A 70,005-nucleotide genomic window follows, 5' to 3' on the forward strand; every position below is an offset into this window, starting at 1 on the left:
CTGAAATTTGCTTCACCATAGAGAGCGATCCCCTTTCCCCCTTCCCCCACCATATCGCTATACATTGCATTTATTTGCTCCATCAGATGTATTAACCTTACATTTCTTATTCAAAGATGCTTTGATGTCCTCCTTATTTAATAAAAGATATTATATGTAATTCAAATTTTAATATTTTCTACTTGAAGAACAAAGCGAAAAAAACCCTTCGTATTTGTTATGCTAGATTTAAACTTCCTTTCATACACATTATCATTTATAGAACACCAATTACCGCTTTTCATCACTGAAATATGTTAGTACAAGAAAAATCTCTTTATACGTTGCCCGTCAATAAAAGGTCCAATGGTTTTTAATAATTTTCCTAAAGAAACCATTTAACCTACCGAAATGAATACTAGGGTAGCAAAAGGTTTTCACACAATTCCACTTGGAGCAGATCAAATCTGGGTTTTATGGAGGGACCATTTTCCTGTTAAATCAGATGAGGGATTTGGTACAGAAGTAGAAAAATCATATTCCTTTCGATATCTAAATATCTCACCACTATGAACTTTCGAGGACCAGATATAACTCTGAAATAATATGACCTTCTACTTGTTGTCACTTTAATAGGGTTTAGTGACCTACAACTGGACCCCACAACCCCTTCCAGACCCACATTAACAAGATAACGAGTATTGTTATAAACAAAAACGTTGACTAAAAATGAAAGTTTGAAAATTTTTATTTGCATTGAATATCGGATTAAGATAAAATTTTAAAATAAAATGAACAGTTAATATCCTGAAAAAAAGTCATGATAACTAGACCCTCCTTACCTGCATGTGATACAGGTCCATCAGCGGACGAAGTTACTGAAAGAAAATGTAATTCTTAAAAATTATTCTATGACATTTACATAATTGCATGACATTTTTTATAACAAAAATTTTGTTTTGACGAGATGTTCTGAACTCTACCATTCAAACACAGGGGACCTTCCCATCCAAGTTCACATCCCTGTTCACAGATTCCTTGGATCTTTGAGCAGGATGTACCATTTTTACAATGGCCACAGTCAGATGAACAGTTTGATCCGTACTTGTATTCCAGACATTCTGAAAGTCACAAAAATGTTCTCATAACTTAAGGATGTTTAAATCAAAGATTTTATGTCAGATAAGCTTAATATAAGCTTTTGTGTCAATGTTAAAAAAAATCCATTGACAGCTGCATTTCCAGTTTGAAGGAAGTTTGCCTGAGTTTCTCCACAGGAGTCTATTCTTCTTTTTTAATGATGTTGTCATAAAAAAGCTTTCCATTTTGGGGGGATTTCTTTTTTTTATTTTCTTGATATATTAATATGACATATTTGTTGTCTTTCTTAGTTTTATATAAATGAGTTCCTTGTTTTTGTCTTACTTGAAATGGTTAATGAATGTACATAAAGTCGAATTCTTTCAGAAAGGAAACGTATGCAGCTTTTTTTTTTTTTTTTTTTTTTTTTTTTTTTTTTTTTAAATTTCTTATGATATTTCTAGAAATTTAGTTGAAAGCTCAACTAATGTATATGTTAAGAATGGATAGAAAAATAACGAATTATGTTAGCTTAGCAAATGTAAAACACTTGAATTAAACTTTTAAACGCAATCAGGTGATTGTTGAGAAACTGATTAAATAAACATTTATTGGCATAAAAAACGGATTAGAAGTAATGGACAGGATTTTATTCTTCATTAATTTCTTGTATGATTTTTATACACACTGCCTGAGGATGGTGGAACTTAAATTTCACAGTTTGTACATTTTTTTTTACGAAAAACAGATAAATGAATCTCTCAATATTTGAAAATCATTGGCCATGGATTAAAGAATCTTGAAACGTCAATGTTCCATCAGATTTACTTGTTTTCTCATCCTCTCCACTTATAATAAGTTAATTAAAACAAATTGATATACCCGCTACAGAAATAAATTTTTTACATGTAGGTATATGGTTGAAATTTGTACTGTGGGTTTGGAGAATGAATAAGAAATGTGATCAAAAACACACCCTTTTCACCTCAGGAAACACGACAGGCGAAACTGGATTTTAAAAAATTATTACACCAGTGAAACAGATTCTATAAAATAATTTACCATCACATTTCGAACCACTCCACCCTTCTTCACATCCTTGAGGACAGAGCCCGGTCAATTTGTCACAATGTGTCCTATTTAAACAATTTCCACAGCTTTCCTCACAGAATTCTCCGTAATACCCATTTACACATGCTGTTATGAAAAATAGAATGATTTTTTTTTAGTTTGTATCTTTTTCTTGTTGTCGAAAGAAAAGACAATTGTTTTCCTTTAGATAATTTTGCAAAGAGTTAATGTATAGGTCGACTCTAATTGTCAAAGTTGATCAAATTGGCAATAAATGTATCCCTTCCCTCAAACGGTTTTTAAAAATAAAAAAAAAATTATCTTATTCGATTTCTTACAACAATGAGGTTGTTCCATAGAGGTGTTGTTGCACCCATATATACAAGAACCACTGAAAGCGTCGCATTGTCCATTGTGGCATCTTGGATTGCATGATGTACAGTTTTCTCCATAATGTTGGGATGGACATCCTTAAAATAAATTCAGATCAAGCAAACGAGTTAATTCCTTTGGATGACAGTACAAAATGATGAGCAAAATCAACATTGTGTGTCTAGTATGTCTTCACCTGCTTTGTCGTTTTTAAGAAAACATTTTTCGCGTGTTTTTTTAAAGATTGATATTGATTTAAACTGATTTTACAGAATGTTATCCAAGTCAACATACCTATCACATTAACTTCACATATCTCAATAGTAGCGAATGAAGGTTCATATCCTGTACAACTTGTTTTTAGGGGAGGATCCTTAGAGTTGTACAAAGCTATGCCCTGAGTCACTTTATTGACGGTGATGTTCATAACACGGCTGGGACAGGTTGAATGATCCTGAGTGAACACTCTTTCTCCAACACAATACGGTGGAATAAAGGAAGACTCATTGAACACAAATACCGAGAATCCTGTGTTCCTGTTTATAGCTGAAATTTTAGAATATACAAAATAACATTCCTTCTATATTGATTTTATTCAGTACTTTAAAGAAACACAGATAGTGATTTGATTTATTGCAAACATTTATAGCAGGAGAAATGTTAGGGACGGAGGAGGGTAAATAACGGTGGAAAGTATTCATGCGATCACCATTTTGTTTTCTTATATTTATCAATATCACATTGATTTCTAAAATGCATGTTCATGCAATTCTTCAATCAAATAAAAATATTTCTATGCCTTCAGGTTTTGATATAGCAAGGATGTGCTATAGTTCAATTACTATATCCCTTGACCATGCCTTTGACTTTGCCAGTCCACCAATAATTTTACATTTATAAAAAAAAAACAAATAGTAAAATATTAACATTCAGTGTAATTTTCTTTATGAATTCCATTTCCAATCGACGAAGTTCAAATCTCTAAAACATACGCGAAACCTTGTCACCGAGCGGTAGAATACACAGTAGGAAATATATGCATTTTCAATACTGTTGGAACACCAAAATGTATATTGTTTTGGCTCAATTTAATTAAAAAAAATACCCTCGTAAATTATCGTAAAATTATAACAACTGTGCGTTTAAAATTAATTTGTCATCGTTTTTTCTCGAAATGTTCATTTGCGTTATTTAGCTTTCCAACGTCACAAACGGCTCTAAAGTCTATTAAGCACACCAGTTCTAAAAAGGCGATAAATTCATATAAAAGATAAAGGCAACAAACAATTATGAAGAGAGAAAATTTGTGAATGTATATATAATAACGCGCGGTATTCACGACCGACGATATAAAAAAAAATACAATGCTTAATTAAATCACAATTCTTAAATGACATTTGTATAGGAAAACGAAAAACTTACTTGAATTTCGGAAAAAGATTTCCAAATAAGCTACATTAGACATGAGTTTTAGCGATAATTTCCACCAAGCCTCTCTGTAATGATCTTTAGCAAGGGTTAAGCTACACGTGCTTTCACCACGCTCCTCTTCAAGATATCCGTCAACTGCTTTGTCTGCTAAGTTAGTTACGTAAGAGTGACTCTGTGATGCCACACCGGAATAAGCGTTTTCTTGACTAAGATTTTCTGCAAGGAATTCACACATCTCTTACAATATATTTCATTACAAAGATATAATTTTAGGCTTCTTTTTAAATAATTTATTATTAGCAGGTATTTGATTTATAATATGTTTTATTCATTCATCACATGTAATTCTGAATGCTCAAAAAATAGCAAAAATATGCACGAAAGTTTTTTTTTTATATGTGTTAATTTCCAAAGTATGCTATGGGCCGATTTTCCCCGAACCTTGAAATATATATTGATGTTTACCTGACGCACAAGTAGAGAACTGTACGCGCTTCATGAAATATGCCTGTGTGACAAGTCTGTGTGATTTACACACCAATAACTCACACAAAACTTAAAAACATTCCTTAATTGAGGGTATGCCCTTGCAATATAACGATTTATTACGACACTTCTATTACCCTTCAATGAATCTGCATACAAAGATACGGCAGTATCGCTTGTCTAGAGGATGTACAGGAAGTATATGAATAAAATCATAAAATAGACATCGCATCCAAGTTGATGGCCTCTTATATATCTGCAAATAATATTTTATTCAATTACAAGATATATTTTTCATTGTATAAAATATAACTTAATCCGCCCCTCACTGCTTACAAACTGCGTCAAAGAGCAAGGGCCATTCAGGTCTTTTTTGGCCCCATTAATTTCTGAAAAATTAAAACTGCGTACTTTTAGTCGACAAGGCAATAAATATCACTTAAACACTTGATGACTGAATTTCTACTAAAATTGACGTAATTTTTTTTGCTAGTCAATGCATTATGACGTCATGAATTGCTTCATTATTCATATATTCCGAATATTTCCTTAAAAATGGCCAAACTATTTTCAATATTTTGTATAAATCACAACCTCCGATCCATAATGTGCAAATATATTATGAAAGAACTGCTTATTAAGATTACAAAACATCCTTTTATTTTCGGATCAAGCAGTGTGCTCATATTTCAATTCTTTGTTGAAGGTTCTAAAATTCACCTGTTTTCTGCAAAATTCAAGAACATTGCAATTTCACACAACCTGTTTTCCAGTATCTGGACTCTTTAGAAGAAACCTTTATATACAAACTGAAAGTGCAAAGTCTCTTCTTTATATATTGATGTTGAAAAAGGGACACAATGTGTAAGTGGATAAATTGGTTTATCTACAGGGCCATTTTATGCATAAAGTGAACCTAGCTCTTTTACGATATGACGTCACATTGACAAGTGCATTGCGATCAATGAATCGTTTATATATTGCTGTGTGGGATTTAACCAACGACAAAAATACATGCAATAGTACGTACTGACGTAGTTTAAAGCTATCCTACAGATTAAAATAGCAAATCATTTCATTTTGTGGTAATTTGAAGAACATATACTTTTGTGTGATGTCATAGTAAGCATTTCCCGTATCACTCGGCACACCTCGGTCGATTCGAACCTCAATCTATCCTCGGCTGTATCATGTAAACTTCCATTGAACCGGAGCTACTTTATACGCAAGATGGCTGCGCCCTACATTAACACGTGCACAGTGTGCTGAATTCGATCCGTTAACAAACATGTGATTATGTAAAGATACTAAGTACATTTTTCTTGGTAAATGTTATTCTTAGTGTTACCTAAATGCTTTTGAAAATTTTTATTGTATATCATATGCATGTTTATTATCGTTTTCAAAGCGTTACGTTTTCCCTAAGCGGTAAACTTGCAGCCTTATCACAAATGTTAAGCGGAAACGCATATCATGTTTCCTCGTACAGCCGAGGTCTGATGAAGGTGACGAATCAGCCGAGGTTTGCCTAATGTTCCCGTATAAATTCGGCTCCGCCTCCTTATTGTAGCCTTAACTGTGCTGCGTACGGCCAAATGCAGAACCACGGGGTCTGGAGGAAACTAGGCCCCTAAATGCAAGGCATGCATGACCCACCGGTGAGTGGATATGCCCTTGTGTCTGCAAACCTAGCCCCTAGCTATGGGTCAAATAGCCTCACTGCCTTGTAGGAAGGCTTAGGAAAGTCAAAGGCTATGGAAGAAAATCCAGACAGAAAATTCGTGTACATGGGCAGGAAAGCAATTAAACACAATCTTCTAAGGGAAGGACAACCCTGAAAGAAAACCACTGGCCCTCCGAGTTCAGAGGGTTATGCTAAGGGCCAGCAACCCTAACATGGAAGTCTCTGGGGACGGCCTAATATGCTGACCAGCACGAAGAGGACTAAGTAAAGTAAGCAATACAAATAGCAGAAATTTCAGAAACAGCCAACATTCATTCTTCCGTGGGACTCCGATTCATCCACAACACGTGCAACATCGTCGAGATGGTCCGCCGTTTCCAATTTATAATTATTTCGATAAGTATTTAGAAGATACAATGGGACTTGGTACTTATCTCTAACCAGTATTTAATTTAGTGACACTAACAAAGTTTACCGATGGTGTGTCAATTATTTCATCATTTAATTATTTATAAATTATTTTTTTTTTTATAATTTATTGTTTTATCTTTTCATTATCATTTTTTTTCTTTATTTTTATTTTATTATTTTTTTTATTATTATTTACTTTCTACTGTCGAATAAATAAACTTTATGCACACACTAGTCGAAAGTAAATTTTACACACACTTCCATTATTTCTATGAAATAAAACTTTCAGGTCATGAACCACGCAATAGGAATAAACACCCATTCTATATTGTGAGCAGCCTCCCTTTAAGACTAGTTTTCTGCTGTTAATTTAGTACAAAATTTTTCATCCAAAAGCTCTCCTGCCCTACTTTATGTGTTGCATTACGATTTATCCTCCCCTCCCCCTCCACGTGTTGCATTACGATTTATCCTCCCCTCCCCCTCCACCGTTTTATATATACACAAGCTTGAAATCTGACGTTGAAAAACTGCTTTGCTGCGATGAGACAGGCGGCGCATTGGACTATGCTCAAATGTTCTATACTTGAATCCACTCCTTTCAAGGCCGTAACTTGGCTCAAATTTTAGTGAGGCAAGGGATCTGAGACCACTCGAGTCCCAAATGAGTCCAAGATAGTGTCCTGAAAGGTGTTCGTAGTGGGTGGGTGAGTTACCGAAAGCTGGGTTTTAGTCAATTAAGAACTTAATCTTTGAAGTTTTTCTGTTTTTATTTATTTACATGCGTTCTAAACGATAATGAAGCACCTGGTGGGATGATCAATTTACTGAAATTGAAAAAAAAAAATTGAGGTTTTAATTTACTACAAAGACACACATAATTAATTAAAGTTAAAAGCAAAACTTTCTTCACTTTTCAGAAAACTTCAGAATTTTAGTGAGGCATTTACCTCACTTGCCTCAATGGTAGTTACGGCCTTGCCTTTAGAAACGCATGAGTAATTAATGTCTACACCGTAGCAAGCCACGGGTTTTGTGCCTATTCTTTTCCACTTCGGAAATCAAATGAACCCAAAATCCATGACTTGCGACGGTGAAAAGTCTGGTACCATATGGATATCTTTCCCGGTCTTCAGTATATTAAAACGACAGAAGCGGTTTTTTTTCTAAGTATGTTGAGGAGTGAACTAAAAAATCGGGCAGAAAACGTTGTCAAGTGAGACTGTAATGTCTCCGAATCAACTATGTATGAGTTAACTTTTTGTTTTGTTTGTTAGAAGAGTTACTTCCCGTAGTTTTGGCAAGCGCCATATTTGTACATGTGCAAAAGTGTTACTAGACTTTGTGACTTTGTAGCCCTATAGCGTAAGTACACTTTCATAAGTTATAAACATAAGATCTTAATATTCATGTGTTAGGACGCAAACCTTTATTGTCAAATATTTCAGTAATTTAAAGCATTATCTACGCATGGTTAACATGACCTGGTTTTTTGTGTAAGGCTAAGCACGTGGTTTGTGTTCAAATCATTTTCTGAGATTTATACAATCTAGTCACTATGTTATACTTGTATATGTGAATTTGTAAGGATAATTTGTTGATTTCTTGCTGAGTTATTATTACATGCCAGTTTTATTGCTTATAAGTTGATTGCTGTTAAAAGAAAAAAGTATGGAAACCCGGTTTGGTCATAAATGTAGCATAATAGAGTCAATGTTTTAAGTCGATCATTTTGTATGTAATTTCTTATAACTTTTTTTGTAATTTACAGTCTTTTACTACGTTGATGCTGAATAAAAACAATGAGTCAGTACAGTAAAAGAGCTAGGACTACGTAGGCAGTCATGGAGAACTAGGGCGGTTCAACCACACCACACAAATCTCCTCCAACAGATCAGCGTTCTCAGAGATCTACTAGACAGTTGACAGCGGCAGGGAAGCAAATGTATGAACAGCATGTGAATAAATTCTGTGACAAACTACGAAAGCTTAGAAAAAAACTAGAAAATGAAATGAAATTCTCGTACAATGAACTTACAACTGGAAAGACAGAAATCCTGGTAATTTTGAAAGAAAGTTTACTGAAACTTACTCAGGACTACCATAACATTAGTGAAGAGTTTCTGAATTTTCTTGTAAGAACAAATACTGAGGACAGCAGAAGAGAAAAAGCTGCACAAGAGGTAGTTATATCCTCCTTGGAACAGAAAGTAGAAAGTATCCTCCAGGAAATTGACACAATCATGGAACAGGATACAGATACAAAGTTTTCACCAGATTCAAAATCCAAACTCTCTCATGACCTGAAGGACAATGTGTCTCTTAAAGGCACAGCAAGATCTGTGAGTGGAAGGTCAAGATCAAGCAGATCATCAGCATCTAGAAGTACGACTTCCAGAAGCACAACTTCCATGTTATTGGAACAGAGGGTAAAAGCAGAAGCAGCCAAAGCAAGACTGCAATTTGTGCAGAAAGCTTCAGAATTAAAGAAAGAGCAAGCAAGGCTTGATGAACAGGAGAAAAAGTCTAAGGCAGAGACCCTCAGGAAAAAAGCAGAGTTAGAGACAGAGTTAGAGTGTCTGGACGCACAAAAGGAATTAGCAACAGCCCAAGCAGAGTTACGAGCAAGGGAGGAAGACAATGGAGACATAGACAATTTAACTAGAACATCTATTTCTAATATTGACTCCTCAGAACGAACAAGAAAATTCATTGAAGAAGTTAACCTGTTAAGGAATTTGGAGTCAGTTTCAGCAACAGAAAATGTAGAATACACCCAACCGAAAGTTTCAGCAGCAAACAATACAGCTACTCACTCTCCAATTTGTGAACCATCATTTTCATTGAATCCTGAGGCTCGACCCTTTGAATCACAGAAAGACAACCTAGTCAATCTAGCAAGCTTTATGTTGAAAAAGGATCTGATGCTTACAAGACTTGTTAATTTTGATGACAAGCCAGAGAACTTTGTAGCATGGAAGGCAAGTTTCAAATCTGTGGTTCAGGATGCATTAGTTACACCTCTCGAAGAATTAGACTTATTGATCAGATGGCTCGACCCTGAGTCCAAGGAACATGCTAAAAGCATCAGAGCAGCAACAGTAGGGAATCCCTCTCAAGGATGCCAGACCTTATGGGCTAGATTAGAGGAAAGATACGGTTCACCGGAATTAGTTGAAACAGCATTAAAGTCCAAACTTGCAAGCTTCCAGCGACTCAGTGCAAGTGAACCTAGACGACTGTATGAACTCTCAGATATCTTAAGTGAAATATTTGCCTTAAAAGAAAACCCAAGGTACAGCCAACTTTTCAGTTACTTTGACACATCAGTGGGAGTGCTTCCAATAGTACAAAAGTTAACACCCAGTTTGCAAAACAAATGGACTTCTAAAGCTTCAAAGTATAAGCTGACTCATGGGGTCCCATACCCTCCATTTAGTGTCTTCTGTGACTTTGTAAAGGAAGTTTCAACCATGATGAATGATCCTGGCCTACAAGTAGCTCCAACTTTCGCCAAAGAAAATCGAGACCCGAAAACCCCAAGATTCAACCAGCATAACTTCAAACCAGTAAAATCTGTGACTGTTAAGAAGACTGATTTTAAAGAGTCAACAAGAGACCATAAGGTGACACAGAAGAGATGCCCTATTCACGATGCTGAGCACACATTAAACCAGTGTAGGGCATTCAGGAAAAAATCCATTCGTGATCGTAAACAATACCTGCGAGAGCATAACTTGTGCTATAGATGTTGTGAATTGGACACACACAGATTCAAAGCCTGTCACGCAGAAGTGAAATGTGAGGATTGTGGAAGTGAGCAGCACCCCACTGCTCTTCATCCGCCTGAGAGCTCTCAGGGCCAGAGACAGCATGGCGGGGAGGAAGGTAATATTCTCACGAAATGTACAGCTGTGTGTGGAGAACAGTTTTCTGGACGTTCATGTGCAAAGGCCGTCTTGGTGGATGTGTATCCGAAGGGAAGACCTTCAAAACGTCTGCGCCTTTATGCTCTTGTTGACGACCAGAGTAATACAACACTTGGAAGATCTGAGCTGTTCGACTATATGGATGTTCCCAATAGTCAAATTCATTCATTTACGCTTACCTCATGTGCTGGACGCATTCACTCAAGCGGTCGCAGAGCCTCTGATTTGATGATAGCTGCAGTCGATGGATCCATTGTAATGGAACTTCCTACTATTACAGAGTGCAATGAGATTCCAGATAAGCGACACGAGATACCGACTCCAGAAGTCGTCAATCACCACCCGCATCTTAGGGATCTATCATTACCTCCGCTTGACACAGATGCCAAAATACTTTTACTGATTGGTAGAGACTTGATACAAGCACATCATATACATGATCAGCGAGTAGGACCTAAGGACTCACCCTTTGCACAGAAGTTGAGTCTTGGTTGGGTAGTGATAGGAGATGTGTGCCTTGGCAGATTACACAAGCCACAAGGTGTCACTGTCTACAAAACTACAGTGATTGAAGATGGCCGTCAGTCCATTTTCGAACCATGTCAAAACAGTTTCCGCCTGACAGAGGGCATTGTGCCACACCAGGATGTGGTAAAGAAAGACATTTTCCAAATATCAGCGGACGATGACCAAGTTGGCCTCTCTGTAGATGATCGTCAATTCCTGCAGATCATGGAGGAAGGTTTTGAGAAAGATTCCAGTGGAAAGTGGAAAGCTCCATTACCGTTTAGAAAACCAAGGCCAGTCTTGGAAAACAACCGACTTCAAGCTTTGAAGAGGGCCCACATGTTGGATGCTAGTCTTGAGAGGAACTCAGTGAAAAAAGAACATCTTGTGACTTTCATGAGAGGACTCATAGACAGTGGTGCAATGGAGGTGGCTCCGCCTTTGCCTGCAGGGAAAGAATGCTTTTACTTACCTCTCTTTGGAGTTTATCACCCACGGAAGCCTGACAAAATACGCGGTGTATTTGATTCGTCCGTTAAATACAAGGGCCTATCCCTCAATGGAGTACTGCTATCAGGACCAAACCTGACCAATGAACTACTGGGAGTCCTTATGCGCTTCCGTATGAACAGAGTGGCCTTTATGGCAGATGTAGAACAGATGTTTTATTCATTCCTGGTCCGAGAGGACCATAGAGATTTTCTACGTTTCTTCTGGCACAGAAACAATGAACCGTGTGAAGATTTAATCGAATACCGAATGCGGGTGCATGTGTTTGGGAATACACCCTCGCCGGCGGTAGCAACATATGGTTTACGCAAGACAGTTGAAAAAGCGGAAGTTGAGGTACAGAATTATGTTACCCGAAATTTTTATGTTGATGACGGGCTCATGTCTGTGGGATCAAGTGACGAAGCCATAAATCTGCTTCGAAAAACGCAACAAGTGCTGAAGGACGAAACCAAGATCAGACTTCACAAGATAGCATCGAACAGCGTTGAAGTAATGGAGGCTTTTCCCGCGGAAGATTTAGAAAAGAATCTGAAGTCGCTCGACATTGCGGCTGATGAGTTACCGATCCAACAGAGCCTTGGCTTAGCATGGGACATCAATTCAGATAGTTTGAATTTCAGTGCACGCATCCCAGAAAAACCGTTTACAAAAAGAGGTCTTCTGTCCATAATTAACAGTTTATTTGATCCTCTTGGGTTTATCGCACCTATAGTCATACATGGTAGGATACTTTACAGGGAGATATGTGAGGACAATGATGACTGGGACGAACCTCTACCCAATGATCGTGAAGAAGAATGGACTATATGGAAGCAATCTCTACATGCCTTGGAGAATCTGCGCATTCCGAGGATGTATACTCCAGTGTCCTTGAGTTCTGCTTCCTCAAGCAAAGTTCATGTTTACTCAGACGCCTCCGAAAAGGCAATTTCTGCGGTTGTGTACTTACAGACAATTGATGATTTAGGTGAAGTCAATATTGGATTTGTCATTGGGAAGTCGAGAATAGCACCTAAACAAGGAAATACTATTCCACGCCTTGAGCTTGGTGCTGCTCTTCTAGCCACGGAACTAGTTCAGACAGTATTCCAACAGCTTGACTTAAATCAAGATTCTGCAAAATACTATACAGACAGCAGGGTCGTTCTAGGATACCTACATAACCGATCTCGTCGATTCTACAATTATGTCAGTAACCGGATCAACATGATACACAGGCGATCTAAACCAGAGCAGTGGACCTTTGTTTCCACACAGGACAATCCAGCTGACATTGGAACTAGGTGTTACACATCTTTTGAGGACATGTCTCAAAGCGATTGGCTCAGAGGACCGATACAACTGAGGTCTGTAGAGAAGGTAGAGGACAAAAGCTTCCCCTTAGTCAATCCAGATGCAGATGCAGAAATACGACCCATAGTTTGTGTCAAGAAAACAGAGGTGAAGGAACATTTAGTGGATAGATTTGAGAAGTTCTCCTCTTGGACAAGATTGGTGAATGCAGTCTCATATCTAAAGAGATTTTGCAGAAGAAAAGCTGAGTTTTCTTTGCACAGTATTGAAGATACTCAGGAAGCAGAACGTTTCATTATCAGGGAGACTCAGAGATTCTGGTATGGAGATGATATGAAGTGTTTACAGGAGAAGAAAACACTTCCCTTGAAAAGCAATATCATTGCTCTTCATCCTTTTGTAGATAATAAAGGAATTTTACGTGTTGGTGGACGTCTAAACAAAGCACCCTTCACTATAGATGAAAGAAATCCTGTCATTCTTCCAGGAAAATCCCACATTGCCAGACTTCTCATTACTCATCTGCACGAGAAAGTGTATCATCAGGGTAGACTCATCACGGAAGGTACAGTGAGATCCAATGGCTTTTGGATTATCGGATGTAAGCGCCTTGTTAATTCCATCTTGTACAAATGTGTAGTGTGCAGGAAACTTAGAGGGAAGTTAGAATTTCAACAGATGGCGGACTTACCACCTGACCGAGTTACATCTGGACCTCCATTCAGTTCAGTAGGGGTCGATGTATTTGGGCCGTGGCCAGTAGTGGCACGACGAACTAGAGGGGGCCTTTCCCACAGCAAAAGATGGGCTGTGCTTTTTACTTGTATGAAAACAAGAGCAATACACATTGAGATCATTGAGGAGATGAGCAGCTCATCATTTATTAATGCCTTACGCCGATTCATCTCTATTCGTGGACCTTTGAAGGAAATCCGTTCCGATAGAGGAACCAACTTCTTAGGAGCCCTTGATGACATAAAGGCTGAAGCTGTCTACACTGAAAAGGGACCTATTCACAATTATCTTCTTGAGAATAGGATAACTTGGACTTTCAACCCCCCACATGCGTCACACCAGGGCGGAACCTGGGAAAGGATGATTGGAGTGTCACGAAAAAATACTGAACTCAATGTTACTAAATGCGAACACAAAACAACTCACTCATGAAGTCTTGTGCACATTTATGTGCGAAGTTTGTGCCATTGTAAATTCAAGACCCATTTGCTCAATATCATCTGATCCAGAAAATCCACAGATTATCAGCCCTTCGATGTTACTTACTCAGAAGGAATTTCCTGATATTCATCCTGTTAGCTCATCTGACATGAAGGAAATATACAGGAAACAGTGGAAACATGTGCAGTGCTTGTCGGATATCTTCTGGAAGCATTGGAGGAATGGTTACCTCCAGCAACTCCAAGTGCGACGTAAGTGGCAGACTGAACGTCCTGATGTAAAGGTTGGTGATGTTGTTCTTTTGCGCGACAAAGAAGCCCACCGTGGACAGTGGCCACTCGGACTGATTGTGAATGTCTTTAAAAGTGAGTGTGACCACAGAGTAAGAACAGTTGAGGTGCGCATTATCAAGGATGGTAAGCCAACAACATATATCCGCCCTATTACAGAACTTGTTATCTTGATTGACTAAGACAAACATTTGAAAACGTTGCTTGAGAATGTCTTTGTAAATTGTAATATCTTTCAGACATTAGGCGGGGAGTGTAATGTCTCCGAATCAACTATGTATGAGTTAACTTTTTGTTTTGTTTGTTAGAAGAGTTACTTCCCGTAGTTTTGGCAAGCGCCATATTTGTACATGTGCAAAAGTGTTACTAGACTTTGTGACTTTGTAGCCCTATAGCGTAAGTACACTTTCATAAGTTATAAACATAAGATCTTAATATTCATGTGTTAGGACGCAAACCTTTATTGTCAAATATTTCAGTAATTTAAAGCATTATCTACGCATGGTTAACATGACCTGGTTTTTTGTGTAAGGCTAAGCACGTGGTTTGTGTTCAAATCATTTTCTGAGATTTATACAATCTAGTCACTATGTTATACTTGTATATGTGAATTTGTAAGGATAATTTGTTGATTTCTTGTTGAGTTATTATTACATGCCAGTTTTATTGCTTATAAGTTGATTGCTGTTAAAAGAAAAAAGTATGGAAACCCGGTTTGGTCATAAATGTAGCATAATAGAGTCAATGTTTTAAGTCGATCATTTTGTATGTAATTTCTTATAACCTTTTTTGTAATTTACAGTCTTTTACTACGTTGATGCTGAATAAAAACAATGAGTCAGTACAGAGACTGTGCTACTCCATTTGAGAGGGCAGACGAAAAACAAATCTTTTCACAAGATGTAACTCAATTTCAGCTCAACTCAATTTCACCCCCCCCCCCCTCTTCCTTCCACACACACATACACTTCAAGCTTGTATTTTATTAATTATCAATTATTAACCTTATTTAACATGAAATTGTTCGCTTTGAGAGACTTTTTTCCTTTTCTAATAAATCGCTCCAGACGTCCATCGTCGAGTGTCTATTTCAAACTACTCATTTATTCCTCGATTATTACCTCAATACATTTTAAGGACTTTACAGAAGATACATCAACTTCTGGTTAGAGTTATAATATACGATAAAATAAGAGTCTTCGAACTTTTCATTCTGAGCCAAAAGAAAAAAAAAAGAAAAAAAAAACTTAACCCTTGAAGAAAGATGGGAGAGGAGGGGGTGGTTAAGGCAAGGCAGTTTCCTTATTCAATTTTCTTCAGATACATGATTCTTCTTACCATTTTACAAGGGGTCCGTTTTCTTAAAAAGGGGTGTTTTCCAAGGTCAATTTTTCGTTACTTAACGTCAGAAAGTTATTACGCTAAAAATTCAACAAGGGGGGAGGGGGCCTCTAGACCTCTCAAAATTTGATATATGAGGCGGATCTAAGTTAAGAAAACTTATATAAAGGTGTATGATGGTATATTTCACACCACTGGTATTTGAATATAGGCAATGTTACGGAAATATATCTTACATATAATAAACTTATGTGCACAGTGCTCATAATGTACACATGTGATTCGAAATACCCTAATCTGTAGAGAGCTACATAAGTATGTTCATAATTATTTTTTTTTCATTTTTGCCGTGCAATTGCAGTTTGATTAAAAGCAATTTACATTTAAGGTTTTTTTAAGCTTGCTACATTGTCATTATATAATATTTTATGTTTCATATATCAACGACATAAGACAACTTGTCATAAAAGCTTCTTAAACGGTTATTCATCAGCAAGGATAGGATCGTAAGTTTATTGATTAAGCCGGTGTAAAGACGAATAATGAACCCCATAGAATAATGACCGGGGTCATTTTTTAACGACAAAAAATGATCCCCCAGCCGTAGAAAAAAAATATTTTTTTGAAGAAAAAGAGCCCTAGGGGTCATAATTTTATATGTGCGTCCTATTCAAAATTGCCCCCCCCCCATTGGAAAAGAACCCCTTTTCCAAAAGAGTGAAACACAATTTATAACAGGTGATTGATGCCAAGATTTGAACCTTAGTGTTTAATACTTCTAAAGTTATACCCTTTTTGATCAAAACTGGACGAAAGCGCATTTAAAATGCAGTAAAACAGCATTGCATTTACATGCATATTTCTATCTTTTAAGCCTACTGTGTTCTCAGCAAATCGCAAAATGGCTAATATTGGTTATAACACTTAAGGTAATCTCCTTTTATGACTGTCTTCCATTTGTTTCATATTTGGATATTTTACTGATTATAGACATTCATATCTAAATAATAGACAAGCGGGATGTTCTAGGTTCTCAATAGTAATTCAGCATGCTGTGAGTACGATCAACTTTTTTTTTAAAAAAGTGAATAAAAAAATGAATGAGATAAGTTTTTGGAAATAAATGTGCAATGTAATATGAAAAAAAAAAATATTTTGAATGACATAAAAAGTTGTGCAAATGAGGTAGAACATCGCAAATGACATAATATCACGTGCGAACGACATACTGTGGATATATTTCCTAACGATAAAAAAAAAGGTGAAGATAACGAACAAGGATGATTTTAAAATATCCATAAACTATAGAATTCTGTTTATAGGGCATAAAAAAGGACCCCTGAAAATTTCAGAGGTACATGTAGGAACAGGTGACTAGAAAGAGTAAACATCCCCTGTTGACCCGTCACAGCCGCCGTTAGCCCAATGAATAAATCAGGGGACATTCCGTTGTCGAATTTAGTATAGAAAAAAAAAAGCCAAGCAGTTGACCCAATTATAAGTTATATTCGTTAACAAGGTCATTGATACGACGATTGAATTTAGGAAATGCTGACTTAAAACGAGGTTGTTTAAACACCTGTAACATCACGTTACATGTATATGTCAGTAGCCTGCCTCGATTTAAAATTAACCGTGTTCTTGGGTATCGAATAATTTGGTAGACGTTAACATCATATGCAAATGATTGCGGAATATTACTACATAAAGAAGGAAAGCTGACGATGGAAAAACCTGAAGTCATCCCGCTTGTCAGACAATTTAGTTGTTATTTGGTCTTTTCGTCTAGAGTCAGTAGGACGTCCAAAAATTAAGCAGACGTTGCAGACATAAAAAGGACATGAAATTTCTGCATGTCTGAAATATATACAACCGTATAATATGCATTCAATTTTATTTATAAACAGTGGTCTATGGGAATTTCTTTTCAAATACTATAGGAGTAATAGAGAAGAATCCCAGTAATAAACATATTGCTACGCCTGACATTTTTATTTTCTACACTGCACAAAAACTAGATTTCAAATGCAAAATTAACACTGTTTATGCTTATGATAACTCCGATTCTCTCACAAATGTAAATGTAAACAAGAAACTTGACATGTTTGCTTGAAGACCTTACTGTTATTCTTAGGTTTCTTTTCCACTATTTTTATTATTGTTTTTTTCCTACCAATTTTGTGCACGCGAGCTCTCGGAAACGGCTCATTTGATTTTCATGAAACTTTCAGGTCTAGTAGAACATCAAAAAATATAGATATATATTTTTCTCAATTTGATGACTTCACTTCCGGTCCGGAGATTTCTGCGATTCAGTGATATTTAGAGGGTCACTTTGTCCGCTCGTTTTCTAAAGAAACACTTATAATAGGAACTTGATATTTTCAGTGATGATAGAGCAATGTTTATAAACGTGTACTTAGTAGTTCATCTTCCCCGGAAGTACCGCACGTTGGCGCTCGGTATGCTCTGAAAATAGTCATATTGAGATTATCAAAATTTTTAGCATTTTTTCAAGAATATCTCTTTACTTGTAAATATTTTGTTAAAACGTATTGAACAAAATTTGTGCAGAATGAGAAGCTCTTTCATTTGATATCAACAAATAGGGGCTGGCTCCTAAAATAAGGGATCTACAAGGGCTAAAATATTTTTCTTAATATCTCAAAAACTATTGAGAATTTGTGATACATCAAAGAAGCAAAATTGTTCAAAATGACAAGTAAAAGCGAATAAGATTGTCGAAAGTCGTCAAATGACGTCACTTCCGGCCAAAACGGAAGTAGTAAGAAAATGAATATTTTTACTGTATCCGACATATTATTGGTTAATTTATGTAAGCAGAAGCGTCCAACCAAATTTTTCATCCCTCGACATCACTTCCGGTCAAACCGGAAGTAGCCAGAAATAGCTTATTTTGCAGGTTCTGATGCAAAACTGAAATTTTAAAGTCACAGGAGACGTCTTAACTTATTCCTTTCTTTTGTTGACGTCCCTTCCAGTCAAAACAGGACGGAAGACTCGTTGCTTTGCAACGAGCTTTGTTCAAGCTATCTTTTTATTTTTGTTTGTAATAGTTGCTAATTGAGTCATCTCCAGTGCAGAGTTGTGCAAAGTACAGCGGTGAGGTAAATTAAGAAAACGCGGGGTGATTCGACACAGTGTAAATGGTATTTTTCCAACAATCACTTGGACTACTGTCACAAAGTAAATGGTGATATATACATGTAGCTACTTGAAATATAAAGGTTTTTGTACTTTTGAATGCATGATAACATAAAAAAGATATTTGAAAGATTTATTTATCACTTACATGTATCAGGACAAGATATATTGAGGAATGATAACCTTGTACGTAGTGAATTCTGAACCATGCAATCATTGAAATTCCCGACAAGGTAATGGTTCATTCTTAATTATAAACTATAGACAAATGATTACAAAATGTGCTACAAATGCAATCTTTATATTTTTAACTTATGAACAGATTGTATCCCGTACGAATTTGTTTGTGTTCGCATTTGAAAAATAAAAGGTGATTTATACTTTTCCTACGAAAATGCTGTGTAAACTCATGTACGCTAACGTATTTTTATTTCCGGACTTATTATTTATAAAAAAAAATTAATACTGTTCCCACTCAATAACCGTTAAGCCAATAATTTTATACACAAAATATAAAAGTGATTATGCATGGGAAAATATTTAATTTGATCAAAGTTTACTGATTTTCAATAAAAAATAGTCGCCCGCGTGGGGCAGTGGTTAGGGCGTTTGCTCTAGTGTCGCGGTGTAAGATGATCCTTCGGACGAGACCGTATAAACCGATGTCCCGTGTGCAATAGGTGCTGGCACGAAAAAGATCTCTGCTCAATGGCCCTGAGTGCCAATTTGCAGCCCTCCACCGGCAAGTAGTGTCGTCTCCATAAGAGTAAAAATTTCTCGAAAGGGACGATAATCAACAAACAAACAATCAAACAAACAAAACAATGAAAAAAGAATTGGATTTCGCTGAGCAGCTGGTGTTTGGCGTAGTTGTGTGACGTCACCATTGCATATTACGTCATTTTTGTATAACTATAATTAGCTTTGATCTCACTGTAAAAAAACATTAAGGACTTCCACAAAAAACATTGTTAAAAAATCGTAGAATTTCTCGGTCGTTTATAGCAGAGAATAACGAACTTTGTTCTTTATGTGTGCTTTGGACTATTCTTTGAATTTCATGATTATATCACCGAGCAAAATTAACATTTTTGAAATAAATAACTTCAAACTTCTTATTATATTATACTAAATATGGGCATTTATCTGTTAAATTCTCTATCTATTATCATTGTGTGTCTACTATTTAGTTTATTGTGTCTCATTCTCTTTGAAGCAGGATTAAGACATTCCAGTTGACTTTGAGTGACTGTAAAAAGAATTGATACTCGTTAGGTGTAAATGCCTCAGGACCTGTTAATCTTATATCAAAAACTTTGTTTATATAATTAATTAGCATTTTTTTAAGCCCATTCTATCAAAGAAACACACCTGTCCATCAATAAATTCAGCCAGTGTCATAATTCAGTTACTGTTTACTCTCTATCTAACAAAAATCTATTTCCATTATACCTTCTTCAGTTTGGAGGCCCGATGCTCGAAGGGCCACATCCAACTCGATGGGATAAAACTTGTAAACTATTGTTGAAATTCATGTTGGTTGTTATTTACCATCTTCTAAACTAAATTCGGAAACCTGATTTTACCAGTTCTTGGACTTTATATTGGAAGACCAAAAGGAATACGGCACCTTTCTTATTTCCATTATATTATGACCCACAGCGCTGCTACATATTACCCGCCAACATTCCCTTTTCCCAGTTTGTGCTTAAAATGCGAATGTAGTCCAAGAATTACTTTTATAACTTTATAAACAAAATCTACCTGGTTATAATTACATTAATTTACAAAAACGCACTTTTGCTTGAAATGTTTAAGCGCGTGTGATACAGAAGTGAATGTCTTTAACCAGAATAAATACATATTTTTTTTTCAATGCCTTGTAACAAAATACATTACCCAGACATTTTGCTCCGCCAAGAAAAAGAAATGGAAGATAAAATGACGTAATGGATTTCTCCATTTTGCGGCTCTTTTAATCCACAGAAACGTTCCACTGTGAAATGACTAACGAAAAATGAGGAAGTATATTTTTTTAATTGTATATTGATACTAGGCATGTAAATTCGATTAATTAATTACATGTAACAATAGAAAATATACACATTTACCTGAGGTCAAGTAAAATCTTCCTCAAACTACACGTACATTTGTATATTTTGCTCAGCCTGATCTCTCGAGTTTCATTATTTGAAAAGAACATATGCAAATGAATCGAAAAGACAGGACTTCGGAAACCGAAACATATAAAAACGAAACTGTAATAGGAAATATTTACTTCTACTGTAGTAGGGGATCAGATTTTATATATCATTTGATATAATGTGTGACATAAAAAGGAAATACAGTAATTGATCCGTGCATTTGATAGAAACACAATTATAGGATTTATAGTCTCTTAAAAATATTGTCACGTTCTAAATATGTGCGAGTTCTACAGTGTATATAGTAATGCTAGTTAGATAACAGTAGAAATACTTACCAAAGGATTTCAATTCTAACAAAATTATATTTGTATTTCTGGCAGTAATATATTATAAATGGCCTCTACATGTATACACATTATGTATTCTGAATGTGACCGAATAACAAGAGGCCCATGGGCCACATCGCTCACCTGAGCACATTGGCTAGGCAAAAGCACAAATCAGTTCAGTATTGAAAAGATTACCTGGGGTTTGGGGGGAGGGGAGGGCTTGAATTTTAAACTACCTGATGATGCTTCCATGTCAATATAACAAATGGCTTTATTGTACTTGTAAAGATTTTAAAAAAATTTTCCCATATATTCCTTTGTAAAAATTTGATCCTCCATTGTGGCTCCTCCTTCTCTCAGGGGTCATCATTTGAACTTGAATCTACACTACCTGAGGATGCTTCCATATCAATATGACTAAACATAGCTTTCCTGTACTTGAGAAGAAATATTTTCTCTATATGTTCTTATGTAAAACTTTCGATCCCCCAATGGGCCCCATCCAACCCCTGGGGGTCATCATTTGAACAAAATTGAATCTACACTACCTGAGGATGCTTCCATATCAAAATGACTAATCATGGTTTGCAGTTCTTCAGAAGAAGATATTTCCCTATATATTTCTACTTAAGACTTTGATCCTCCATTGTGGCCCCATCCTACCCACGGGGGTCATGATTTGAACAAAATAGAATCTACACTACCTGAGGATGCTTCCATATAAATATGATCAATCAGGGCTTTGCTGTTTCTGAGAAGAAGATTTTTAAAATTTTTCATATACATTTCTATGTAAAACTTTGATCCTCCATTGTGGCCCCGCCCTACCCCCGGGGGTCATTATTTGAATAAATTTGAATCTACACTACCTGTGGATGTTTCCATATAAATATGAACAATCTGGGCTTTGCTGTTCCTGGGAAGAAGATTTTTCCTATATATTTCTATGTACAACTTTGATAGTCCATTGCAGCCCTGCCCTACCCCCGGTGGTCATGATTTGAACAAACTTGAATCTACACTACCTGAGAACGCTTCCATATAAATATGACTCATCATGGCTTTGCTTTTCTTGTTGAGAAGATTTTTAAAGATTTTTCCTATATATTATTTCTATATAAAACTTTGATCCTCCATTGTGGCCCCGCCCTACCCCTGGGGGTCATGATTTGAACAAACTTGAATCTACACTACCTGAGGACGCTTACATATAAATATGACTCATCATGACTTTGTGGTTCTTGATAAGAAGATTTTTAAAGATTTTTCCTATATATTTCTATGTAAAACTTTGATCCTCCATTGTGGCCACGCCCTACCCTCGGGGGTCATAGTTTGTACAAACTTGAATCTACACTACCTGAGGATGCTTCCATATAAATATGACCCATCATGGCTTTGCTGTTCTTGAGAAGAAGATTTTTAAAGATTTTTCCTAAATATTTCTATGTAAAACTTTGATCCTCCATTGTGGCCCTGCCCTACCCCTGGGGATCGTGATTTGAATAAATTTGAATCTACACTACCTGTGGATGTTTCCATATAAATATTACTCATCATGACTTTGCTGTTCTTGAGAAGAAGATTTTTAAAGATTTTTCCTATAAATTTCTTTGTAAAACTTTGATCCTCCATTGTGGCCCCGCCCTACCCCTGGGGTCATGATTTTAACAAACTTGAATCTACACTACCCGAAGATGCTTCCATATAAATATTACTCGTCATGACTTTGCTGTTCTTGAGAAGAAGATTTTTAAAGATTTTTCCTAAATATTTCTATGTAAAACTTTGATCCTCCATTGTGGCCACGCCCTACCCCTGGGGGTCATGATTTGAATAAATTTGAATCTACACTACCTGTGGATGTTTCCATATAAATATTACTCATCATGACTTTGCTGTTCTTGAGAAAAAGATTTTTAAAGATTTTTCCTATATATTTCTATGTAAAACTTTGATCCTCCATTGTGGCCCCGCCCTACCCCCGGGGGTCATGATTTGAACAAACTTGAATCTACACTACCTGAGGATGCTTCCATATAAATATGACTCATCATGGCTTTGCTGTTCTTGAGAAGAAGATTTTTAAAGATTTTTCCTATATATTTCTATATAAAACTTTGATCCTCCATTGTGGCCCCGCCCTACCCCCGGGGGTCATGATTTTAACAAACTTGAATGTACACTACTTGAGGATGCTTCCACATGAGTTTCATCTTTCCTGGCCCTATGGTTCTTGAGAAGAAGATTTTTAAATGTTGCCATTATTTTTTTACTAATTCCTAATTATCTCCCCTTGAAAAAGGGCGTGGCCCTTCATTTGAACAAACTTGAATCCCATTTTCCCAAGAATACTTTGTGGCAAGTTTGGTTGAAATTGGCCCAGTGGTTCTTGAGAAGAAGTCGAAAATGTGAAAAGTTTACAGACAGACAGACAGACAGACGGACAGACAGACAGACGGACGCCGGACAAAATGTGATCAGAAAAGCTCACTTGAGCTTTCAGCTCAGGTGAGCTAAAAATGATGTAAAATGGGTTAACTGATAAGCTGTGAATAAATTTTCAAAACTATGATATGCATATATATGAAACATATTTCATACAAGAAAAAAAAAGAAAACACGAAAAATATTCAAAGAATCTTGAGGCAAGTATACCAGTAGAATTTTCAGAAGATATTTAAAAAAATGTTATTGCATTATTTGGTCGTGATGAACTTAAGAAGCATTTTGAACAAATGTTATACAATCTACTATTCAGATCTTTTTGTTAAGAATTTATAACCAATATTATTATTATTAGTCTCATTGTGCAGAAATTTTTATACAATGACAGATGAAATATTATAAAGTTCACGACTGTTTATGGAATTTTTTAAGAATGGTAATCTGTGTTCCAAACATCTGAACATTTTTTAAAATGACAGACAGGATTCCGAGCACTTCACATATTGGCGTATGTTCCGCTTGTTGAAACGGATCGGGATACTAATTGGTAGCATTTTCTATACTCTTCCTGAAACCAGAAATAAAGAAAAATGATTTAAATGATACACAGAATGTCATACAAATAACATATTTTGTTAAGAAATAAATAACAAGTTTAAAAACTTTTTTGATAAATGAAGTGGGTCGGTCACGTGATCAAATCCTGTGAAGGCCGAAGGTCTTCTCATCAGATTTGATCACGTACCGACCCACTTCATTTCCCAGTGAAATTTTTAAACTTTTTATTTATTACTTATATATACATTTGAGACGGACAATCGAATATAAATATTGCACTAACTGTTCATGATAGATTTTGACAAATTACGCAAGGCTTGAAAAGCGGCTACGCTTCAAATTCATCTGGCAAAGGATTCTGTTTTTAAGGGAATATTTTGTGAATGGCTACTTGTGATCAATTATTGTGAGTATATTGGTGTCTTGGAATTTTTGTATTCATGGGAACCCATATTCGATGTTTAAAAAACACAAGAAACACGTCCGATGTTTGATAATAAAAAGTTGGAGGAATTTCTGTCCGAAAGGGATGGATGGAGACACTTGTCCGGACCATGACCAGTTAACTTGAAATCAAGTATAAAATGATCAGAACATAAAATCTACGATTTCAGTAAGGCATATTTATTATGATGTTGACATGGAGGAACTGGCGCCAACTTACATTGCTAAGACAACGATCTCGATGATGGAGGTGTGCCTACCGAACTTTCGAAGTGCAGAGTTTGTCAGCTGTTTGTGGCGTGATTGCATTAGATTGATATTTTCCATAAGATTTTCAAATTTATTGTGAGTAAAGTTTAATGAATTTTTTTAAAGCATTCAGAGGTCTACAAGAAAAATAAGGGTACAAACATTGAGAAAATGCAGTTCAGACATGAGACTTATAACACGTAGTTTTCTATTCTCTATGTAAAATCGATCAAGAACTGTATTAAATACATACTCGTTTACATTGTAAATAAAAGGATTATTATTTCACTTGCGTATTTTTGTACATTTTTATGCATGAAAAACATGCTATATTGCTAAGTAGAGTAATTCTTTTTATGTAGATATAACTGCGCTGTGTGATTAGGTCAGGTAATGACTTATGACCTTCGAAAAACTTCATACAGGTATGAAGATATTTGCTCTTTGTATGTGTATATAATAGAGAGATACCACAAATGTATATATTTATTTTTGGAGGTTCGGGAAAAATATCTTAATAATTAGTATTGCAATTACCTCGCCGTTATCTACCTAATTGCCGCTCTTTTTCGGGACAGAAGGGAGATTGGGATGACAATCGCATGACTCGAACAATGAGTACCATACAAATACACCTTATTTGCGAAGACTGTACCTCAGATTATATGTCTTCGAATTTGGAATATTTATAGTAGTTGACTGACTTTCAAAAATAATAAGTGTCAGAATGAAGTGCTTGAAATTAATTAAACGAGTCGGCTTGAAAATGTAACACAAGAGGACGAGTTCCTTCTAATTTTTGTTCATAGAATGGTGCATGGAATGTTTGGCAAGATATTTCACCAGCATGTCTTTCTAAGGTGTACTTAAGTAGTGTAGAGTAACAGATCTCCCGTTCAAAGCACATTTTCCACATCCCCCGAGAAATAATTTCGCTTAGTTAACGTATTCGCTATATCAATTATTGCTTTATCTATTCTTTACTTTTTTTATTTGTGTGTGACCGGTTGGCAGGGGATGCTCACTCCTCCATGGCATCTGATCCCACCTCTGATGTTTGGAGGTCCGTGTTTGCTCTGCTCCTGTTTTGTATTGTTTGATGGACTTTTGAGCCGGAATACTGTTCGTTATCTTCATATATTTTATTTACCAGGCATTTTTAGGTTTGAGGAATCTTTCTTCTGTCGCAGACACATTTGGTGATTGTTCAGAACGTCATATCAATCGCATACTATTGATATTTTTAAAGAAGGGGTGAGCAATTGCCTAACCTATCGTAATCTAAACTTGTTATGTATAAGGATACTTCTTTCCGCCTCACTCACCAGCTTGTTGATTACTTCCGGTCTTCTAGTTTGCAGTTGCCGGACAATAGTAAATATATCAACCTCTCCATCCATACGAAGTTGTTGTAGAGCATTATGTAAAACACAGAACAGTCCTGTTGCACCGGCACCATTTCTATGTAAGAGATATACCTTGAGAATACACGATTCACTAATATATTCATGTTTGTGTTTAAGTAGTGGATTAAATAATTATCTCATTAGAGGAACCAGGGACGTATACTAACGGGATAACGGGATGATCAACTCTCGCAAGTCTTGCGCTATCTCGTAAGTTGCAGGATATCGTAATTCACTTTTAGTTAAATATATCTCTAATGCTATCGAATATTTCAGGAATATTTCAGGACAAAAACTTAATTTATCCATCAATATATTATTTAAGATTTGATGGTAGCACTCTTTATACTCCTTATCTTAGTATAATTACGGTTTATTTCAAAATCAACATATGCCCCTGATCGGCCTTAATTCAAGAAATTCGCCGAATTTGGTGGTTGTTTGCTTTATATTTATATTATTATTTTACAATGTATGCTTTAAAATTTATTAAATTTCAATTCCAATAAATAAACAAAAAGGAACGTAATACGTTTATCACAAAATAAACTTTTTTTTACAATGAATAAACGTAGTTTGAAAAACTTGTTTTGTTGTATGTAACGTTTTGGGCTAAGAAACATAGTGCTGAAGGAGTTGCCTATCCCTTTAGTATATAAGTCCCTTGTTGAAAACTTCTGAAAAGCTTGCTGAGTTTTACTTGGAAATTCCGATTTGGAAACATTTAGAATTCTATTTTCAATTGTGCTTTGCAATTTAGTTATTTTAAAATTAATAACATTTCAGTTTATCTATATTTTTTTTTCATTTTAGAGCAATATGAATCCAATGTCAGAAGAAAATCATTTATTGAGCTAAACCAATCAGTTTATGGGTAAATAACAAGTGTTTTTGTCTCGCAGGGATATTATTATTGTCAAATTCTACATTTGTTCATACTCCAAGAGCTAATGGAAACGATGCCATGCACGGGAAACAAGTTTTAGTGTAATTCCTTTTGCTTTTTATGCAATACTTCCTTACTTGTGAAATTTTAAAGTATTGTTCATTTGCTATTAATTCGTTGCATAATTATCCAACGACCGGTTTGCAAAAATATAAATACAAAACCATTGTACATACTTGCTAATAACAAGAGAAGTCATAGTAGATTCCTTTTCTTTTTCTAGCAACATTTCAACCACCTTTATTACTTCATCATCATTCTTGGAATATATCTGGAAGACGTCCATGCTTTGTGTCTTGCCCTGAGGATACAATATTTACATGTTTTATGTAATTAACACTACAGTACAACTTAATTTATAATGCAAGAATCATTTTCCATAATGATTATATTTAAAGTCATATTGTAATGTTATTTTCACATTTGATATGTATTTTTCTTAAAAGAACATATAAACTGTGTTGAAAACTTTAAGCATTTAATTTTCAAATATACAGATGGGAATTATATCAGACATTTTAGACGGATAATTGGTCATTTTTATTGTTTTCACGTTTTTCGTCCATATTTTTTTTAATTTGCTTGTTACTGTAATAAGGGTAAAATTAAGAATGACAATTATACATTTCCTCTATTTTTAAGGTAAAAAAAGGGCGGGGGGACGTGCACTATATTTTCATGCTCTAGCACAAATTTGCTGTGCTATGACGTTATATTCCGTTATTATGCCATTACTATAGGAAGGTAGCACTATTCTTGGCTGTTCTACACATTTTGCATATGATTTTAAAAGAAGTAAAACAACTAAAGATAAACTTGAACCATAAAAATGTTACCTGAGAATATAAGTATAAGCACTGAATTAGTATATTTGACATGCATTGTTTCATAACACGAAAGTCTGTGCTAAAAAATGCTTCATTGCGAGCTAACGCACGTTACTCAATTTGTCAGCACAGCTGTCCGTGTTATGAAACAATATAAAGAAACAATCGAAAGATATTGATTTAATGCTTAAATGTGTTTTTGACAGATAGGTCAGTAAATCAACAAACATCACGTAAAACAAGTAAGCTGCATTGATCGACTCCGTAAATGTTCATCCCCGTCCTCCTGACTGTTATCACATATGGTGGACAAGATCGATTTCCCCCTCTTGCAGGTAACCATTGGTTATCCTTATTAAGACAGAATCATGAAGAAAATAAATCGTGGTGATAATAATCTAGATAATAATAATACATATGAGTGATTATTTTCCACAGTCTAATAAGAAAAAAAAATCTAGAAATAGATTTTAAAAAATAGGAAAATGATTAGTCGGATTTAGATAGATAATAACCAAAAAAAAAAAAAAAAAAAAAAAAAAAAAAAAAAAAAAAAAAAAAGAAAAGAAAAGAAAAGAAAAAAAAAAGAAATCCAACGAACTAATTATCAATTCCATTATTAGGAATTTGATTTATTGTACCTCATCAAAGCCATTGAGGACCACCATTTCCCCCACTTGGTAGTCCATGCACAATCTCCAGAGATCTATTTCCGTATCAGGGAGAGGTTTCTGAGTTAGAATAAACCCAGCTGGATGAGTAAATGACTAAAATAAAAACATTCATGTAATATACTAATTGATAAGGGGAATTTTCTTTGTTGTGAAGGTATAATCTACCTTAAGATTAACAGGAATGCGGGACAAAGTTTTACAAGAATATAATATAACTCTTACATACGGGAACAATCACTGCATTTATATACTCATTTCTTCCCTTTGCATTTGATGCTAGAAATGGTCGATATTTTGACACTAAAACAATAGAACAATTAGAACAATTTCAATATTGAAAGGATTACCACGTCGCTTAATTAGAAGAAAGTCCTCTAATCTAAAATAAAGACATCAATATTTTCTAACGTTGATAGTTTACCTGGTAATATACCCATGTAAACATTTTTTGATCTGTTCGCTGAGCTCAAAGCGTCCTCTTTACATTCCATCTCGTAAACTGGAATCATGGTTTCTAAGAACTAAAATAGTAAAATAGTAAATAATAAAAATGTAATTTTCAGTGGTATTATTATTATTATTGTTTTTTGAATTCTGATAGAAATGAAAACAAGAGGCCCATGGGCCACAACGCTCACCTGAGTCAATATGGCCCTGTTGTTCTTCGTCAGCAGATTTTCCTCCTATATATTCATATGTAAAGCTTTGATCGCCTGTCACCAAACTTGAATCTATACTACCTGAGGATGCTTCCAAATCAATATGACTCATCATGGCTTTGTTGTTCTTGAGAAGAAGATTTTTTAAAGATATTTCCTATACATGATCTTTTGTAAAACTTTGATCCCCCATTATGGTCCCACCCTACTACTGGAGGATGCCTTGAACAAACTTGAATCTACAATACCTGGATGCTTCCATATCAATATGACTAATCATGGCTTTCCTGTTCTTGAAAAGATTTTTAAAGATTTTTCCTATATATTCCTATGTAAAACTTTGATCCCCCATTGTGGCCTCACCCTACCCTCAAGGGTCATGATTTGAAAAAAAAAAAAAAATCTACACTACCTAAGGATGATTCCATATTCAATATAACTATATAACTAATCGTGGCTTTGTTGTTCTGTAGAAAAAAGATTTTAAAGATTTTTTTTCTATATATTCCTATGTAAAACTTTGATCACCCATTGTGGCCCCATCCTACCCACGGGGGTCATGATTTGAAGAAACTTGAATCTACACAACCTGAGGATGATTCCGTATCAATAAGACTAATTATGGCATAGCAGTTCTTGAGAAGAAGATTTTAAAAGTTTTTTCCTATATATTACTATGTATTAAAAACATTGATTCCCCATTGTGGCCCCACCCTAGCCCCGGGGGTCATGATTTGAATAAACTTGAATCTACACTACCTGAGGAGGATTCCATATCAATATGACTAATTGTGGCTTTGTTGTTATTGAGAAGAAGAATTTTAAAATATTTTTCCTAAATATTCTTATGTAAAACTTTGATCCCCCATTGTGGCCCCACCCTACCCCTGGGGGTCATGGTTTGAAGAAACTTGAATCTACACTACCTGAGGATGATTCCATATCAATATGACTAATTGTGGCTTTGTTGTTCTTGAGAAGAAGATTTTTTCAAGATTTTTTCTATGTATTCCTATGTAAAACTTTGATCACCCATTGTGGCCCCACCCTACCCCTGGGGGTCATGATTTGAAGAAACTTGAATCTACACTACCTGAGGATGATTCCATTTCAATATGACTAATTGTGGCTTTGTTGTTCTTTAGAAGAAGAATTTTAAAGACATTTCCTATATATTCCTATGTAAAACTTTGATCCCTCATTCTGGCCCCACCCTACCCCCGGTAGTCATGATTTGAACGAACTTGAATCTACACTACCTGAGGATGACTCCGTATCAGTATAACTAATTGTGGCTTTGTTGTTATTGCGAAGAAGACTTTTAAAAATTTTTCCTATATATTCCAATGTAAAATTTTGATCCCCCATTCTGGCCCCACCCTACCCCTGGGGGTAATGATTTGAACAAACTTGAATCTACACTACGTAATGAAGGACTCACATAAGTTTCAACTTTTCTGGCCCAATGGTTCTTGAGAAGATTTTTAAAAGATGACACCAAATTTTCACCAATTCTTAATTATCTCCCCTTGAAAGAGGGTGTGGCCCTTCATTTGAAGAAACTTAAATTCCTTTTACCCAAGGATGCTTTGTGGCAAGTTTGGGTGAAATTGGCCCAGTGGTTCTGGAGAAGAAGTCGAAAATGTGAAAAGTTTACAAACGGACGGACGGACAGCGCAGTACAGTTAAGGCTACCCATGAACCTTTTATGGTAATGAGGTCATAATGAGGTTTGACGTCATGACAGCTCCGCCCTGATATATCTATATAAGGAATTAGACCTCAAAATAACTATTTAACGACAATTGCAAAAAAATTGTAACAAATGTCAGTATTCTTGTCTTTAAATAAATTAGAAATAGTGATTTTCTTTTGTTTAGAACATCATGTTGTCGAAATAATTCGCTTTTTATTGTGTCGTTTGGCTGCACTCGGCTTCAGCCAAGCGCTTGCACTCAGTGACACGGAATGTTGTTTACATAAAGGACGTGGAGACAGCAGCTGAGATTTGCGGTGGAAAATACAGCAAACAGGTAAATCTTCTAAAGAGAACAGTAATAAAGTAACAGATTTATGGTTTGTTTATCAGATGATGCAGATATTTAGAGAAATCATGGACTACTGAGGCTATTGCACCCCACCTCTCTACCCTGGGCAGCTGCAGGGGTTTTCATATTTAGATTCGTATATTATGTACGCATAGGTATCAAGATTTAGACATACTATTGTTAACATCAATATGAAATAATGGAGTGTGTATGTATAATATGTTTACATGAAGGAAGATATATTGGCAGTGCCCAGGAGCTGTGTCAACCCCCCCCCCCCCCCCTTACACACACAACACACACAAACATGATATGAAGTTGCACATCAACAGTTTAATTTGCACTGAATATGCAATTCCTTGCCGTTCAATTAATTTTTGAGAGAATGTATGTATCATGGAGATCTGCAGGCATGCAAAAGTTTGCTGTTAAATTTATTAATATTAATTATTGTTAAATTTCAATCATTGATAAAAGATTCATTAAACATATAATTATGTTGACATACAATCATCTTAATATGTAATTTGAAAAGGAAAGCAGGATATCAAATGATAATTTAGCACATCCATAAAGTGTATATTTCTGTAAAGTGAAACTGTATTGTGTATGTAATATACATGCATGTATGGATTTTATACCCCAGTCCTGTAAATCAAAAATAGGATTTAAAGTTTAAATTTTCACCAGCTAGTGTTTCATACTTTAAAATAATTCTTAGCATCTGTATTATGAAATTCTAAATCTGTAGAATGATATTTCTAAATTATAATTGAATATCATGTTATTTTATTCTTCTGGTCTGAATACATGATGTACAATTCTTTCATCATTGTAGCTGTCAGGTGCTGCATGCATATAATCCAGAGTTATCTACAGAAAACATATGCAACAATTTCTAAACATGGTATGTTCACTATTAAAATATTTCACAATAATTTTATTGTATGCCAATATAACAGTTTTTTTAATTTTGAACAGATGAAAGAATTAAATCTATGAATTTGTTTCCTTTAATCAGTTATTTTCCAAGCTTAAATTGCTAAATTGCAAATGGCAGAGTTTTAAAATTCCCAGAGAAGTTTTGTAACAAAAGATTTCATGAATTTTAGAAAATGTTATATTACATGGTTTGTTTTGCACATTGCAGTGCCATTTATTTTAACTAATATGTATTTGACTCATTATATTTTTGGTATATTTTATGTTACAGTAGCTGTTCACAAAGAATTTGAACCATTCCAGTGTTGACGCAGGCAGCAAGTGTATGGACCAAGTAAAAAGGTATGCTTAATGATATCAACAACACACATATTCATGGCACTATTATTTAAAAAAAATGTTTTAATAAATAAAAACAGCAGAGTTACAGATATTTTGATACATTTTATGTGATTTCATTAGATTTTACTCATTACATTGTTTCAAATTTTACTGTTTTAATCACCAGCACACTTAATAATATTTCATTTTATTTTTAGAATGGATTTTATCCCAGAGTACATGTCTTGATGGAAAAACTATGCACCTGCTCAGAATTACCCTCAAAGCCTGGCTTTGTATGGGAGAAGCTGTAGTTATTAAATAAATTTACTAGATGAATAATACTTTAACTGTTATCTTTCAATGGCAACAGTGATATGAATGTCAGCTTTTAAGGCTGTAAAGGTGTGAAAATCCAGACTTGCATGAACATGGTGTTACATTGAACCAAATAAAGCCTAATATTGGCATAATTATATATTTATCATGATCATTTGGATCAAAGAAGTATAGTTTAGCTCGGGTGCTTTCATTTTTTTTTTTGAGAAAATATCAATCTCTAAGCTTTTATACACAAACAAGTTTATCACAGGAAAAGACCCCCCCTTTAAAAAACAAAATGAAAGCACCCGCTCTAAATGAGATGCAATGGTTATATCCTAATAAATAAAAACTAGATCATGATGTTTACAAGTTAACAATGCCCAAGTATATATCATTGTACTTTCATCAAGGGAGCTAAGAAGCAAAATATAAGGGGTTAGATATGCAGAAAGGAGGATAGAACTAATTATATTAACAGGTGTAAATAACCCTCACCTGGTTTTTATATCTGAGTAATTTATAAGCCAACAGAAACTCTTAAACAAAAGAAGATTTTGGAGAGCCACTGAGGAAAACCCATATGTGAAACTTCATTCTGTTGCAGATATATATTTTTATTATGTCTGTTTGTAGCGGGGGGGGGGGGGGATGAACGGTTTCTCATCATATGAGGGAGGGGAGATCTACACGTTTATCAGAAATGATTGAAATTTAGTAATGGACATTTTTTCAATCTTACTTATATGATGTACTTTGCGGCAGTGCCGATAAACTTGATTATTATACATGTTTATATACGAACATGATAAAGGCCTAGATCATCGAGAAAATGCGGAAGGTATTCAACAAGGTCTTGTCTGGTGTATGAAAAGGACGAACACATACAAAGGAAAGTAATTAAAGTCAAGATCTTTATATGCATACCGTTTTGAATAAGTAAAATAAAGCCTAGCATAGTCTGTAGATGTTACATGTTCAAATTCGCGAGGTAAACAAACTCTACAAATACCAAAGAGTTACCTCCCGTGCCGGGTCACTAATGCGTTTGAAAACTATATTTAGAATGAATGTTTCAAGACTTCGATTTTAAACTAAAAAGTTCAAGGGCAAGGCGACATATGAAGAGGTAGGTTTTTGTATTAAATTGTTTATTTTACTGCATACTTTTTGAAAAGTGATGCTCATTTCTCTGTAATTCGCTAAGTAATTTATTATTTCACATGAAATGCGGAAAGTACCCTATTTTTTCAATACCGGTCTTTGTTTTTACTGAATAACTAAATAATACCAGAAATCTAACTGAATGAGCATTATTTTTGAGATAGGATAGATATCTGGGGACACATTGAAACCTTGTGCAGTGTAATTTTTCTTTGCCTTGCCCTTGAACTTTTCGGTTAAATTTGATATTTTATATCTTGAGCTAAAATAGGAGCCCACGTGACTACTAAAGGTCACATGATGACAAAAAATATCAATATTAAAAGCGAAGGACACACTCTTCAAGAAGACAGAAAGATATTTTCGGTAGAGTCGTATGCTAGAAAATAATACGGTTAAACTTCAAGTGTCTTGTTTTCAGTGTCTTTTTATAGAAAATGTTGCCTTAACTGTACTGAGAGACAGACAGACGGACAGACAGACAGCTAGACAGACGGACGACGGACAAAATGTGATCAGGAAAGCTCACTTGAGCCTTCAGCTCAGGTGAGCTAAAAAAGGATACACTAAATGTTAAACTACTTATGATTGTTTATCTGATAGATAAATCATTTCAAATACTATAATACGTTACTTTGAACTCCTTGTATAATTGTTGTTGATTCAATGGTGATGTGTCATTATGCAGTAAATTAAGTTTTGGTTCAAGATTCAATTCCGATATGACTGTCTCTCTTTCTTGGAATCCACAGAGTAATGCTTTGTGTAGGAACACATACTGTTCCTGAAATATGAATAAAACTGTTTATCTTTATACACTTTTCATCTTTATATGTATGATTTTGGTTAACGTGCTTAGAAAGTATGATTGATGCTTAGAAGCCTTGTAGGAAAAGAACGGTATATGAATAAGTTAAATATCGAGAATATTGTCTTAATAATTGGTAATCTTACAACAGTTTGAACCATAGTCATACGATCCTCTCTCATTTGCTTCACAAACTCAAATATGTTGATCCGCCCCGTTTGCCTTCCTTGTTTCAGTAAGGTATCGAGGCCTATAAAAGTACCCGTTCTACCAACTCCTGCACTGAAATTTGAAAAGACGTAAGTGTCTTGGTTATACGAAAATCATATAACACCTGAATAAATTATCCTGGTCACCAGGATTATACGATAACTTATCTTAATTATCCTAGTTATGTATCTACAATGGAAGGGTAATAGTTTTTATATAAATCATATTTGGGAACGACTTTTATATTTTAACATGTTGTGAATACTGCACTGCTTCTTTTATCTTTTCTCTCTATGGAGTACAAAACATTGAGAGTATATGTTGTAGAGAAATAATACCTTTTCATGTCTAAAAATCTTAAGAATTAAATGGATTTTCATCAGGAAACTTTACAATCTGCTTAACTTTCTAGAACTTTTGTTAAAAATATCATTTTGTTGCAAAGAATTCTAGCAATACAGGTGTGGCTGGCAAACCTGCAGTGAACAAGTAAGGGAGATTCAGACTTCCATTTTTTGGTAACAGTTCTATGAAACTGAACAAGTGCTATCTCTTCTGGGGTATCATGATCTGGCCAAGCTGTGTAGTGGAAATGGGTTATAATCCTTAGGTCATGTAGCTGTTGCCCAAAAAAGAGTTGTTAATATGATATTGTTATATACTTGATACATTAAAACTGACCATATGAAATTACTTACAGCAGTTAAATGTAATGAAAATTTTAATATTATCTTACATATATAGCCTAGGAATAAATACTGTAAAATCACATATTTTCGTGGGGTCAAATTTTCGTGGTTAAAAGAAAAACATAATTGGTTTGTGGTTAAAAGAAAAAAAAAATATTGGTTCATGGAGATTTGATTTCGTGGTTTAAGAATTGTTGTGTCACAAGATATTTAAAGTTTTACATTTCGTTGGGGACATGAATTCGTGGTTTCCTTTATATCACGAAAACTACGAAACTACCCCCCTTTCAAAAAAAAAAAAAAAAAAAAAAAAAAAAAAAAAAAAAATAGGGATTTTACAGTAGGGCAATACTTTTATTTATTTATTTATTGTATCTTTTTTTATTTTTTATAAATAAATTTGAAATTTTCTTTCCCAAAGGCAATTGCTGATTAGAAAATTTTACATAATCTCAATTGTAAAGGAAAACGTATAACAAAAAAGAGCTTACGTTTCTTCTTTGAAGTGAGAACATTCGAAATGTATAAAAAGCATATACTGTTTCCTCTAACAGACTTAGGGTACACTGTCCAATATTTTTGGACATATCATTATCCGGCCAGTACTTAGCGCATTTTTTCTGAAAATGGAATAAAAAATAACACATATTTCATTGCCCTTCCATTACATTTATGCAAACTCACATGCAGCAGCTAGCCAAAAAGAAAAAAAAATGACACAATTCTAAGTGTTACAGATTTATCTTACCTTTCCATCTTCAACCAGATTAGTCAACATAACAATGCATTGTATGTTTTCCTGCCATATCATTTTCAGGAAGTCTGTCAAAGTATTCTCCCGTGGACCTAAGTACAAAGCGTAATTTAGATATCACTTTTGTTCTAAATTTTAAAGTTTATTTTTAACTATATTAATTATGACAAAAGAAATTAACTATTACTTACATAATTTAACTAGATAAATCATTTTTTAGATGTACATTACACATATACATAAATCCATTATAACCAGAGGAAAAACAGAAGAGTTTGGTTTTTTTTTCTGCCTGTTTTGTACCTTGAGCGGCGATGTAACGTCTTTCGCCTTTAAAATCCTAAAACAATGAAACCGGGATGTAGTTTATAATACAAAGTAAATTTAAAATATATATTTTATTTTTTATGGACATAATAACAAAATCAAGCCACCTCCTCTTCCCTTCAGATATGTCTTAATGTGGAACAGACTTTCCAGTTAACGCAGATGTTCTTATTGGCGAAATAGAATGAGTTTTATCGAAAAAATACAGAAAATGAATCGCAAAAAATTATTCTGATTGGGCATCTAACAGAGCATTTTTTTAAACGCATGAAATGGTCAGTAAAACGAAAAATAGAAGGTATTAACCTTTGATTTATTCAAATAAAAAGTATAATGAAAGATACGAAATACGATGGTTTTATAGAATACCTTAATGTAATTTGCGTTGATGTAATCGTTGTCATCTACGTCCCATTTCTCTCCAAGTACAACCCTCGAATGTTCATCTATGCCGAGCAAAGCGAACAGATGACATGTCATAATTTTATTTTAAATAAATATATATGTAATCAATGTACTGTAACATATTGTTTTCCTAGAAAGTCATAATTTGAAAGATTCTAACAAAAACGGTTCTTTTAGTGAATTTACTCATATTTTGGTTACAATAATAGTACATCAAAAAGAATAATCCTTTTAGTGACACTTAATAAGTACAGTATAATCAAGTACACGTGGCTTAACTGGTATACATACAACGAAAGTATAGCTATTTTATTTTAAAATGACTAATTTCCACGCAAGAATCAATTAAAACTTCTTTCAGAGAGAGTTCATTCACTCGTATTGGTCGTTCATTGATCAGTCTGACATGCAGAAAGGGCTTCAGAGAGTGAAATGTTGGGTTGTGTAGATTACCCTTTTGGAATTGAGAGACGTAATGTAAATGTTAAATCTATAATCATTAATGTCTCTAATTTCGAATGCTATATTTAAGCCCAAAAACATGGAAATCAATCAATGTTTTATAATGATTGATTGTATGTTGTTTTACGTCCCATTCGAGAATTTTTCACTCATATAGAGACGTAACCATATTCCGGTGAAGGGCTTCAAATTTTGACCTTTACTAGGCACTCAGGGCTATTGAGCATTGAGGGATCTTTATTTTGCCAACGCCTGCCGTGACACGGGGCCTCGGTTTTTAAGGTCTCATCCGAAGGACCCGCAACTTTCACTTCAAAGTGCCGAGAGCATGGCGAAGGAACAGTTGCTACCCATTTTTTATCGACTCAGGTCAGTCGCGGCCGAGATTCGAACTCACGACCTAGCGAACACGGCGCGACAGCTCTACCGAATGAGCTACCATGAACGGTCAATGTTTTATAGTAGGTGTAACTCTCAAGTAGATATCTGTAAATCAGCACATTTTAGATTTAAAAGAATCATATGAAAAGACAAAAATCGAACTATAGCAATTCAAAATATCATTCTTAGAAGGGTCGCCCGCGTGGTGCAGTGGTTAGAGATTTTTGTGTAGAGTCGAGCCGTAAGGAGTTGATCCTTACGTTGCGGGTTCGAATCCCAGTGCGGGACTTGGAGACAGGTCCTTTTGGTTAGACGGTTGAAATCGAGACCCCCTGTATATGTAGCAGTGGATGCTGGCAGGAAAAGATCCTTTACTGCTCAAAGGCCCTTAGTGCTGAGTATAGGTCTAAATTTGCAGTCTTCCACCGGCGAGTGGTGGCATCTCAATATGAATAACAAGGGATTAAACAAACTTACTAACAAATATTCTTACAAGGAAATGTTGTTTTAAATCTGTTCTTAGTGATGTTTTCTTTCTTCTGAGCCGTTGGACATTTGCTTACATCTCCGGGAGGTAACCTCTGAATAAGAAGTATTTTACTTTAAGTAAAGTATAATGGACGACTAAACATGGCAAAACTAAGTGTGGATCAAGAAAGAGACGTTTTCATAGTTTGCGAATGTTTATTCATATCCGTGAGAGATGCTATGTCTCTGAGATTCTGAGATACATGTATGAGTACATATACAGAAATGGTACGAGCTTATAACCTTTGCCAGTTGTGTTCATTGAAGAATCTGTATATTTGCCAATTCTTTTAAAAAGTAAATTTCAATGCTATCATTGGCAGTTTTGCTTCATGAAGGAAAATTCCATGCGATATGTTTTTTTTAAATGCAAAATTTTAAAATGGTGTCGATCTTAGATACTTTTCTTACAAATTCGCTTTAATACCAGCCTCTAGAAAATCCCCTGTTGTGAAACCGTTATATTAAGATATGTATTCAATTAGGTACTAGAAAAACACAACATGTAAAAAATAAATTTCTGCTTTTTGTTTTCAAGTATGTCAAATAAAGGAAACAAAAAGGCTGATAATATAATTTATTTTTTTCATGTGCATTACATTTTTGTTGATTGGCACTGTAAAAGCGGTGATTTGTTTCTAATTTGTCGTCGCATTTTCATATCGCACAAATGCAAAATATAAAAGAAATATAAACACAAAAGTTCCAAAAGAAGAAGTTTTTTTTTCTCAAATTTAGCTTAAGATGAGATGGCACGTGCCTAAATATTACACAAATTTTCTCAACAGTTTGTGATTGAAGTATTGTAATTTTAAAAGTTAATGTTCATTGCCAGGCACTTGAGCAAGACGTAAAAAGATATTATCGTGTATATAAGGCTACTGGAAATCACTTGAATTGTTGTTTTCACAGAAATTGACTTATGTCATTTTCAATTATTTTGAAAACAGTTTAGAAATTTGAAGATTATAATAACCATAAATATTTTGGTATATTACAATGATATGCAAAACTATAAATTCAAGGAGCTAGTTCTCGGACCTGGATTTGGATGATTGATAAATTTTACAAAAGTTAGAAAGAAATATTGAGATGTTTATAAAAAGTTTTCAGTTAATCCGCTCTGATAGTACCTTGTATTCCATAATGAATGGGTGTTGCTTTTCGCTCCCTTTAAAAGCAATTATGTCTTGCAAATCCTGCGTCCGCATAACAGTGCTTATATGACCTAGATTATAGTATTCTGCGTTGGAAAAGGCACTCTGCAAACTTATATCAGGAGCTGCATGGAGAGGGATGCGTAAAAAATATATATATTTGAATGTGTCGTTAAATATGTTTGTTATAAGTGGTGTTTTATTCCATAAGAAATATTTACTCAAATATATATGAAAATTGTTTTTTTTTCTTTTTTTTGGCATTCGAATTTGATTTTTTTTAAGGTTTAAGGTATGTCACTCGTGAAATTATTTATATCAATTTATTTTAGAAATATATGTTAGATAAGTTTTCATATAGCACGATTCACAAAGAAAATGGGGGGTCAGTGTGTATCTTACTTAGCTACGGAACAATTAAGTTGACATTTTTGCATTTAAATTGTAACTCTTTGGTTATTAGCTTTAATCTTAATCATATTTTATCAGATGTAATTATGGCGAAAAATAGATTGTTTTACGTAAAATAGTTTGAATTATATTTATCATTGAATAAACCATGTGTATTAGTGTGTATAAATTATTGTGTGACACTTCTGCACTAAAAAGTATCATATTTGGGATATTGTAAAAATCGAAATAGGCAATAAAATATTTTCTTGTATCAATTTTTGTATGACGGAAGTGCTGGTCGGTTGGAAGTATCGTGTTGAAAGAAAAAGTTGGGATCCGTAATGCAAATTTTGAGATAATGATCACAATGTGCGATTTTTAGGCAAAAAAAAGGTGTAAATTTCATCTTGACTTCTTTAATATATCTTCATTTCTTGGCAAAGTATGTTGAGTGAATGTGTAAAATGTATTCTTAAAATATAAATTGAGACCTATATTTTACATTCCTAGCATATCATAACGGAAAATATTCATAAAGTAAAAATATGTTGGGCTAAAGTCCCAAGATATTAAATTTAACAAATGTTTAGATCTGAAGAATTTTCTTCCAAATATCCTTCCATCACAAGAAATAGTCACTCATAAATCTTGCTTTTTTATGAAATTGTGAGCAGTTTTTTAATTAAATGTTGAATCATTTGCATTGTTTTATTTAAAGATATTATAAAAATTGAATTGTAATAAATAGTTTTGAAATTAGCGGTTATGACTGAACGTTTCATAAAAGCTGACAAGTGACATACCTTAATTCATATAAACAACTGGAATGCGGATAAAGAGTACAATATATCGAAAATAATGTTTGTTTCATTTTGTCTAAATATCATATGTGTGTAGACAGGTCTTACCAACGATATTCGCATATTTCTTTCTTCTGGGGTTGATTTTTGGATCATACTCAACACACCTGAATACGTTTCCCGTGTTTTCTCGATCTTTTTCCGCATACTGTCGCCTGCATAATGAATGTATTTCCTGAATTTGCATTAAGGCTGACATGATTAACTTTTAATTGAAGATAGTATATTAGTAACTTAAAAGCGTTTAGATGGAAAGTTATGAAAGATTTTGTAATCGTCATGCTGAAAATGATGCAGTCAAAAATATAATATAAAAAAATACGATTAAAAAAATAATCCTGAACAAGATGTGTTTAAAAATATTAATGACCCAATCTTACAGCTCATGACCAAGTTAAAGTCCTTCGACAGTGAGTCAAACATCCAGGCCAAATGGTTAAAATGGGTTGATGCCAAAGGAAAGGTTTTGTCAGTTGGATTCACATGTTAAATATACAAGCCCTGGCACCAACCATTCCAACATTATGACGAAGTAAGTTTTATGAAGTTAGTCAAACTCCAAGGTCATGGGTTCAAAAAAAAAATGTCGGTACAAAATGTAAAGTTTTGTCACAAGGAATGCACATGTGGAATATAAAAGCCCTAGCTCCAACTATTCTGCTCTGACCGAGGTCAAACATTTTCCTAGTAGATCAAAACCAAAGGTCAAGTACATAAGGGCAAAATCTTGGTAACCAAAGAAAGTATTTTTTACAAGAAATATTCATGTCATATATGAATCCCTAACAACAACCATTCAAAAGTTATGTTGGAGCAAAATGATTTTTGCGGATAAACAGATAGAGGGACAGACCAAAATGAAATATGGAGATAACGCACAGTCATCAAGCTCAAAAAGTCCATTGAAACAATACAAATCTGGAGCAGAACAAACACGGACCTCCAAAACATCATATGTCAGATCAGGTACCAAGAAGGAGTAAGTATCCCGCGTTGTGCTCAGAGTCATGATGGAGCGAACAGAAAAAAATCCGTTTACAACTCAGTGATTAAGAGCCATTCTCTGTAATGACTTTAACTTTTATATAGGAACTGTGGCACGCATAGTCTCAGAATTTCTCCAAACTCTCTATGATAAAAGTCTTTGATACCGTAAACTCAAATCAGGCAAAAATTGGTTGCTACGTGTCATGGTTACCATAGCAACATGTCCTAAAGTTTGAAAAATGGCATTTTTCAACATGTTCAGAGTCCCACAGTTAACGTTTGCAGCAAAGCAAACAAGTGGCAATGACTGTTTCTGAAAGTTGAAGGCCTGATGTCTTAAATGCATGATAAACATGTTTGGTAAATCAACTATTACACACGTTACTATGGAAACAAAGTATTCAAAAGTAATAATTTTGTTCATTTAATTTTATAAAGTCATACACTTAAGAATAAAAACAATTATAGGTTGAAATGCAAGCAAATAATAGACAGGAGATCCTTGTAACGTATACCAAGGACGAAATATGATATTTCTTATAAGTTGGCAATGGTTGCCATGGTTTTAATACCACAAAGGGATTTTAAATTTACTCTCTTAGTATTTTAATCTTATTTTATCTTTTTACAAAGCATATTTTTATATAACTGATGATCAATTTTTAAAGGCGTTGGTGTGACCCTAATTTTCACATTTCAAAAAATTCAAATTTGGTTCTTTAGATAGAGCGTTGCTATGGAAATTAGCCGAAAAAATATGCATAAAAATCTGAAAATATTCTGTTTCCTTGGATACGTACCCTTGTATGTAGATTCCCAAAACTTTTATGATTGATATATATGAACAACTAACCTGACTTTCAATTTTGACTACCAACCAATATCTTACTGGATGCAAAAAACTGGCACATAGGATTTAATATTGAAATAAAATTAACGAAATCGAACATTTTCCCTTCTTGGTAACCATAACAACAGTGTTGTATTTTTCAACAAACTTTATCAATATATGATATTCAACTTTAGTTCTACCAGATAAGTACTATTCAAGGTGAGTCAAATCATATGTTCCTTGATTAAAAGGTTAGTAAATTCCTAAAGCAGTAAGAAAATATCACTTTAAACAACTGGTACGTTGTTTCCATGGTTACACTGCAAAGTAACAATTAATCCCAATTTTTCTTATGTTGTCGATGTTGCAAGGTCCTAAGGATGTATATGTGCCAGTCATGAATTATACTATTTTTCCTCAAGATAGTAGCATTAACCCAATCTTAGCAACGAATTTTGCATCGTTACACTGTGTTACCATGGCAACCACGAAAGATATTTTTAGAATAATATTGCCAATACCTTATTACTTAAGATCAAATATTTTTATCGATTTTCTTCAATTGTTGATTGAGTTTGATCATGTAACATCTATCATTAGTGAATATTGAGCTTTTTTCAGAATTTTTCAGCATCTAAAATGTATTCCAAATGTACCCATGGTTACCACTTACTTAGAGATAAATTCTAAATAGTTTCTTTACAGCATAAGTTGCAACAAGGTGTCATGTTTTTGTGAGAATAGTTTGTTTGTTTTTCTTAGTCTTTATTAAGGCTTAATAAAGATTCAAAGTAGCTGAAAATCTCAATTTTTTCAACTTTTCTGCCAGTTACCATGGCAACCAAGACACTTAGCAACGAAATTTTATTTGATATATGTTTCTGGTGTTAAGTTGTAATAATGGGCAAAGTTTCGTCAAAATTGATGACCATGCGTGGCAAAGAAGTTTTAAGTGGTTACAGAGAATCGCTATTAAAAAGTAGCCAAACAATTAGTATGAAAAACGTCAGTCAGCATTCTTCTTGATGATAAATTGTATTTGCTGATAAGGCCATTGTATCGACCATAGAACTTGCCAAATATTGACTTTAAACGAGACTGTTGACATCCTTGTTTCATCAACTTGTTTGTATGTCCCCGAATTTTAAATGGGAGGGAGCATTAAAATAAAGGACCCTTAGGAATGTTTCCCATCCAAGGCTCTCCTGAAAAGTTTCTCACATATTGTAATTATTTCATCACCACTACCACCAGACCGTTCACGGTAGCTCAGTCGGTAGAGCGCTCGCTCCGTGATCGGGAGGTCGTGAGTTCGAATCTCGGCCGCGACTGACCTAAGTCGATAAAAAATGGGAAGCAACTGTTCCTTCGCCATGCGCTCGGCACATTGAAGTGAAAGTTGCGGGTCCTTCGGATGAGACCTTAAAAACCGAGGCCCCGTGTCAAGGCAGGCGTTGGCACGATAAAGATCCCTCACTGCTCAATGCCCTGAGTGCCGAGGAAAGGTCAAAATTTGAACCCTTCACCGGTATATGGTGACATCTCTATATGAGTGAAAAATTCTCCAATGGGACGTAAAACAACATTCAATCAATCAAACCACTACCACCACCACTATAATAATAATAATAATAATAATAATGATAAAGTTAATGATTTTATCAGAGTATTAAGGAATCAGATGAAAAACGTGAAGGGAAAAAATGCGTAGCCTGTATTTTATATATATATATATATATCTCGAATTTTGTATATTCCGAAATTTTGCCTAATACGATGTTTACATTAAGTCCCTTTTGTGGATTCAATTGTCTTTAAATGTCTCATCCACAATGTTTGCTAATCTTGCCAATTTCTTTGAAACCAGTGTTGTCCCAATTAGACAAGGTTTACCGTATATTTCTCAAAACTATGGGTTTATTTCTAAGATTGTGAATAAAACAGTGCGCTTAGAATGCTGGCGTGATAAAGTGAAAGTTAACATACCAAGAAAGATTTACACACACCGAGGAATGTTACATTTCCCCTTAATTTTGTTTTTACATGTGTCAATTCCGATAAATAAATAATGATCATAATAATTGAAAGATACCTTAGAACTGCTATGACGATGATGACTACAAATGCTAAGAGGATAAATACAGTCATGAGTCCACCGACTATTGCACCTGTATTTGGTTCCGTGGATAGAAGAATGGCTTGAATGGTAGAAAATTAATAATTGTAAAGTCTATTAAATCATACATTACTTTTTTGTCCTGAAATAAGGGTTATATGAAAGATTATCATTATATAAAGGGTGACCTGCTAAGGTAGAATTTGGGTTACAAATTTAGAAATTATTTTTTATTGTGAAGTACTTGGAATGTGGCATTGAAAAGGAATTCACGTTAATATACATAGTTTTATAAATTTTACAAAAACAAAAAAAAAAAAAAACAAAAAAAAAACAAAAAAAACAAAAAAACAAAAAAGAGAAAAAAAAAAAAAAAACAAAAAAAAACAAAAAAAGAAAAAAAAAGAACCAGGAACCTAACTTCATAAAATGCATATTAATAAAATCATGAAGATGAAACGCCAATATACATACTATCACATTCGGCACCTGTCCATCTCTCCTTACACCCTTTTGAACAGGTTCCATTGTCTTGGTAACAATTATTTGCAATACAATTCGTACATTCACGATCGCAGTTCAGTCCGAAATATCCATCTTCACATGCTAGAATAAATACAGCATACACTGAACATTTTTTTAAACGCAGAAACCAAAAAAAAAAAAAAAAAAAAAAAAAAAAAAAAAAAGCAAATGTTCAAGCAAGTTTTCCTGAGTGAGGATAAGCAAAGAAAATTACGTTCATTGCAGGTAACTTATTTTTGACAGTACTGCACTAAAAATAGTAAATGCCAAAATACTTATGGCAATGTCCATTATGGCAATACTTATGGCAATTTTTCCCACATACACTATAAAGGATTAATTTTACTAAGAGTTATTTCCCGTTCGTTCCTATATTTGGTCACCATGCTCATATTCTTTCATTTTTAACTATATTTACAATCCTGGAATTTGAGGTGGAGAAAATCACATTTTTAAAGGCCTTTTTAAATTCAAAATGAATTCCCATTTTTCCCACAAACATTGTTGTGGTAGTAAATCATTGATTTTGACAGATATGATTTTAGCGAGAGGTATTTACCCTTGGTTGTCATTTTGAGATCAACATCCTCATAGCCCTTTAAATCTTAAATGCTCATTAAATCAAAGCCGTATAAGTAAGGAGATAACAATTTCTTCAGCGCCATGTTATATCCCCCAAAATAACACACACAGTCTAACAAGTTTTCTCAAACTACGTTCATTCCAAGTTCACGATCTAGTTTCCCCAAAAAATGTAGTCTGATCTTCTTCTTTATGGGAATGAATTTTAATACTTTTAAAATATCAATGTATACATGGTAAAATAATTTTAAAATAAGCAAATAATTGCCCAAAAATATCGGAGTACGGCCGACCGGGGGCATTTGTTGATTTTCAAAATACAACATAGTTCTTCTAAGTTAGAGAGTATATTTAGAAAAAAATAAATTCTTTCTTAGAGAATCAAAAGCAAAAATTTATCTGACATATTTTATAAACTGAGAGAAAAAATTAAGGAGGTTTGATTTGTGCTTCTAAGCAGAGCTTTGTCTGAACCTACATTTCTAGAATTCTGCATCATATTTTAATTTTTACAATAAATATGAATTCCAATCCTACTTAAACTAAATCTAAATCGACTCCCGAATAAATTCCACACAAAAAGCATTAAGGTAGAGACTATATTTTGTGGCGGAAGTTTCTTTCTTTCTTTTCTTTTTTTTTTTTGAAAGAAAAATGATCAATTTTTTCTCATGTAAAGTATTAACAGTGCTGTTAAGTTTGGACGCCTTTTTTACCATGCAGGCTTCACACAGTTTTTTTTTCTTTGCAGTGAGATATTATTTGCCAGTCTGGAATTATATACATGAACTGATCTAAGCTATGTGATCTATATTATCTTATTGTGACAAATATAGCAAACATATAATGAAAGTCCAGAAAAATAACCGGAGATTTAAATTATTGCAAATATATCCCCCAAAAGGTGGGAAGTATATAAGTTTGTTAATCTCTAAGTCATACATGAAAGGTGAAGATTACAAAACAGCTTTAAATTAGTACTTTTTAGTAATACATAAATATTTAAATCATAGAGACTCATTTTTAATTTTCTTACCAAAATATAACAGATAATCTTGACAACAGTGATTTTATTAATGAAAATATGAAGACTTTTGAATAATTAATTTTTTTATGTTAAATTATTTAATGCAAGGAAAAATGACATTCTGTGAGTGCAGAACGGTCAAATAATTAATCATGCGATATTCCTTTGATGTTTTTCTTTGTCATAACGTCTAATTTGTCTATTGAAGCTAGAATAAGATTTTATTTTGTCTAATGATTAATGTGCTTTAAAAAAGGGAAGTCTTAAGTGATTTATATGTAAAAGAATAATATAAGACGATATTATAGATGCAGAAAAGGGTATATTAAGTGAACGTAGAGCCTAAACAAGCATATTGACCTCCATATTTGTGTTGATTTTCAATTTAACTATGTGTGTAGATACTGAATATACACTTGTCAAAAATTCTTTAGACTGATAGCAGGATCCAAACTCCTCAAATCTGATATATGAAATCCAGTTATGCGTAAATCACGAGAGTTGCTTATCCCTTAAGTATATTCATCACTGTTTCAACTAATACACTGGTCATTTACAAATAAAAATATTCATGTTATCAAGATTATTTTCCTTTATGTTCCTGTTGCAGTGTTTAACTTTTGTCAATTAAGGATAAAAATATTCACCAGGATAACCTTCAAGATCACAGACATGGGAAGGAGAGAAAAAAAAAACTGATAGGAAAACTATTTATGCAAAAGGCTACCCTATTCATTTTACCGTCGCACTTGGATCCATTCCAGTGAGCCTGACATTCAGCAGGACAAGTTCCGTTCTCCTTATTACAGTATGTTCCATTTCCACAGTTCCCACACATGCCCTCGCATATTAATCCATAATATCCGTTTTTACATTCTTTGTAAGAAAAATAAAGTCAGATTAATTTCTCGTCAAATATGGCCATTTCTTAAATTTTTCTTTATTTGGTAGATTTATTGTGTTATCATTACCCATTATTTGTAATAAACCAAATAAAAATATATATTAGTGATATTTTGATATTGTGTATATTTATTATACACAGGTTAACATTATGCTTAACCCAAGTCACTATACTTTCTTTGCAATCGATTTCTGAAGGTAAAAAAAAATCATCGTTAAAGAGTAATGATTAATTCAGAAAACTTTCGAATAAAGTTGTTGGTAATATGAAATAAGCTATTAACATTAGAAGTAATTTCTTGAATATTTTGAATTCGAAATAGAAACCCGAAGATCACAGTTTTAAATACGGTGAAAATATAGAAATCTATACAGATACATTTAATTTTAAATTGCATGTGTATGTCGTGACATCTTTGTCATTCACCCTGGTAGATAAAACAGGATTATGACATAACTTGTAAAATTCATTGATGCATTTCCTCTCTTAATTCATTTTAGCAAAACAGCTGAAAACAAACCTTACCATTACACATTTGTCCATCCCAATGATCCTCACAACCATCTGGACATATTCCGGAGGACATATTACAGTATGTCCCATTTCTACAATTTCCACAGGAGTATTCACATGTCTGCCCAAAAAATCCTGCTTCACAATCTATGCAAAGGGAGAAAAAATTAGCTGGAAATTAAGATATATGTAGAAAGGTCTTTTTGGTTGTTTATGGGATTATTGTAACCTGTTAATAACTCAATGGTACATATGTACATTCTTGTATAACAGAAGAAAGACTCTGCTACAGGTGCCAGTTTCGATAGCTGCAATTATATTAATTGAAGCTTGAGCAATATAAAATTAATGTGCATTTGTAAAATCTTAACTATTCTGGCATATTCTAACAGAAACACTTATTTTTCAATAAAACATGCTATACACAGGTTGACCTTCGAGATCACTGCCGTGGGAAGAAGAGATCAAAAATATTTAGCTTTTTATCGTTACACATGATTTGCAATAAACCAAATAAAAATATAATTATGTTAGTGATATTTTAACCCTAAACACGGGTTAATCTAATCATTAATATTAATATTATGGTGAACCTAAATCACCAAATTTTCTTTGCAATCGATTTCTGAGAAAAAATGTTAATAGTTAAAGAGTTCTAGTAAATTAAGGAAATTTTAGAATAAGGTTGTTTTTAATATGAAATGTGAAAGCAACTGTCTATGATGTCAAAATGCCTGGACTTCAATTTATTATGGGGAATGGTTGTCTAAAGTGTTGAAAAGTCGTACGTTTTCATATTACTGATTTTATAATATTTTGTGATTTCAAATTTTCTAAAATTTTCTTGCTGTGTTCAAATATCCACATATGTATTATACAACTGCTGGAATATACTATTGTACAGAACTCCCGAAGTTTCTCTTTCACTGCTTTAAATATTTTAGTGAGGCGTAAAGAAAGAGCCTTGGTTGAACATTTACTGGAAGCAGCTATGTATGTTTGTTTGAAAAGATTTGTATAATGTTAAATGGATTATTTGCATGCACGATAATGCAGAGATGTAACATTTCTTTCAAAATGCAATTCTTATTTACCTCGCAAACATTGTTTTGAAAAAGAAGAAAAACAATTACAAATGACAAACCTTTGCACATCACTCCAACCCAATGATTCTCACATCCATTTGGACATATTCCTGTGGATGTATTACAGTATGTTCCAGTTCTGCAGCTTCCACAGGGTTTTTCACATGTTTGCCCATAAAACCCAACCTCACATGCTTATATTTAAGAAAAACAAATAACGCTGATAAAATGTTCATTTTTATGATATTTGGATAGTTTTTTTTCTCGAATATTGTTCCTATTTCAATGATTGCGTGTATTTTAGACAATACATATAGCTTTACCAACCCAGTTTTAATTGGTAATATAATTAAGATAGACGGTATGTTAAAAATAAAAAATATGGCATCTTACAGAAAAAAATATCTACTTTTTTCGAACCCCCCCCCCCATATTTTAAATGAAAGGTACTGAATTATTCCAGAAGAAATATTCAAAATTTACGATAGGTTGAACTAATTCTAAGAAATTTTTAAACACAAATAGAAATTGATAAAACCAATGATTTTACTGTCACAGAGAGGAGCAGCCCAAATATCCTGACATCCCTCTGGACATATCCCCGTTATGGTATCACAGAATGTTCCAGTGCTACATTTGCCGCAGTTTAATTCACATCTGTGTCCATAATAGCCTTCTTTGCAAACTGAAAAATAAGAATAATGAGTTCAAATACTAACTGACATTTTTTATACTTACAGTTAGACGATTTATTATTTTTATTATTCATTATGTTATTTACGCATTGCGTTGTCTGTATTTCCGTTTTCCGAGCCATGACAAGGAGGAAATGGCGGGTTGGTCTGCTCGGTAGGGGATGCTTACTCCTCAATGGCACATTATCCAACCTCTGATATTTTAAAAGTCCGTGTTTGTTCTGCTCCGAATTTGTATTGTTTCAATGGACTTTTGAGCTTGATTACTGTTTGTTATCTCCTTATATCACTATGTAAAACCTCTCTGGGGCATGAACAGTGCTACTAGAATCATACTCTTCTGTCACATAAACAATTTTTCCACATTTTCGCATAAAACCTTACCATCATTTTTACATTTTCGCAGGTAGGTTTAGGCTTCCCGTAGAATATCACAGTGCAAACTGTGCCTTCACATCTCTGAACTACCAAAATATGACGTCATGATGGAAAATGACGTCAAGTCACTGCAAACTTGAGGTGTTATGACGGGGAGAGTGTCATGGATTTTACACTTCATTTCAAACTGCATGTAAAATGCTAGATAGCTTTTGCAAAATGCACTGTTTGTTAAAGGTTTTTTAAGTCTTATATGTCCGAATATTTTAAAAATACACCGCTTACTTACCCTTGATTGAAATTCAACATGTTCAAAATGCTTATGAAAAATATACTTTTGAAATGTACTCTGTTTTATACCCGTAGTTAGAGGTAGAATTTATTCTGTGTGTATAAAAGAGTCTAACGCAGGTGATTAATGAGGATTAATCTGAGAATTTTTGTGGAAATCTGTAAGAAGAGGTTGTTCTCTAACTGAATCTTGCTTGGGAAAAATGTGTGTTGGATTTGTTTTAATACAGATTATGATATTGTGTGGAAAATACCCTCAGATTTGTAGGTAAGTTGAATTTCTCAGGAAATATTTTGTACCCAAGTAATTCCATGACTTTTCCCAAGCACATTTCGGATACACAAGGATACGATGAGTTTATTTATATAACAAAATGTTAATAATTATCGTGTTAATCAGCTGCGCCGAAGCGATTTATATGAAACACTTCAAAAAATTATAAATGACCGTCACGTGATCAACAAAGTCATGCGATATCATAACAAATATGTTAATATATAGCCGGGGAAACCCTTTATATAAATTGGAAGTACTAAAGTTCAATACTTATAAATTAAAACCAAAACCGACCTCGCAATGACATATATGTTTTGAGCGCATTTTAAAGCTTCGGGAAGCCTTAACATAGCTGCGTTGTACATGCAATCGACGAATTTTCATCGAGTCATATTAACCACACGATTGTAGCAACATTTCTCAAGTACTGTAGAATACAAGCTTTCGATATAAACAAGAATTGTGTTTCAAAGTATGTTTCAAAGTATGCGATTTAGTGTTGAACGTTTGCATCTTTGTTGTTAAAAACGACAGAGGAAAGGCTGATCGAGATTTCAAATCGTTGTCTGTTTTCAATCTGATAGAAAAAAATAATCAAAAGAAATCGACGTACCTGATTCTTTATTTTTAATTTCTTGTTAATCATTCACAATATACTTCTTAACTCCCATATGCATTTGTTTATATGAATTCCATTAAACAATACAAATTTTGGAGCATAGCAAACACGGACCTTTAAAACATCAGAGGTGGGATCAGGTGTCATGGAGAAGTGAGCATCCCCTGCCGACCGGTCACACCCGTCGTGTGCTCCTGGTCATGATCAGGAAATAATGGAAAAATCTGACAACAATTCATTTATTTCTAGCATCAAAAATATATCTTTAGATATAGATTTTAAGAAATCCTCCCAGCAGAACACCACAAAACCCAGCAAAGCAAAACAGCTGGAAACTCCTTACCATTACACATTAGTCCATCCCAATGATCGTCACAACTGTCTGGACATACTCCGGAGGAAGTATTACAGTATGTCCCATTTCTACAGTTTCCACAGAAGTTTTCACATGTCGGCCCATAAAATCCTTCTTCACAATCTACGTAAAAAGTAAAAAAAAAAATAAGTTGAAAACAACATATGTAAAAAGTTCTTTTATTGTCATTTAGTGGATAACTGTAACCTGTTGATTATTTTATAGGTTCATTCCTGTATTACAGAAGTAACACACGGCTACAGGTGCCAGTTTCAATAACTGCAATTATATAATGAAAACTTGAGCAATATAAAAATACATGTATACAATGTATGTGTCTTTGTAAAATCTATTATATTGTGAATGACAGAAACATTTATTTTTCAATAAAACACTTAGGTTGAACATCAATTTCTCAAGATCATATCAATTAACAAATTTGAAGACCCTTTTTAATCAATGATTACAAAGGGTTAAATCAGTCAGTTACCAACACCTAAGGAACCATTACAACGACTCTGGCACGATTCGGGACATATCCCTTTATATTATCGCAATCGTTTCCGATGCTTCATTTGCCGTACTTGAATTCACAGGCTGCGCTATGAAATCAAGCTGGGCACGCTGACATGGAAAAGTATCGTATTCATTTAGTCCTCTTTTGTAGGATAGATAAAATCCACCCAATATAGTATATTTAGAGGCGTGGCTCTTACCAGATTGTAAATGTATTCCCATTCATATCATTATCTATCCCGCATCCTTATTAATTGATATGTATATGTTTCTAAAACTGCATTTTTTTCATTTCCAAAAGAAGGTGTAAAGACGAAGAATGACTACCGTTGAAAAATGATCCACCAGTCGTAGAAAAATGTATTTTTATGTAGGAAAAGAACACCTAGCTATCAGTTTTCTACTTATAAGACATTACCCTGCCTTAAAAAATTATTCCAATCCCAAGAGAGGAATAAAAAGTTTAAACATGAGTTGATTTGTTCCAAGTTTTTGGCTCAACGTTTAATTCTCGTGCGGTTTTTTTTTTGTCGAACAGTGGACGAAAACTCTGTCAAAATATAATATGGCTGCATTACATGTGCTTTTATCTATAACACCTACTATTTCGTAGCACACGATTAAACTCGCACAAAGGATACGTCAGGGTGGCCATTGGGTAAAAGTATTATCTTCATCTTTCTTTATCACTTGTTCGTTATTTTGATATTGTACCGATTTCAGACGTTATAGCCAATTCTACCACGGTTATTTCCGAGATCAAAGAAATGCAGCTGACATTAATTTCCAATAAATCACTAACGTCATCAAAAAATTATCAGGCCAGAAAACATACCAAACCTGAACAGTTAAAATGACTATTTCACTGTAGAATCTAATACTTATTTAGATCATATCAATGTTTCGTCTTCTGCAGTCTAAGGAGTGTGTATTCTCGGTTTTCATAGCTAAGTTGGGTTGTTCCACGCACCTCCCCACAACATTTATCACATCCGTGATTTTACTGATATAGCAATGAAATAGACAACTGATTTTGTTATTTTATATTCATTGAAATTAATCAATTTATGCTACAAGCAAATTTATAGATACTTAAAGGATATTTTTAACCCAACAAAAGCTCAAATCGTCTGCATTCTCTGCAATCGATACAAAAGTAAAGAAAAAAAATGACCCTCTGGTGTTAAATGGAACAGCGTAATCGCGACAGGGTGACCTAATTCGTTTCTCTATAGAGAAAACGATCAGCAGTATTTTAGAGCTCTTAGTAGAATAAAAAATAAAGTCCCTGTTGTCGTGAATGATGCAGGATAACTTCCTCTGTCTCGAAATGTTGTTTGAAACATAAAGGTCCCAACATTTCTCGACCTCGTAGGTTATCCTGCAACATTCAAGAAAAAGCGGACTTTATTTCTTAATTAACTCTTAAAGTAAATGGAAAAAAGAGATGACTTCTTAGCCGGCTTTTCCATCGCCATCAAAAAATTCTGGGTCAATATAATGACCCTCTTAGCATATGCATATTTTTTTTCATTTTTTTTATATTCTTAGGTTATACATTTTGCAACTTAAGAATTTTGATACGTTTAGTTAATTTTTGGAAAACCATGAAGACCTCTACATTTATAAATACAGAATATAATCGGAATTGTTTGAACGAATTGGATATTTGCTTGTACAACTTAGCGAATTACATATTTGTTCAAACAGATCTGATGTTCAAAGAATACTTTGAACATATTTTATCATTTCTCTGATGAATGAGAGTATCTGGAAATTCCTCTTTAAAACAATGATACATATGTCGAATCAATATGGAAACATTTCCATATAATGCAGAATTACATCATTTAATATCTCATCTTCCCCCCCCCCCCCAAAAAAAAAAAAGATTTCATTCGCAAAATTTAATGAACCAACACATTATAGCTCTTAGTACGACTTGTATTATCTTAAATTACTTCTTTGCATGCACGGTAATGCAGGCATGTCGGATTTCTTTCAAAATGCAATTCTTCATTACCTCTCAAACATTGTGTTGAAAAAAGAAAAGAAAAGTTACAAATGACAAACCTTTGCATATCTCTCCAACCCAATGGTTCTCACAACCATTTGGACAAACTCCGGTGGATGAATTACAGTATGTTCCATTTCTGCAGTTTCCACAGGGTTTTTCACACGAGTGCCCATAAAACCCAACTTTACATGCTTATATTTAAGGAAAATAAATAGTTAATACTGCCAAAAGGTAGACCATTTTTGTGATATTTGGATAGTTCTTCATAACTCAGTGAATGCATACTTGTATTTCAGCTAATAAAAACAACTTTACCAACCCAGTTTTAATTGGTAGAATGATTATGATATACTGTATGTTAAAAATAAAATAGCATGCATCTTAAAGAAAAAAAAAACATCTATGTTTAACGAAAAAAAAAATCCTATTTGAAATGAAAGGTACTGAATTATTCCAGAATAAATATTTGAAATTTAAGATAGGTTAAACTAATTGGAAGGAATTTTTTGAACATAATTAGAAACTGATAAAACCATTGACTTTACTGTTACAGAGAGGACTAGCATAGTAATCCTGACATCCATCTGGACATATCCCCGTTATGGTATCACAGAAGGTTCCAATGCTACATTTGCCACAGTTTAATTCACAGCTTTGTCCATAATATCCTTTTTTGCAAACTGAAATGAAGAACAATGAGATTAAAATGGTGACTGACGTTTTTCATACTTGTTGTAAGGCTATTTATTAAGGTTTTTCCGATTTCCTTCGGAAGACCTTATTGTTTTTCTTCTGTTTTCTATTACCATTATTCCACTTTTCATAGTGGGAACAGGTATCTCAGCTGTGAGTTCTTCAATTTGAAAGATTCTTTCAGGGAAAACGTATCATGAGAATATCTCTGAGATGTCCCTCACTTTTTCGAAAATCACATCCGTTTGCGATTTTCGGGGAAATTGTATTTTTTAAATGGAATTTTATCCGATAAATTTCTCGAGAACGGCTAAAGATATGAAAGTAAAACCCACAAACTTGATAGAACATCACATGTCAATGTGCCAATCGAACTTTATTTTTCGTCGATCGCACTTCCGGTTGCAAATAGAAGTGAATTCAAAAATTTTAAATTTACAACTTTTTTGTTTTTCAATATACAAGACTTAATATATAATTTGTTTCAAAAATGAACAATCCATCTCCTAGATATTGGTCATTTTCAGTTTGATGCGATGGTCCTCCCTAGTGCAATGGTTAGCGTGTTGGATTTTGAGGCGGGCGACCCCGGTAAATATGCAGAATGTACAATTTTTTCTAAAAAAATACGTTCTTCAGTTTGAATATAACATTTCATCTTTAAATCGATGTCTGTTATTTTTACTGTCCGAATATTGTGATATTTGGTCAATATTAACATTTTATCATATTTGATGTAAGAATACAGCTGCAGTTACCGGGAATACACAAGGTAAAACTGTTAAGGTAGGAGCTGGGAATCAACTTCTCTGATGACATGGTATACCCGTTTCTAACTGGAGGCCTATTTTCTAGTTTCCTCTGTCTTTTTTAACTGAAAATGACATTTCCGGTAAGTACTTTACACTGACTTTTTAAAGGTTATATTGAAAAAAAATTGTGATAATCATGCTCTAGTTTAAAAAAAAAATATGTGGTACTTGAATACACATAAGAAATGTTGACATTCAGGTATGTCTCTGATGAGGTATTGCAGCATATTTCTTCAGCAAAGAGTCGGTAGGAAGACAACTTGTTGTCTTAGCAACATGCACGGGTCTAGTTATTTTTATTATTTGTTAGGTTATTTACACACTAAAATGTCCACAAAATTTTCCGCGGATGGGACCGGTCGACAGGAGATGCTAACTCCTCCATAGCACATTATCACACTTTTGATATTTTTAGACGTCCGTGTTTGCTCTGCTCCAGATTGGCATTTTAAACAAAGGACTTTTGAGCTTGAGCTTGATTTCTGTTCGTTATCTCCTTATATCACTATGTAAAACATCTCTGGGGCATGAAAAACGCGGCTAGAATCCTACTTCATAAGTACTATAGAATACAAGCTTTCGATATAAACGAGAATTATGTTCCAGAGTGTGCGGCTTAGTGTTGAACTTTTACATCTTTGTTGTTAAAAAGGACAGAGGAAAGGCTAGTCGAGATTTCAAATCGTTTTCTGTCTTCAATATAAGAAAAAAATAATAAAAAGAAATCAGCGTGCCTGATTCTTTAATTCTTTAATTCCTTGTGAATCATTCACAATATTTACGGTATATTCTTCTTAACTCCCATTTTATACAATTGTTTACATAAATTCTATAAGTTTCCCTTTCAATCGGGCAATATTTGATTAACAGGTATGGCGTCATGTGTTAGGCATTTAACCCCTGTGACAAATACTTCAGCATTGATACCATCCAAAAATGACAACATTCGGTTCATATTATATTTTGTATGTTTAATTTATTTCTAGTATCTGAAATAAATCTTTAAAAATAGATTTTAAGAAATCGTTATCTCTTAAATTCACGTCATTTAGCTTACTATGACGTCATACTGTATATATGTGGAGTATCTAGGTGTAGAATCACTGAAGAGACATAATTTGTTGAAATGCACATCAGGTGCAACAAAATAAGAACTGTATAAGATTTACTTTGTAACCTTAACAAACCCTCAATACAGATAAAAACCAGTCTACCATTACACATTTGTCCATCCCAATGATCCTCACAACTGTCTGGACATACTCCGGAGGAAGTATTACAGTATGTCCCATTTCTACAGTGTCCACAGAAGTTTTCACATGTCTGCCCATAAAATCCTTCTTCACAATCTACGTAAAAAGTGAAAATTATATTGGGAACAAACATTTATAAAAGTTCTTTTATTGAGATTTAGGGGATTATTGTAGCCTGTTAATGATTTAATAGGTACATTCTTGTATTATATAAGCAACACGCTGCTACAGATCCCAGTTTCGATAACTGCAATTATTTAATGAAAGCTTGAGCAATATCAAAATGTATGTCTATGTGTTTTTGTAAAATCTTTACTATTTGGGGAATGACAGAAACACTTATTTTTAGGTTTAACATCGAAGAACATATACATTAACAGATTTGTAAGAGCTTTTTAAATGATTGATTACAACGGGTTAAATCAGTCAGTTACTAACATCCAAGGAACCATTTCAATGACCCTGACACGATTCGGGACATGTCCGTGTTATATTATCGCAACGTTTCCGTTGCTTCATTTGCCGCAGTTAAATTCACAGGCTGCTCTATGAAATCGATCCGCACACGCTGACACGAAAAAGTATCGCATTCATTCACTCTACTATTGTGGGATAGATAAAATCCACCCAATATAGTATATTTTGAGGCGTGGCTCTTACAAGATTGTAAATGTATTCCCATTCATATCATTATCTATCCCGCATCCTTATTAATTGATATGTATATGTTTCTAAAACTGCATTTTTTTCATTTCCAAAAGAAAGTGTAAAGACGAAGAATGACTACCGTTGAAAAATGATCCACCAGTTGTAGAAAAATGTATTTTTATGTAGGAAAAGAACACCTAGCTATCAGTTTTCTACTTATAAGACATTACCCTGCCTTAAAAATGACTCCTATCCCAAGAGAGGAATACAAAGTTTAAAAAAAAGAGCTGATTGATTCCAAGTTTTTGGCTCAACGTTTAATTCTCGTGCGTTTTTCTGTCGAACAGTGGACGTAAACGCAGTTGAAATGTAATATTACAACATTGCATGTTTTTCTTTTTCTATCTATTACGACACCTATTATTTCTTAGCACGGAATTAAAATCGCACAAAGAATATGTCACAGTGGCCATTGGTTAAAGTACAAACTTCATGTTTCCATTTCGTTTGATTCTTATTTGGATATTGTACCGATTTCAGACGTTTATAGCAAATTAACTCTTAAAGTATATGAAAAACGGGATGGATTCTGAACCAACTTTTCAATCGCCATCGAAATTTCTGGGTCAATATAATGACCCTCTTAGCAAATGCATATTTTTTTTCTTCAAATTTTTATCTTATAGGGTTACACATTTTGAAACTTAAGAATCTTGATAAGTTTAGGTAATTTTCGAAAAACTATAAAGGCCTTTACATTTATAAATACAGAATATAATCGGAATTGTTTGAACGAATTGGATATTTGCATTTACAGCTTAGCGAATTACATATTTGATGTTTCTAAGAATTCTGTGTACACATTTTATCATTCCTCTGATAAAAGAGAGTATCTAGAAAATCAAAGAGGGTATAAATGCATTCAAACGCAAATTGATTAACAGGTAAATAAACAATCTCTCTCTCTCTCTCTCTCCCTCTCGAATGATTCTTCATAATTTAAAGAGATCTTCTTTAAAACAATGACACATTTGTCAAATCAATATGACCGTTCACGATAGCTCAGTCGGTAGAGCACTCGCTCCGTGATCGGGAGGTCGTGAGTTCGAATCTCTGCCGCGACCGACCTAGGTTTATAAAAAATGGGTAGCAACTGTTCTTTTGCCATGCGCTCGACACTTTAAAGTGAAAGTGGCGGATCCTTTGGATGAGACCTCAAAAACCGAGGCCCCTTGTCACGGCAGACTTTGGCACGATAAAGACACCTCACTGCTCAATGGCCCTGAGTGCCGAGGAAAGGTCAAAATTTGAAGCCCTTCACCGGTACATGGTGACGTTTCTATATGAGTGAACAATTCTCGAATGGGACGTAAAACAACATACAATCAATCAGTCAATGAAATCAATATGGAAACATTTCCACATAATGCAGATTGACATCGATTAATGCAGTTTATTACTCATAAAAACAGATCAATTCATTCGAAAATTTTAATTAGACCAAGATATCATAGCTGTTAATTGCATTTGCAAAATCTTAAATGGCTTCTTTGCATGCATGGTAATGCAGACATGTCGGATTTCATTTAAAACGCAAATTTTCTTCACCTCTCAAACATTGTTTTGAAAAAGAAGAAAAACAATTACAAATGACAAAACTTTGCACATCACTCCAACCCAATGATTCTCACAGCCATTTGGACATACTCCTGTGGATGTATTACAGTATGTTCCCGTTCTGCAGTTTCCACAGGGTTTTTCACATGTTTGCCCATATAACCCAACCTCACATGCTTATATTTAAGAAAACTACTTAGTTAATAGTGACAAAAAGAAGATCATTTTGTGATATTTGGATAGTTTTTTTCTTGAAAATTGTTCATTATTCAGTGAATGTGTACTTGTATTTCAGACATAATAGGAAAAGCTTTACCAACCCAGTTTCCCTTGGTAGAATGATTAAGAAATAGTATAGATTAAAAATAAAATAACTTCAATTTACAGAAAAAAAAATACGTTTTACAAAAAAAAAAATCATTTGCAATAAAAGGTACTGAATTAATCCAGAATAAACATTCAAAATTTACGATAGGTTTAACTAATTCGAAGAAAATTTTTGAACACAATTAGAAATTGATAAAACCAATGATTTTACTGTCACAGAGAGGAGCAGCCCAATGATCCTGACATCCCTCTAGACATATCCCGGTTATGGTATCACAGAATGTTCCAATGCTACATTTGCCGCAGTTAAATTCACAGCTGACAGCTGACTGACTTTTTTCCATACTTACTGTTAGGCTTTTTATTATTTTTATTATTAATTGTTATTTACACATTGCATTGTCTATATTTCCGTTTTTCGAGTCATGAGAAGGAGAAAACGGCGGGTTGGATCGGTCGACAGGGAATGTTTATTCCTCCAGGGTACGTGATCCAACCTCTGATATTTTAAGAAGTCCTTGTATGCCCTGCCTCCTATTTGTACTGTTTCAATGGACTTTTGAGCTTGATTACTGTTCGTCATCTTCTTATATCACTATGTAAAAAATCTCAGGGGCATGAACAGTGCTGCTAGAATCATACTCTTCTGTCACAAAAATAATTTTTCCACATTTTCCCCCATAAAACCTTACCAATATTTTTACATTTTGTACATGCGATCGGCGAATTTTCATCGAGTCATGTTAACCACACGATTGTAGCAACACTTCTCAAGAACTGTAGAATACAAACTTATGATATATACAAGAATTATGTTTCAAAGTATTTTTCAAAGTATACGATTCAGTGTTGAACTTCTGCATCTTTGTTGCTAAAAACGACAGAGGAAAGGCTGATCGAGATTTCAAATCGTTGTTTGTCTTCAATATGAGAAAAAAAAATGATCAAAAGAAATCAGCGTGCTTGATTCTTAATTTTTAATTCCTTGTTAATCATATACTATATTCACGGTATATACTTCTTTACTCCCATTTTATGCATTTATTTACATGAGTTCCGTTAAACAATATAAATTTTGAGGCAGAGAAAACACGGACCTCTAAAACATCAGAGGTGAGAACCAGGTGCCATGGAGGAGTGAGCATCCCCTGCCGACCGGTCACACCCGTCACGTGTTCCTTGTCATGATTGGAAAATAATGGAAAAACCCGACAACAATTCATTTAAGGTGGAACCTATGTCGGAAAAGTCTATGTCACAAAATGATAAATTAGCACTCGCTTATCAATCAGTTAAAAATATATGGTGTGTTTCTTTGTTATTAAATGTTGTGCAGTCTGTGCAACTTGGAATGATAATTTTGCACTGCAACTACATACTTCAGCCATTTTTTGGGGTACTGGTCATAAAGAGAATATAATAATCACTAAAATACCTCTTCAAATATCATTGTTTATATACTTTATTAACTGAACCGTATGAAGCAATATTATTCAAGAATAAATTCTTTTTTATTTAATTGACATTAAAGATAAAGTCCACATTTCAACGAATATAGGCAAATGTGCTCAATATTTTTGGAGTCAATTTACAACCTAAATTTGTAAATATTTTTCAAAAGTCTTTGTCAGAATGTTTTCAATCTTTGATATGATGAAGAACGTATCCAAATAATTACAAAAAGTGATTAAAATATATACCTTTCCCCGCAAACGAATGAGAACACTCTATTTATCCATACTTTTTTTTGTTGACCTTTTTACACTTACATAGGATTTAATTATTAAACGACTGTTTTGGGGTTACGTTCAGATTTACAATGTGAATATTCATCAAAAAATGTATTTTTTTTTTTTAAAAGATGATATTCTAGGGAAACTATTATTGTACACCAACCATTATGAATAATTAACAAATAATTATGGAAGGGAATGCACGTCATTTCATGATAGACATTACATAATTTACACACAATTAAAAACAGATCTTTGACTCGGACACATTTCATCAAGATATTTAGATTTCTTAGGATTTTTGATTTCCTTCAAAATAGTTGTATGTCATTCACATTATCACATCTGTGTAACTTCATTACATGATACAGTCTTGAGGAAAGTACGGGAAAAAGTAACATTAAATTTATTATGACGTTATAATGGATCTAGCACCAAAAAGACGGTCTAAACTCATTTACTTGATATGACGTCATACGACGCAGGTTCTAGGTTAAGCACTGTGACGAATAGTTCACTATCTATACTATGCAAACTGAAAAGATTTGGTTTATATTATGTTTTGCATGTTTTCATTTATTTCTAGCATCAAAAATAAATCTTTAGATATAGATTTTAAAAAATCCTCCAAATCATTGATCTTACTATGACATCATACTGTATTGGCAAATGGAATATCTGAGTGTAGCCTTAAAAACCCAGCAAAACAGCTGGGAACGTCTTACCATTACACATTAGTCCATCCCAATGATCGTCACAACTGTCTGGACATACTCCGGAGGAAGTATTACAGTATGTCCCATTTCTACAGTTTCCACAGAAGTTTTCACATGTCGGCCCATAAAATCCCGATTCACAATCTACGTAAAAAGTGAAAATTGAATTGGGGACAAACATATGTATAAAGTTCTTTTTTTGTCATTTAGTGGATAACTATAACTTGTTGATTATTTAATAGGTACATTCCTGTGTTACAGAAGCAACACACTGAGCAATTGAGCAATATAAAAATACATGTATATATGTAACTGTAAAATCTTAACTATTTTGGGAATGACAGAAATTTTTCAATAAAACAATTAGGTTAAAAATCGATTTTTCAAGATCATATAAATTAACAAATTTGAAGAACCTTTTAAATCAATGATTACAAAGGGTTAAATCAGGCAGGTACCGACATCCAAGGAACCATTACAATGACCCTGCCACGACATATCCCTATCATATTATCGCAAACTTTTCCAATGCTTCATTTGCCGCACTTGAATTCACAGGCTGCTCTATGAAATTAATCCATGCACGCTGATATGAAGAAGTATCGCATTCATTTAACATATACTACTGTAGGATAGATAAAATCCACCCAATATAGTATATTTAGAGGCGTGGCTCTTACAAGATTGGAAATGTATTCCCCTTCATGTCATTTTCTATCCCGCATTCTTGTTTATTGATATGAATATGTTTCTATGTTTCTACCACTGAATTTATTTCATTTCCAAGCGTAGGTGTAAAGACGAATAATGACCCCCATTGAAAAATGAGCCCCCAGCCGTAGAAAAATGTATTTTATGTAGAAAAAAAAAACCTAGGGATCAGTTTTCTACTTATAACACATTGTCATTCGTTAAAAAATGACTCCAATCCCAAGAGAGGAATACAAAGTTTAAATATGAAGTGACTAATTCCAAGCTTTTGGGTCAACGTTTAATTTTCATGCGTTTTTCTCTCGAACAGTGGACGTTAACAGATTTAAAATGTAATATGACTGCATGAAATGTGTTTCTTTCTATTGTACCTATTATTTCTTAGTTCGCGGTTAAACTCGCACAAAGGATTCGTCACAATGGCCATTGGTTAGAAGTGTAAACTTCATCTTTCTTTTTCATTTGTTTCTTATTTGGATATTGTACTGATTTCAGACTTTTATGGCCAATTAACTCTTAAAGTATATTGTTTGTTTATTGTTTAAGTCCCTCTCGAGAATTTTTCACTCATATGGAGCTTAAAGTATATGAAAAACGGGATGGCTTCTGATCCGGCTTGTCCATCGCCATTGAAAATTTCTGGGTCGATGAAATATGAAGATAGCGAACAGTATTCAATCTCGAAAGTCCAATGAAAGAATACAAATTTGGAGCAGAGCAAACCCGGATCTCAAAATTTAGAGGTGGGATCAGGTACCATGGAGGAGTGAGCATCCCCTGCCGAACGGTCACACCTGCCGTGTGCTCCTTGTCATGATCGAAAAATAACCCGGAAAAATCCGTAGACAGTTCAGTGTATAAATAATGGCCTAACAATTAGTATGAAAAACGTCAGTCAGCATTTGACTCAATAATAGATTGCTATGAGCTGACAAGGTCATTGTATCGACCGTAGAACTTGCAAAAAGATGACTTCTGTTGACATCCTTGTTTCATCAACTTGTTTTCAATAGCTTGCCTCGTTCTAGAAATTATCCATACGTAGAGCACACATTATGATGACCCTCTCAGCAAATGCATATTTTTCCCATTTTTTATATTGTAAGGTTATACATTTTGCAAGTTTAGAATCTTGATAAGTTTCGCAGCAATATTAAGGTTTCCTAAAGCTTTAAATGCCTTCAAAACATAACACTGCATTGCAAGGTCTATTTTTATTTTTATTTTTAAGTTATGTACTTAAGTACGGCCAATTTATATAGAGAGGTCTTTAGTCTATATATAAACGTATTTGTTACGATATCACATGACATCGTGGATCACGTGACGACCATTTCTTCTTTATTGAAGTGTTTCAGATAAATTGCTTCGTCGCAGCTGTTTAACACGACCATTATTAACTTTTTGTCACATAAAAACTCGTCGCATCCCTGTGAACCCGAAATGTGCTTGGGAAAAATTATTCTATTACGCCGGTAAAAATTACTTCACAATAAATTCAACTTACCGACAAATTTGAGGGTATTTCCACTCACTATCGTCATATGTATTAAAACAAAGCCATCACACATTTTTCCCAACCAAGATTCAGTTAGAGGGGAACTCTTCTTACAGATTTCCACAAAAGATCTCAAATAAATCCTCATTAATCACCTGCGCCAGGCTCATTTATACACATATTATAAATTCTACTTCTATCCAAGGGTATAAAAAAGGGTAAATGTCAAACGTATATTTTCGTATATATTCTGAACACGCTGACATTTAAACAAGAGAAATAAAGCAAAGTTATCTAAAGTATTCGGATATATAAGAGTTTAAAAAAATAGAAAGAAAGATTAAAACACGTTTATTTTACTGACATTTTATTTTTCTGACACTTTATATGCAGATTGAAATAAGGTGTAATTAAGAAATAAACAACAATGTAAAAAAGTTCTCTGGGAAATGAACTTGGTTGGTCACGTGATCAAATCCTGTGAAGCCCGAAGGGCTTTTCAGAAAATTTGATCACGTACCAACCAAGTTCATTTCCCAGAGAACTTTTTAACATTGTTATTTATTACTTTTATTTTCATTTAAGCGAATATTCTGAAAAGAACTGCATTTATTACACGAACGGCCGGCCGTATTGCTACGTTGTGACGCGCAATGACCTAGAAGCTGTTTGGTCTTGAGAGTTCGCCGCGCTCCAACATTTGAATATTTACATTGATGTTCAGCAGTCCAGTTCAGGAAATATCTGTTCATAATGAAAAATCCATGATCGCTACTGAGAATAATCTTACTATTATTGTATGAGTTCTTAATATATGAAGTCAAAAGCGGTGCCGTGGTATCGTCTTTAGTTTACATACCTTCAAAGGAATTTCTGGTTAAAAGGTAAGCGAGATTTTAGGCTAATTAAAAACATTCTTCACATCTAAGAAAGAAATAATGATCATTTGTTGAACGAAGAAAAACATATATGTTTCAATAATTCTATTTTTTCATCGCTTTAACGGCTTAGAAGTTCCGAAACCAGTGTCACCGTGACAGAAATATGTAGACAAGATATCATCTCGCAGTGTGATTCGGTCACGCCATGACCTCTGACCCCCTAATAAGTTCATACAGAATTGAACATATTTTCTCTTCAATACATTCATCTAAGAAAAATATTTGCAAATGTAAATAAAAGTTCAAGACACTCTCTCCATCAAAAAAACTTAAGTTTGCAGTAACTTGACGTAATTATAAATTATGACGTCATTCATTTGTATTGTTAGGCCATCATCTACACACTGAATTGTCTACGAAATTTCAGTTTTCCGGGTGGGACCGGTCGACTGGGGTTGCTCACTCCTCCAAGGCCCCTTATCTCACCTCTGATGTTTTAGAGGTCCGTGTTTGCTCTGCTCCTGATTTGTATTGTTTGAATGGATTTTTTTTTAGCTTGAATATTGTTCGTTATCTCCATATTTAATTTTTTAATTGTTTAAATGGACGTAAATAACTCTTAGCTGATATTATTATGTTTTGACGGTCTATAAGAAGACTAGCACTTAATTTTCTCAGAAGTGACATTTATCTTTTCAAGAAGTGTGGGTTTTCCAATTTTCTTTGCATAAGGTTCTGATTTCCTATGTCTAAACGTCTGTAAAGTGAAGAAAAAAAGGACCTCTCCCAAACTTTTAACTCCAAAACAGTAACCAGCTAGAATAAGAAAAAAGTCCTTTGGTCAAATAATTTTGAACAATGATTTGAATAAACCTGAATTTACACTACCTGGAAATTATCCACATATGTTTCATCTTTTATGTCAAAAAGTCTGTCAAGTGAAAAAAAGAATTTTTCCCAAATATTTTTATCCCAAAAGTAACTAGCCAGAATTGAAGAAAAGGGTCCTTTGTTCAAATGATTTTTAACAAAGATTTGAATAAACCTGAATTAACACTACCTGCGGATGTTTCTACATAAATTTCATCTTTTATCCTTGAGTGGTTCCTGAGAATTTTTTTTTAAATGTCATTAACTTTTCCCTAATTCGTTATTATCTCCCATCGGAAGAAGGCGGGTCCTTCATTTGAACAAACTAGTTAACTTTACTTCAAGATACTTTTTGCGTGTTTGATTGAAATTGGTCCAATGGTTCTTGAGAAGATGTCCTATGATAACAAAATTCTCTTTTACACTCATTTCTCAGCTAGGTTAAGGACGCCCATGAAATATACGCCTTAATATATTCAGAAAAAATGAATACAATTTTAATTTGTTTTTAACAGCATTAGTTTTGATGAATGTGAATTGTGGTGTTTGCACTTGTATATATCGGGTCTCTGCTGAGTTCGGCTAAAACGACATCGCTTTCATCAGCTGTTTGTCACGTGACAGGTTTAAAATTAGAACATATATGTACTACTACAAAGATCGTAAAAGTTCAACGATATACGGGTATCTTTCGTCTATAAAATTTATTCTGTGTTGTTTAAGACAAATTCCTTAACATGAAAAGTGCTGGGAGCAACTTCCTCATGTTCGGGAATTATGTAAAATTTAGCCGTCTTTTCATAAACTCCAGACATAGATGTAATAAGCACTGAAATAATGTCACATTACGGAATAAATAAACAATGCACAACCAGCTCCCAGCACTTTTCAGAATAGTAGGAATAATTGCTACACGTGTTTAAAAATTCAGAATTTATAGCGAAGCGGATATCGTTGAACTTTTGATATTTTCGAGGGGCTGGACTCCTCATTCTAGCACATTACTGTACAAATGTGCTCCCTACGGCTATATATAAGGTCTACACATTATCAATTTAGTTTGACAATAAAATATGGATTAATATATATTAGAATATGCATTTATTTTGGTCCAATTAAGCTTGTATCGTATTTATTTTTATTTTTACAAGCTACGATAATAGCTTGATCCACGCCTCAAGTACAGAGAAACTGCGTGTCAAACTAAGAAATGACGTCATCTCAGTAAGTACAGCGAGATCAAGCTGGATTTCATTCTACATACTCAAAGTGTTATTTTGGCAAGATAAGATGCACATCCATTTATCTTTATAATATTTATGAGAAACAAAATTTATTTAGTGTGTTTTAAAAAGAACAGATAGTATTTATTCATCGAGATTCATCTAAATTGTTTCAACGTGACGTCATAATAGCTTCCCCGAATCTCTGCATAGGCTGACGTAGATATGGGAGTCCTTAACCTAGCTGCGTTGAGAGTTAACAGCTTTTTTCAAGACAAAGAACTTAGTACATTAATGTTTAAAACAAAATATAACGCAAATTGACAAAATCACTCTCACATGTGTTAGAATTATTTTTTTTTAAATTTGCACATGCATTCAAACATGCAGACTGTAAGATAGAGAATTTTTTCTGATCACAGAATTGTGAGCAATTTTTCTCGAAAAAATCAATTCGTTCCTTACAAAATGTAACTTTGTTACAATTTAAACTGTTTGCATTATCTTATGGTCATCTTGTTATATTTTTAATAGGAAAGAAGGAAACTCTTTTGAGCTATCTTGAAACGTCAAATAAACATTCAGCGTGCATACAGGTCTATGCAAAGAGATAGTTATACGATATGTTTTGACCCAAAGAGATATGTTTTGACCCAAAGAGATAGTTATACGATATGTTTTGACCCAAAACAAAATCAAAAATATATTTTCTCTTAAATGATGTATTTGTCTTATAGTTATGTATTATGTACAAAATTTAAAAACGTTACTACTAATGTGCCATTTGATATAACAGACAGACGAAACAAAATGGTCGCCAGAGTGGCGCGGTGGTTAGACCGCCACCTTAAGAGTTGCGGAGTAAGGGGTTGATCCGCTTGTAATGGATTCGAATCCCTCTGCTGGACGTGGAGACCAGTCCTTCTAATAATGCAGTACAAACCGAGGTCCCGTGTCGCAGTAGGATCTGACACCAAAAATTTCACTCACTGCTCAATGGCCAACGAGTGCCGATTATATGTCTAAATTTACAGTCCTCCAGGGGGACGTGGTGGCGTCTCCAAATGACGCAAGTCATTGTGAGGTAGACATCACAATTTTTACGATTTAAGTAAACATTTTATTCCATAACATGGTGCATAACAACCAGAATTGAATAATATATAAAAACAATGAAAACATAAATAAAAAAAAAACAATATATGTTACACTATGAAATTACTTGATCAAGTGAACTAAAAATGTGAAGCTTTGAATATACGAGTCTCTTTCTTGTTGCTCTTATCCTTAAAACTGAAGTATGTTATGATTCCCTTTTTAAGGTGTACGAGAAATTTGTTTTAAATTTTTGTTTCTTATACTGTGTAATAACGTTATTTATTATCTATTTTTATCCACCTAGTATTTAACTGCAAATCATGCGTTTCCAAAAATTTTAGGGTAAGGCGTATATATATTTTCAAATGAACAAAGGTATTATAAATTGAATATATATATATATATATATATATATATATATATATATATATATATATATATATATATATATATATATATATATATATATATATATATATATATATAATTTTAATAGTGAAGACATATAAATATTATTGTCGTAGACTTACATTCTTATTAATTAATAATAGTTTTATAGTTATTAATTTAATAGTAATTGTTTTCGAATCGGCGTGTGTGTGTTTCAACTCGTATATTCATTATTTTAGCACACATACCTGTACATCTTAAGTGATTCCAATTACCCTGACACCCCTCAGGACAGATTCCGCTTGTTTTGTTACAAACTGTACCGTTTTTGCAAAAACCACATTTTTGCATACAATCCTCTCCATAATAGCCATCTATACATTCTACAATATATGTTAAACGTGCAGATTGTATTTATTTCAACTTAGGGTATACATCATAGATCTAGATAATAAAACAGTATAATCGAAAATCCACTGCATTTTTTACATCACATTTTACATCACATTTTAATATCATAAAATGACAACGGTGTAATACATATATTTTTGACTGATGTTATGCGCGCCTGTTGACGCTAGATTGAATCTGCAATGAGAAAGCTAGTAACTACAACTGTAAGAAAGAAAAG

General features: G+C 33.9%; 2 protein-coding genes and 1 long non-coding RNA gene across 3 annotated transcripts; 2 read left to right on the forward strand and 1 right to left on the reverse strand.

The window, feature by feature from the left end:
* Nucleotides 1-8,457: 8,457 nt before the first annotated feature.
* LOC133189205 (uncharacterized) lies at nucleotides 8,458-13,923 on the forward strand. The gene has a single exon (XM_061324610.1). It carries the CDS (start codon nucleotides 8,458-8,460, stop codon nucleotides 13,921-13,923), a length of 5,466 nt encoding a protein of 1,821 aa, XP_061180594.1.
* Nucleotides 13,924-24,148: 10,225 nt separating this feature from the next.
* On the reverse strand, nucleotides 24,149-60,598 carry LOC133189207 (receptor-type tyrosine-protein phosphatase mu-like). The gene is made up of 23 exons (XM_061324611.1): nucleotides 60,466-60,598; nucleotides 57,597-57,758; nucleotides 55,450-55,584; nucleotides 54,961-55,095; nucleotides 52,360-52,494; nucleotides 50,307-50,441; nucleotides 48,684-48,818; nucleotides 47,996-48,130; nucleotides 39,909-40,018; nucleotides 38,741-38,828; nucleotides 37,369-37,445; nucleotides 36,976-37,012; nucleotides 36,667-36,764; nucleotides 36,410-36,538; nucleotides 35,706-35,848; nucleotides 35,166-35,301; nucleotides 34,846-34,995; nucleotides 29,178-29,277; nucleotides 28,983-29,056; nucleotides 28,724-28,849; nucleotides 27,432-27,556; nucleotides 26,229-26,364; nucleotides 24,149-24,220 (listed from the first exon to the last, which is right to left on the reverse strand). The coding sequence occupies exons 1-23, from the start codon at nucleotides 60,596-60,598 to the stop codon at nucleotides 24,149-24,151; spliced, it is 2,706 nt and encodes a 901-aa protein (XP_061180595.1).
* On the forward strand, nucleotides 31,323-32,737 carry LOC133189133 (uncharacterized). The gene is made up of 3 exons (XR_009721412.1): nucleotides 31,323-31,448; nucleotides 32,302-32,370; nucleotides 32,677-32,737. It is a non-coding gene; the product is annotated as an uncharacterized LOC133189133 (long non-coding RNA).
* Nucleotides 60,599-70,005: the final 9,407 nt, after the last annotated feature.

This window comes from Saccostrea echinata, unplaced genomic scaffold (genome assembly GCF_033153115.1).
Source record: "Saccostrea echinata isolate AGI-Se365-2 ecotype Australia unplaced genomic scaffold, CSIRO_AGI_Sech_v1 ptg000017l, whole genome shotgun sequence".
NCBI lineage: Eukaryota > Metazoa > Mollusca > Bivalvia > Ostreida > Ostreidae > Saccostrea > Saccostrea echinata.

Bases quoted from the DNA above. Each gene is read 5' to 3' on its own strand.
- LOC133189207 (XM_061324611.1), bottom strand. From the start codon at position 60,598: ATGGAAAAAAGTCAGTCAGCTGTCAGCTGTGAATTTAACTGCGGCAAA. The intron at 29,278-34,845 runs GTAACGTATTAT...TTACTATTTTAG, and splicing joins AATTATACAAGGAGTTCAAA to TTCTTAGAAACCATGATTCC. The intron at 28,850-28,982 runs GTATGTAAGAGT...TTTTTATTTTAG, and splicing joins TAAATGCAGTGATTGTTCCC to TCATTTACTCATCCAGCTGG.
- LOC133189205 (XM_061324610.1), top strand. From the start codon at position 8,458: ATGTATGAACAGCATGTGAATAAATTCTGTGACAAACTACGAAAGCTT.